At 35.0% G+C, this 72,089-nt stretch overlaps 2 protein-coding genes across 4 annotated transcripts; one reads left to right on the plus strand and one right to left on the minus strand.

Moving 5' to 3' along the window:
- Nucleotides 1–4,313: 4,313 nt before the first annotated feature.
- Nucleotides 4,314–40,755, minus strand: LOC149795062 (protein PBDC1-like). 3 transcript variants are annotated; one of them, XM_089964764.1, is made up of 6 exons: nucleotides 40,672–40,750; nucleotides 28,287–28,352; nucleotides 26,466–26,525; nucleotides 17,247–17,387; nucleotides 9,384–9,495; nucleotides 4,314–8,944 (listed from the first exon to the last, which is right to left on the minus strand). In XM_089964764.1, the coding sequence occupies exons 1-6, from the start codon at nucleotides 40,696–40,698 to the stop codon at nucleotides 8,847–8,849; spliced, it is 504 nt and encodes a 167-aa protein (XP_089820890.1). In that variant the 5' UTR covers nucleotides 40,699–40,750; the 3' UTR covers nucleotides 4,314–8,846. The 3 variants fall into 3 exon arrangements, with proteins under 3 accessions (XP_089820890.1, XP_089820891.1, XP_089820892.1); XM_089964765.1 differs by lacking the exon at nucleotides 40,672–40,750 and adding an exon at nucleotides 40,403–40,588; XM_089964766.1 differs by lacking the exon at nucleotides 9,384–9,495 and having other exon boundaries at nucleotides 40,672–40,755.
- A 1,511-nt stretch (nucleotides 40,756–42,266) lies between these two features.
- LOC149795063 (succinate dehydrogenase [ubiquinone] cytochrome b small subunit 2-like) lies at nucleotides 42,267–55,159 on the plus strand. Its single transcript, XM_089964768.1, has 4 exons — nucleotides 42,267–42,415; nucleotides 49,185–49,334; nucleotides 51,410–51,569; nucleotides 54,863–55,159. Exons 1-4 carry the CDS (start codon nucleotides 42,382–42,384, stop codon nucleotides 55,020–55,022), a joined length of 504 nt encoding a protein of 167 aa, XP_089820894.1. The 5' UTR covers nucleotides 42,267–42,381; the 3' UTR covers nucleotides 55,023–55,159.
- The last annotated feature ends 16,930 nt before the right edge of the window (nucleotides 55,160–72,089 follow it).

A 72,089-nucleotide genomic window follows, 5' to 3' on the forward strand; every position in this document is an offset into this window, starting at 1 on the left:
CTTAGATCATTTTTCCAGAAGTCATTTAAAGCTTTTTCTAAGTTCATTATAACAGCAGCTATATTTAAAAGATCAGCATAATTTGGTAATAAAACTTGAAATACTTTTATGCCAGTGTTTTCTATATAATAATGATGACAGAACAAGTAGTATTTGTTAAAAATTCACAAGACTGCTCTATGACAAAATTTGGCTGAAATCTGACCAGTTTTTACAAACAACTGTTTTTGTTGTTGTTGTTATAGGGTTTAACACCATATTTCAGCATGAGATAGGCTATACATGGTGGCTAGTATAACTGGTAGAGGAAGAACCCTGGAAAACCCCAGGAAAAACTGCTGACCCACGACAAGCTACTGGTAAGCTTTCTCACGTACCTATTTAGTCAAGCCTGAGCCTCGAAACTATGCACACAGAGGTGAGATGGTAGTGATCCAGAATGGTGAGTGCTTTAGACCACTCGTGGCCCCTTAAGAAAAGTTAAAACAATTAATGTGGACAGAATGATATGAGTATTAGTTTCATATTACACACAATAATGCGTACAAACGTTTCCCTAATTAAATTTAATTACTAGGGTAGATGAATTCAGTGAAGCATTTAAATCTAATATATGAAGCCAGTCAGTTTTGTTAAACAAGACCCTTGCTGTTACAAAGTCATTGCTTTTACACATTCAATCAACCAATCAATCAACAGATTAATCAATCAATCAATCAATCAATCTGGAAATTCCTCTAGAAGGAGAGTTAATTTAAAAAAAAAAAAGAGAACAGATTAAAATGGGGTCTTATAGATACAACATTTTGGTAGGAGCTGATCTTGGGAGATCCGCTTTTCACCAACATTTGATCTTAAGGCCAAGTACACTCAAGATACAAGGACAAGAAACTAACATGAACAGATCTGAAAATGGTGAAGTTGTGTTTTGTTCAGGCTACTTTCAAGGTCGATTGTTAAGAGTTTTAGTAACTGTGACCTGTCATTACTTTGGTTAAGTTCCATGTGCTGCTCAAGTCCAAACTTGTCCAGCATATACCAGTGAAAGTCATTGGCAATTTGTCTTGTTAACATGCATGATGTGACCACATGCTGAAGGAGGTAAGTATCTTTACATTTAGTAACATCATGACCTGGCTTTAATACCCACAGGGATGCTATAAACCTAGTTAATTTGCATTAATTATTATACTTTACTATGCACTTGTGTTACACAATACCCTTACTGTTACACAGTACCCATACTGTTACACAATACCCTGTTACACAATACCCTTACTGTTATGCAAGACCCTTACTGTTACAGAAGACGTTCAGTGTTACACAATACCCTTACTATTACTCAGTACTCTAACTGCCACAGAAGACCCTTACCGTTACACAAGACCTTTACCATTACACAAGACTCTTACTGTTACACAGTACCCTTACTGCCACAGAAGACCCTTACTGTTACACCAGACTCTTACTGTTACACCAGATCCTTATAGTTACAAACATGTGTGTGATTTGGATTTTTAACATAGCTTTAACAATTGTTCAGTCATATCACTATGATGTCCACAGTGTCACAGTTAATAGTGATGTCGAGCACTAGGCATCAAGCCTTGGCGGACACTCTAATCACTTAGGCCACCGGAGCGGTCTATGGTTACACAGGCCTCTTACTGTTGCACAAGACCCATACTGTTACACAAGAACCTTATTGTTACACATGACTCTTACTGTTACACAAGACCCTTACATCTACACCAGATCCTTACTGTTACACGATATCCTTACTGTTACACCCTGCATGTATGTACATTCATGATAGCCCAACTAATGTATGTAAAATCTTGTAGATTTAATTATAATTAATGTGATGAAGTGCAAAGATCACCACATACATATTGCTATATCTCCTATTATTTGGAGATTAAAATTTTCATAATTATGGTCAAGATATGCAAAGCATTAGAGCTTCATAAACTTTAAGCACCCTGGGACCATATTTTTGGATTGAGGTTTTGTTACTTTTGAGTTTATTAAGCATAGAAAACTTCAGAGGAGACTTGAACAGGTAATGCCAAGTTTTAAAGCGATAAACGTTTCAATCATTCAAGTTTTACCTGGTTTAAATTACTTTAATTTCACTTGGTTTCTATTATGCCCATTTTACTCAGTCTGAATTATTCAAATTTTACATGGCTTGAATTCTCCAATTTAGACTCTGTTTGAATTATCAAGTTTTACTCTTTTTAAATTACCAAAGTTTGACTTGGTTTGAATTATTCAATTTTGACTAGATTTGAATTATTCAATTTTGATTTTTTTTTAATTATTCAAGTCTGACTTAGTTTTTTGTTTTGGATGGATTAAATGAATAAGACCAATAAAAAATCATCATGTCTGCCAATGAATGAAAATGAAATGTCCAAGTCTGGTTTTACATTTATTATCTTCTAAGTGATAAATTCTGCCAGGAATTCTCTATGTCCCTGTTCAACTCATAAAACTCTGAAAAAGAAAACAGCGAAATACCACTTTATTGAATTTACATGTTAATTTGTCAGACAGATAACTGAGGATAGATGTCTGAAAGAATAAGACAATAAAATGGCAGAGTTATGCCAAGGTCTTTTTAAGAAATCTAACACAAAGAGTTCCCCAAAAGTCCTAATGTTCTGCATATAGCATTTTTCATGTATTGGTGAGTAAAAAGTCCGGGGGTTTATGTGATTTGGATTTTTAATATAGTTTTTTAGTCATATAGCTATCATGTAAATAATGTGGCAGTTTATAGTGATGTCTAGACCTGAGGCATCATCCTGCAGACGTGTGGCATCATGTCCCACCCAGTCACATTATCCTGACACCAGGCCAACCAGTCCTAACACTAACCTCTTAAGCTAAGTGCCAAGCAAGGTAGCTGTTCATACCATTTTTAAAGGTCTTTGGTATGACTCAGCTGGGGTTTGAACCTGTGACCTCACATATCCGAGGCTGACACTCTAACCACTTAGGCCACTGGAGCAGTGCATAGAGATTCTGGGACTCTTCCTATGGGATCAAAGGTAAACCTTGGCTACCTTTTGTAGAAATGATCACAAGTGAGTCTTTGTTTTAGTATTTATTAATGGATGAAGACTTATTCTTTGATGAAATTATGTACATGTATATACTTAAACACTATACTGAATTATTTTATGGTTAAATGGATCATTATTTAGTATACACAAATTGTTCCCGATCCTTTGTGGCAAGACAGAACATTTTATTTCACACCTTAATTATAACATGTCAGTTCATCTGCGTAAGTTTTGTAATACAAGAGAGTTGGGTGTGTGTGTGCAAACCATACATTTATTGGAAGGCTCTTCCAAGGCATTGAGAATTTCATTTGTCATTAACTTCTTATGAAACCAAAAAAACCATTTGCAAAAATTGTTCTTATTTCTTTTGTTAACCTTAACATCCTTAATATCTCTGCATATATATATTGCACAAATGAGATCTACAGGTGAATGCATTGTTCCTTTACAATATTTTTAAAATATAAAGCATCGACATTTTTTCTGATCTTCTGTTACATTAACTAATTTTTCTATGTATCATCCGGCACGCACACACACACACACACACGTCATGAGTAAAGGCAACAGTATGTGTGAGATCTGAACCTTTAAATCAATGTCTTAATGCTCAGCCACCCTTTTCACCCATGCTGGGACCGCTCCGGTGGCCTAGTGGTTAGAGTGTCCGCCTTGGATGCGGGAGGTCATGGGTTCGATCCCCGGCCGAGTCATACCAAAGACTTACAAAAATGGTACTAACAGCTGCTTCGCTTGGCGCTCAGCATTAAGAGGTTAGTGTTAGGACTGGTCGGCCCGGTGTCAGGATAATGTGACTGGGTGGGACATCATGCTACATGTCTGCGGCATGATGCCCCAGTGCTGTACATCACTATAAACTGCCATATTGCAGACATCGTAGCGATATGACTGGAAAATTGTTAAAGCTACGTTAAAAATCCAAATCACATCACAACACACACCCATGTTGGTACAACCCTGTAATCAAAACACACATAAAACACTGACATAAATGCAAACGTTGCTAAGTAATAAAATATTGATCATTCTGACTTACTTCTGGCATGATAGAATTGCACTCAATAAGAAACATCCAACCTTTCCAACACTCTTTTTCTCTCAAGTTACACATAAACCTTGCAATTGCTGATGTTTACCAAAAGAAGTTAGGTTGATGTTTTCAGCAATTTCTGGAAGTTTCTAGCAAGCACTTTCACAATGTAAATGAAGATAAACATGTACAGATCTAAATGGTTTTATTTCAAGGTTTGTGTAATATTCACATGAATTGAATGTGTTATGGAAAAAGCCTTTGGCGAATGGTAAGTCATTCTGCCACCAGTAAGTGACAAACATTTGCTACCTGCTACTTCATATTTAGCTCTAACTCTGTGGCATTGTACTCGGCAAAGTACGTCCCAAAAAACCTGCATTCCTGAGAAACTAACCTAAAAGCAGAACTTCTAAACCAAAATAAATGTGAAAATTAGGTCTGATTGACCAAGTTTTAGTAAAACTGTACTGTATGCAGCATTTCTCTCACACACACACACCAAGATGCATCACTCTGGCCAATAATGCATGAGAATCTGACCCAATGTGTTATCTACCCACGCATGATACGTCAAATATGCAGACTTTTCCAATTTGATGCACAAAAGTCGTCGATGATAGGTAAACTGATGCACCCAAATGTTATGCTTTGCTGATTAACACCAAACAAAGATTTGGTCTAAAAATCATCAATGGTACATAAATTGATGCACCCCAATGTTATGTTTTGCTGATTAACACAAAATAAAAGTTTGCTCTAGCTACTTTATTGGCTAGATTACAACTCTTCCAAATGGAAAACACATGCAAGTCAGTTTTTTACACTGATGTTATCATAATACATGGGGTTACAAGCGAGTATGGAGCCTGGAGCTAATTTTATGTGACCTATAACAGTAACATCATTTGTAGCAATGGATGTTAGAACCATATAATCACCACAGACAAGTAAGAGGCAGAAAATAAACACATGATTTTAAAGTGATTTTCACAAGAAACCATTATTTTATGCACATCCTTGTCAAGCAACAAAGCAACAATTTCCATTCACTCAAGTGTATGCCTTGCATTGTTCCAAGATACTGTCAGCATTCAACTGAAAATGGCATCCAAAATATTTAAATAGATCTGAAACAAACAAAATTATCATTTGGACCGCATTTGTAAAACCAACTATCAATAATAGAATTGTCACCAAACCAGTGGAGCCTTCATCATCTAAAGATGAGGTACCAGTTACTCGTTAGAGAAAACGTAAAATTTTGTGCAGCAATAGTTGAAAACATACCATGGCTACTTTTTCAAAAAGAAGTGAAGTCGAGTGAAGAATATGGCAGAAGACACCTTCATGTTTTTGTCAAATATGTACTGAGGCTAAAAAAAACCAAATATGCAAAAAACAATAACTTTCAGAACAGTACACTGGCAAGGCATGCTTGGTAATCATAACAAAAAATGCAGATTGAAGGTCCACAACACCAGGCAGATTTTAGTGCAGTTTTACAAACAAGACATAGCAGCAAGTGCGACTTATGTGTGTACATTGGCTGAGTGTAGAAGACATCCTTGTTTTAATGCAAATCTCTTCCTAATTTAATACATGATTTAACAGCTACAGAAATTGATGCCATTGGCATTTTGAAGAATTATACCGATCAGTATGACTCAACTTCTACCTGTTCAGAGGTACTGGAGCGCCTACCAAACACTGTTGAGGATAGTCTTGTATGTGACCTGCAAAATCTGTCATTTGTGACATCAGTGGCAGACGAAAGCACTGACATATACAACAATAAACGGCTTGTCATATGAGCTTAGATTATTTCTGAAGACATGAAACCATCAACATGATTTTTAACAACTATATAATGTTCAGATGCTTTTGGAAAGGGAATTGCCTTATTGGCTTTAATCACATTATATAATTAATGTTTTTGTTGTGTATTTAAACAGTATAACTAGAGAATGATCATTAGCTTGAATAGTTCTCATTAAGATTGGATTTCGACTCACTGTTTTTTGCCTTGATGAGTCAAATGACTTACATGAAGCCTTCTGTAGATAAAACACAGCTGACCCCCCCCCCCCCAATGAACAGAAGTCATTGAAAGCATGAAATATATGAAAGTGACTTAATTTTGGCTTGGTGGCACCTACCAAGTTGCATCCACACACAAAACTGCATACCTCTGAAGCCAGTTAAGCCTGAAAAACTCAATAAAGCAAAACTGAATGGAAATCACTTTAGTGAGAAATGTATATATAGCTCATACAATCCTACTTTTGGTAAGAGGGTATTGTATTCTCCATGATGCAGCTACATACCAGGGTGCATATCTCTGGGCGTAACAATGCCTGAGACATGGACACGAGTAACACTCTTTAACCATTCTACATTTGTGGTGTGGCATACAAGTCTAAGAGTAACTGAATCCAAACAAAATGAAAATTAAAAAAACAACAGTTACAAAACACCAGAAAACACTGATTTCAACAGGATGAGTCCAAGTCTAAACTACTTTCAGTCTCATGAACTAAGAACAAAAACAAGTGACACCAATGACAACAGAATACACTAATTCCAAAAGAAAGAGTCGAGGTAAAAGGTAGGTTCAGTCAGGTGAGATAAGAACAAAGACCTTTCCTGACATAGGATTTTATTGGATGATGTACATAAAGTAAATAATATTTACATAGATTCAACCACATTACTGATCAAAATTTATAAGAATTTCTCACTTAGCATAAAGTACATATACAATGTGTAAATCTATGGGTTTTTCCTACTGGGAATCAATATATTTTTGAAAAGATCATACAATCAATGAATTAGAAAGATGATAAAGCTATGATAGAAACAACTTGTTAAAATGAACAATTAAAATATAAGTACAATGTGAAAAGGACAGTTTTTAAGTCTTGTAATGGCTTCCATTTGTTAAAGAAAGGGTTTTTGAGAAATGATTTTTACTGTTGCCATATGTTACACACAACTGATGGGGAAAAGGTTGGAATTATATATTTTTAGTTGACAACACTACCAACACTCCAATCTTAAGATGTGTTGCTTAGTTTTAATACAGGGTCTGTTATAGAACTGAATAAAATGGGGATTTTCTGAATATAGGAGTTATTTAATGAAAAAATAAAGGCATGGCTTGAAGATGTTTGGTGCAATTTTTGCACATTCAGTTGACTTTTTCTTCCAATTTATTTTAGAAATCAGCATGACTCAAATTGTACCTTCTAGATAGATCCTGTTAATGGCTTCCAACATCCCTGAAATCCAGAATCTCAAATATCTAACGAGTTTTGGCAATTCTGTTTCTTCTTTTCAGCAATTTAAAACTTGGTCATGTCAACAATAAATGTGTTCGGGATTTGGCGTTTGTGAGTTATGTCAAGCACCAATAAAATAAATGCATTTTAAATTATCCATCATGCAGGTTGTCTGTCAGGCATGGTATGTTTTATATATGGTAATTCCCACTTGCAAAATGAAAACAATACTGGACACAAACCAAATATTTTATGACCAATATGTTTTGGTACTAAACTGTGAACTTATTGTTCGGTAAAAAAAAATCCACAGAAAATACTAAACCAGTCAAATGCCATACTTGATGATAGTAAACATAAAAATCTCATTTCCATACGACAACAAAAAACTGTTTAATGTTGTCATGCATGTAAACATTGAAAATTAAAACTAATGAAAGCAATATGGTGATAAGAATATAAAGCTAACAAGAAATGCACCTTCAGTGCACAACACATTAGTAAAATATTTAAATTTTTTGCCCAAGTAAATGAAATAATAAATCTGTCAAATACATTTCACCAGGTCCGCAGTTTTAAATATTAGTGGCTTCATTTTAAAAAGTTTTTGTGAACGGTAATTTGTGAAACTTTTAAATAAGGTTTGACTGTCAAGTAAATACAATTCACATATATTTCAGCTAGCTGGCTTCAATACTGTGCATGACAGAAATAACCATAAGGTTCTGAACAATAAAAAGTCTTCAAAATTATTACACAATGTCTTCAGTGACATGTAAGTAATGATCAAATATATTTCAGTAAGGAAAAACTATAACAATTTCCACAAGGTAAATTTGCTGGCTCTTTTACTCAAGGTGCTGATAGCATTAAATATGTGGGCTTTATTTCACAAGGTCCTGATAACAGTAAATCTGCTGGCTTTATTCCATATGGTCTTGATAACAGTAAATCTGCTGGCTTTATTCCATATGGTCTTGATAACAATAAATCTGCTGGCTTTATTCCATAAGATCCTGATAACAACATATCCTGTGGCTTTTTCCACATGGCCCTGATAACAGTAAATCTACTGGTGTTATTCCAGAAGGTCCTGATAACAGTAAATCTGCTGGCTTTATTCCACAATGTCTTGATAACAGTAAATCTGCTGGCTTTATTCCACAATGTCTTGATAACAGTAAATCTGCTGGCTTTATTTAACCATGCCCCTGAAGTTAACTCAAGGCTGACTTCATTTTGATTTTAATGGATCACAAAGTGATACTTGTCATAATGTGTTATCACAGTTCAGAAGGATATCAGTTCAAAATGGTATCCACACTTCATTGCACACTATTTTGTGTTATCTGTTCATATCAAAATGTAGTCAAAGCATCCATGTCCATTTGTGGAAAATCTTCATCAACTACTTATAATAAAAGTATTACACTCCTTGTACTACCTAGCCACTTCTTTGCTCTTCAGTTTCCGAATGCCATCATTATATCCTTCTCTGTTCCTTGCAATTTCCACTGCTAGAAATTGTATCCTCAGCACTGAAAATTAAAAAAGAACATACATTTGTATAGAATGGTATGGAAGTATCAAAAGTCATAAGTAGTAAAAGGTTTTAGACTGGAAATCAAAAGTTTGTCCAAACATATAAAAAAAAAAACAAAAGCTCACAACTAACCTGTGGTAAAAAACAACCTTGATATTACTAATTATAAATGATAGACAAACTGAGACAAGTTTCTTAAACTGCATTATTACAAATTTTGACAACAGATTATTACATGGAGCAAACTGGGGCAAGTTTCTGAAAATGAATTTTTACAAACTGTTGACAACAGATTATTACATGGAGCAAAGTGGGACAAATTTCTGAAATTGTATTTTTACAAACTGTTGACAACAGATGGAGCCGTGAGACACATATCGTATGGTGAGAAGACCAATACAAATTCCAGTATAAAGCAACTGAAAAAACTTTACCAAGCATTGAATTTTCTTCCGAAAATTCTTTTCTGCTGTCAGTCCTGATGAGGGTTCCCATATTAAAGTCCTCAACTTTGTTTTCAAAAAAACTGCAGAAAGGACGCCATTTCTGCAACAAATTTATTTAAAAAAAGGAATTAACATGAAAATATTAGTAGAAATGCAAAGTCAAAAAGTAGCTGGTCTATTACTAAGGTAATGCTATAACAGTTTACATATCCTATTATCAGCACAGATTTTCTTCTCTAATATACATGAAGATACTACGACTGCGGATAAAGTCTGTCCGCCGTTGTAACTTCATTGACCAGTACAGAATAAATAAACAACCATGTATAACGGATTTGACCTACAACAAACAAGCTGTGGCGGGGCTCCATGAGGGACAGATCATACCTGATTCTTTAACAAGACTCTTCGGAGCTCCTCCACATCAAACTCAAGCAATACAAATATGACCTAACAAAACAACTGAACTTACCATTATATATGAGTGATAATTCAAATCAATATTCAAAATTCAAAAATCCAAATATAAATAAGGGCGGGATGCCATGTGAGAAATCATAACACACCCGAAAGGGACTCATATCGGCTCACCCTCCCTTATAATTCATTTTTCATAAATATGAACTAGTAAATTTTTAGATCAATATGAAGATATCTATCTAAATAAAGACAGGGCGGAGAATGAAAATTCATATGAGAAAATGATACCCGAAAGGGATTTATTCGCAAACCTCTTCTTTATAAATAATTAAAATAAAATTGAAAACAAAAGTAAGGTTTAATATAATCTGACTTAGAATTATAATTTAATAACGAAATAGTACAGTACTAACTGAACATTAAAATTCGAAAGTAAATTAATAGACGAACGATGGATGTGACAGAGGTTTCATCTCAGACGGTTATTAAAGTTTCTGATGATGGAACCTGTGCCACAGTCGTATAACCTTATTCAAAATTAAATCCTAAGAAAATAATTATATATACATGAACAAGCCTGATGGACTACCAGAAACCTCCAGACAGACCCAGAAGTATCCACTACAGAGCATACCGCTGCTTGATGGCAGGAAAATGCTTGCCCCAACACCAAATTGACATAGAGCGCCAGGAGGTCAATTTGCCCACGGATCATTTCATGAAGACTGACCCGGGGCAAATTCTTCAGCGATATGTACTGAAACCAGCTTTGAGCAAATAATATACAAACTCGAGTAACACATTAAGATCTAGCAAAGGTACATAAGACCAACATAATAAACAATCTGACCCAGCCAAACAAGAAACTAAAAGAAATATTATACTACCCAAAAGTCTACATAATGATTAGAAATACAAGAGTACCACGGTACATCAATTAAAACCTAATATAGCTCTCAACTCCCTGTTTAACAAACGGGGAAAAGAGAACTACACCGAATTAAGATGCATACACTAAAAAGTGGAAAAAATTGAACCATAAGAAAAACCACCACCCTGCTAAAATCTATACAAAAAATAGTATGCGAAGACGCAATACAACCCGCCCCCCACAAGATACACAAACACACAAACATATATACACACTTTATTATTCTTATATACAGTCAAACCCGGTTATCTTGATTACGTTGGGGGTGTAAAAAAATCGTCGACATAACCGGGTCCCGAGATATTCGGGTTCATAAAAACCGGTAATTTTAAAAATGTCCTTGAGCATTACTCCTGTCTCTTGCTGGTGTTTACTGGAATCCCCTCCCACTGCATGTTACAATAAAATAAACAAAACGCTTAATTGATAATAAAATGAAATGAACTAACCTGGTGTTGTTATCATTTATTCCTTTTTTATCATCATAAGTAATTTATTAAAGAAAAAATATATCTATGAACTCCTTATATCACATGTAGCGTATGCATCCATTACTGTAGTGTGCATCACTTATGTCAGATAACACACGACGCATTTTTATAATTGATATGAATATTGAAAAACAAATCATGTTTGGTTGTACTCAGAGGTTTGAATATGTTATCAGATTGAAAAATGGATCAAAGAAAATCACAAACAAGAGAGTGAGAGAGAAACATCCACCGATTGCTTTCAGGCACCCGCCATTCACGCATAACGCGGTGTTAGGTGCAAAATAACCAAGATTGTATTATATCCAGGTTAATATATGACAGTATCTCGCAGATAAAGATCAATAAATGTTTTTGAAAATACATGTACATGTACATGTACATTGACTGTGAGTGCAAATGACACTCCTTTCGCTAGCATGGGTTACAAAGAGTATTTATTAAAGCAAGTTAATGTTGAGTAGACTACTTACCCCGCAGGCATCAATGCGAGTTTGTATCAATTATGATTCCAGATGGCAAATAAATAGATGCGCGGGTGGTGAATAAACACATCCGGTAGCGAGCAGTAAACTAATTCTTTGAACTTACCGGCAGGATATCAAATACAAAGGTTATTTTATTGCAAAGCAAACAAGACGATGGATTTCAAAGGAAACAAATGCCATGGAGGAAAAAACTCCAAAGAGAGAGTAACTTTGCTTTTGGCCGGAAATATGGATGGAAGTGACAAGATCAAGCCATTAATAATAGGAAAATCAGAAAATCCAAGATGCTTCAAAAACCTGAATAGGTCTTCTCTCCCCGTTGACTATAAAAGCCAGTCAAATAGCTGGATGACAGGTGATATCTTTACCAGCTGGTTACGCAAGTTAGATCGCCACTTACAGTTTGAAAAACGAAAGATCGCATTGATAATAGACAACTGCCGTGCTCACCCACGTGTAGAAGGGTTACAAGCAATCACAGTGTATTTTCTTCCTCCCAATGCTACCAGTAAGCTTCAGCCACTCGACCAAGGAATAATTCAGGCTTTTAAAATCCATTATCGGAAAGCTTTAGTTTGCAATTATTTGCTTGCAGTTGAGGAAAAGCGATCCTATAAACCAACTCTGCTAGACGCCATCATGTATGCCCATGCAGCTTGGAACAGTGTATCGCCGAAAACCATTCAAAACTGCTGGTTCCATTGTATTTTTCCGGAAATTTCTGATTAAGAATTTCACCAGCAGTGTTTAATTGCACAAGAAATTAAAGAGCCTCAATCAGAAATAGGTCTTGAAGCGATGGCTGATGAGATTGCGGACTCCATAGGCATTGCTCGGGATGAATTTTCTAATTATGTTCACGTGGATGATGATGCCAATGCCTATGGTGAACTTACTGATGAGGAAATAATCCAATCGGTGACAACGAAGCAGATACAATCATGCAAGCAAGATGATGATGATGATGATGATGATCAGCCTATCACTATCCCAAGCTACAGTGAAATGGCTGAATGCATTAAAAAAATGAAATTGTTTGTGGCAAGTGTCGACGGTGCCGAGCATATGTATGAAAACGTAAGTGCTTTTGAATCGTTCGTTACAAATCAGCACCGGAGTAAACAAAAGCAGACTGATATTACTTCATATTTTCTACAAAAATAATGTAGTGCACATTATGATATGTTTATGTACTTGTGTGTTTTATAGATGTATAGATTCAAAATGAAAAAAGTATTCATTTTTTTATTCATATATAGTATGCGTTTATTGTACATGTACGTGTAGGTAATGTTACCGTATATTTTTGTATTTCCACTACATTATGTTCAGTTTATAATTCCTAGATATTTTGAAAATATTGCTGACATGTTTGGCTATTTTGTCATAAAATGCTATACAATAAATCGTCATGATATTACGTGCATATGGAGCAATTTCATGACCTGAATATTCAGCCGATCAGCACTTTTCCGTCTGCACATTGATTATTAATGTGTACATGTACATAATATTTCATTACTTGTATCTCCTTGATTGTTGTTTCTTGTATACATGTACTTCGGAACATAATTCATATCTGAAATGTACCTTAAGAAATAAAAGGGAATTGATAAAATACACATGTAGCTGACATCTAAGATTCTGCGTTTTCGTAAAATAAAGTTACATTGTAATTTGTACACACTCTTGTCTTTGTGAATCCTTGAATATTTTATGTAGTGAACATGATATATTCTTAATAAACTAATCGATTAAGCTACTCTTACGAACCAAAAATAGAAAGAATATGAAATAAACATGTGACTACTGCCGTAACGGACCAAAATTGTGCCTGAAAATCGATCGCTTTTGCTGACTATTTCTTGTACAATTTCTGTGAGATTGACATTAAAAAGTTGCATTTCGTCGAATTAAGCGGGTCCACATGTTACTTCGGACCGAAACTTATGCCCGACATAACCGGGTTATCGACTTAACAGAGGTCGAGATAAGCGGGTAAAAAATAGCATAACAAAGAAGAATTTTTTCGGGACCGGACCAAAACGCTCGACATAAGCGGGTTGTCGAGATAACCGAGGTCGAGATAAGTGGGTTTGACTGTACCTACCTAAGAGAAAGACTGGAACCATTTGACATAGATAAGCCAATACAAAAAAAACATACTTGAAACATACTAATCAAAAAAAAAAAAAAAAAAAAAAAGGGGGATATATATATATATATATATATGCACAAAATAAATACATGAATAAAAGGGGTTAAATGACTCTGGCAAAGTCAACTACATAAGAAAACAGTATAAAGAAAACAAGGGGGAGGAATTTGGCCCATGACATTAATACGTCACTGGGACAATAGTACGACCCTAAATCGGAAGTCAAAACTTAAGGAACTCGGACCCCTAAAAAGTCCTATGGGGGTCGGAAAGTACATACAATTTTGACTTCATGGGATTTAAAAAAACTTACAAATATGATGATAAAAAAGAAATTAACCCTGCAAAATTCAAAATCAACATTATTGTTTTTATACAATGAACATACACAGATAACTTATGGGAGGACAGGGTCAACCCACAATAAAATACATTTTTAGATATAATCAGGGTGTCACTTCTAAGTTCTAACCAGCTATATATGCTGGGATGGAGCTAAGATGTGTCAACAATAGTGACCATCATCAGTGGTTATTACTATCACCAGTGCTTATTAATGATCATCACATGTGGTTATTAGAGACTGTCACCAGTGGTTATTAGTGATCATCACAACTTGTTATCAGTGACCATTACTACTGGTTTTCAGTGACCATCAGTAACCATCACCTGTGGTTATTAGTGACCATCAATAATGCTCATTAGTAAGCATCACCAGTGGTTATTACTATCACCAGTTCTTATTAATTACCATCACCAGTGTGACCATAACTAAAGGTTATTAGTGACCATCACAAGTGGTTTTTAGTGACTATTGCCAGTGATTATTTGTAATTTGTAACCATCACCAGTGGTTATTAGTGACCATCATCAGTGGTTAGATATTAGTGACCATTACCAGTGGTTATTAGTGACTATCATCAGTGGTTCTTAGTGAAATCACCAGTGGTTATTAGGGACTTCCTGCAGTGATCAGCTGGAACTTTTTAAGTCATCAATTGCATCCCCACATCAAGATATAATCATCTTTTCTGTCCATTCATCTGTCCATCCACCTACTCTTTTGTAACCATTCCGCAATTGTTACACATAATTTAATACCATTTGGGAAGTAAATTTGTATATTACAGATAGATGTGCATTATAATGGTTCTGTCTCTTCAGGTTGAACAATACCATTTTGCAATCAATTTTAAATTCTACATCATATCTGATTCTACTAACTAGCACAGCTCAGGAACAATTCAACATATTCTGATGCTGCAAGTTTGTGTGTCCATTGTCTGAAAGCATCAAGGTATCTTTTGAGGTTTTGCTGAATCATCTCCATTCTGGACAGAGTTATGTCCCTTGAAAAGTCACTCTACATTTTCACATGTTATGTTGGTGATAGATGGTGATAATAAAAACTCTCTTATGGCAATTCATTTCAGTAAGATATAAACCTGCTAGGCAATTGAAAATTTAGGGGTATGTGCTACTTTCTGCAGATTTTTGTCCTGATGTTGTCAACATCTGCTAGACACATAAATCAATCCCCCTAATCTCTGTTGATACTGATAGATGATATGTGGGTGTTATGTCACCTGTTCATTAAACTATGCAATTTTTCTGCATGCAAATCTTTCCAGAACAAACCTACGTACACTTTTGACATATACCAGTAATTGGTAACAGCCATATCTAGCAAGAAATTCAAAATGGCCACAGGACTGATGGTTGTGCCATTCCATATAGATATACAAGTCACTAAACAAAGGATTTGCTTCAGAAATATAATGTACGTATCACCAAAAGAACATTTCAGCTGATGGCAGTTCCACAGCCATGAGAAATACCAGTGAATGTACAAGACAATAATTTTTTTTATAACATAAATTTGGTAGAGAACAACATATGGCTGTAACTATGATTTTGTTATACAGTGGACATAAAACAAAAATGTAAAAAAAATTAACAATAATAATAATAATAATAATATTAATAAGTGATATTCAGTGCATGTTGTTTTTTTTTTAAAAATTAATTTTAAAAGGTGAACATGTTCACAGCAGTCACCTGTGTGTAACAGTCAGTTTTGCTTTTTCCAATGAATGACTCCTATTGACAGGTTTGACTGTAATTAAAACTGGAACTATCAGTGCTCATTACTTCAGAAAGGATTGCTAGATAAAATTAAAACTAAAGCAGCTAGTGATCATTGCTTCAGAAAGGACCTTGCAGTGGTTTACTAGGTATTAGTTTACTTAGTCTATCAATTAACATACTGCTACCTCTTTATATCTGGGTCTTTATTTTAAAGAACACAAATTTACACTCTACTATTCTGCTACTTCTTTATATCTAGGCCTATTTTGCTACCTCTTAATAGCTGGACCTTTGTTTTAAAGTCGACCAATTTACATCCTGCTACTTCTTTATATCTAGACCTTTTCTTTAAAGTCGACCAATTTACATCCTGCTACTTCTTTATATCTAGGCCTTTGTTTTAAAGTCGACCAATTTACATCCTGCTAATTCTTTATATCTAGGCCTTTTCTTTAAAGTCAACCAATTTACATCCTGCTACTTTTTTATATCTAGGCCTTTGTTTTAAAGTCTACCAATTTACATCCTGCTACTTCTTTATATCTAGGCCTTTGTTTTAAAGTCTACCAATTTACATCCTGCTACTTCTTTATATCTAGGCCTTTGTTTTAAAGTCTACCAATTTACATCCTGGTACTTCTTTATATCTAGGCCTTTTCTTTAAATTCGACCAATTTACATCCTGCTACTTCTTTATATTTAGGCCATTGTTTTAAAGTCTACCAATTTACATCCTGCTACTTCTTTATATCTTGGCCATTGTTTTAAAGTCTACCAATTTACATCCTGCTACTTCTTTATATCTTGGCCTTTTCTTTAAAGTCGACCAATTTACATCCTGCTACTTCTTTATATCTAGGCCATTGTTTTAAGCTCGCCCAATTTACATCCTGCTTCTTCTTTATATCTAGGCCATTGTTTTAAAGTCTACCAATTTACATCCTGCTACTTCTTTATATCTAGGCCATTGTTTTAAAGTCTACCAATTTACATCCTGCTACTTCTTTATAACTAGGCCATTGTTTTAAAGTTTACCAGTTTACATCCTGCTACTTCTTTATATCAAGGCCATTGTTTTAAAGTCTACCAATTTACATCCTGCTACATCTTTATATCAAGGCCTTTAATTTAAAGTTTACAAATTTTCAACCTGCTACCTCTTATTTGAAAATCTAACAATTTCCATCTTGCTACTTGGTATTTGAAAATCTACCATCATTTAACTCTTTATATGTGGGCATTTATTTTAAAGTCTATAACTTAAAGTCATGCTACCTCTTTAGCTTCTGGAGATTTAAGTTGGTCTTCTTTAAGCACTTCAACTGGGAAGTCTGCGAATTCTTGTCGAAACTTGGTGTAAATCTCATCATCGATTCTCGTCAGCCTAATTGCCCTGGGATCTACTGATGATATCAGCTGCAAAGGAAGAATAAGATTGTCACTATCATGTCAAATGGTGGTGGCTCCCAAGATTCACATCCTGAAATATGGAAGGTCATTTCAGTGGCTCAGATGTTGGTTGCATGTAGTCTTGAAGATGGAGCTCGTTGAGGATGCCTTAAATTTAAACCTTAACCTTCGACCCCTTGTTTTGGACAATCTACATTTGTGTTCAGGCCTATGGCATAAGAAAATGTTATAATGTCATTTAAATCTGGAAATTTTGTATACAACAGGATCAGTACGATAACACACACTAGCAAAAACATCACAATTACATTCTCCAACCAAATGAAAGCATTTTTATGGTATAAAAACATTATCATTTTGTACTTATCTGCCTTTATGCAAATAAAAAAACTGTCATGCTATGCTTCATTAACAAAGATGGAAAGACTTTTTATCTACATATCCTGTACAGTTTTTATACACTCACTAGATCAATAAACTCTACTCAGTTGCCACCTCATGTGAATTAGACCTGAAATGGTTGGAGAATGTGGAGATTCTTGGTCTTAATCTCTCTTATGTCAACCTCAGTGTAGGTTACATGAATTGGAATTCAGCCAACATTAGCTAAATTAAAGTCTCATATAAAACATTGATAATAAGTTTTATAAGACTGCTAGGCCAAGCAGATCAGATACAAGACTACTATATTTATATGCAATGATTTTGCTCATTCTCACACTTATAAAAAAATACCGCTCTGCATACCTAGTTTTATCTAAGGGCTGTTCCAGTAAAACATATACCCCCCGGGGGGAAGGCACTTTCAAATTCAATCAACCCACAACAGAAGCAATTTTAAAAAATTATGATCCACAGTCAGATGTGTTTTAATCAAGAAACACTGCCCCTTACAGAAGTATATTTATTAAACATAATTTCTGGCAATGGGTTAGTGGGCGGTAGAAGTGATTTTAATATTGGGTAGGGGACAGAAGCAATTTAAATGACAGCTGGCTGGAGATAATCTACTGAATTCTTATAGATCATATAATCTACTGCATATTTTTATTCATTCATTATAATCAGTCTTTTGCCTTTTGTTTGTTTGTCTGTCAGCCAAGCATATATGTCTCTGATACTGTGAAATCACAAATTTTCATGCTGGCTTATTATTTGTAGATGTCACTGATCAGTCCCTTAATACCTACTGATTTAACATCCATGAATACAGATTTTATAATAGATATTTCTATTCTAATACAGAAATCATGAATTTGTATCCTTACTAAACTCTGTTTCCTAAAGTGATCACCATGTCTTGCCATTTTTCTTTGTTCTCAGGCATGCTGCTTTTGATTAGAACAAAAGTTAAATTTTGTATTGCTTTAAATGTGTGGTCAGATTCTATGATTTGTTGTTATTATTTTTTCCAATAAATGTTTTGGTAAACGTATATGATTTGTCAGAACAAAAACCAATGATGCCTGTGGAAGTGATGTTGCATCATTTGTCAACTTTTACACTATATCATTTCTTGTAAGAACATCTTTTTCAGTTACCGATGTCTTATTTTTACGCCTTGTTGCAAGACTAATATAAAGTTATAAAAAAAATATAGCAAGTCAAACATTTTTATATCATAAGTTAGATTTTAAAAAATGGATAAAAGTCAAGGAATCATTTTCCCCAGAACACTCATAAAATCAATGTCATTGCAGTTAACTGTATTGTCAAACAGCATCATCATCATCATCACTGATGGCCAAGCAGTAACATTCCGCATTTTCAATCCAGTTGTCACAGGTTGTATCTCCCACTTTAGTCTTTCATATGAGACTTATACCTATGGCCTGAGGGGCTTTCATGGCAAAGTGGTATAAGATGCTTGTCTTGTGATACAGATCTGAGGGGCTTCCATGGCAGTGGTACAAGATGCTCGTCATGTGATTAATTGCCTCCAAAGTACTAATGAGAATGTTGCCAGTTACTTGTGGAAGGTCAGTGGTTCTACATAAGTGGTGTTTGGTGTCTCAAAAGGACTTGGATTTTCTTCAGCAGTAAAACTGCCTGCCATATAAATATTCTCTTCATCTGAAAATGGTGTAAAGGCCATAATGATCTACTGAAACCCTGAAATCTCATGTCTAAATGACTTCAGCTGTTGGAGATAAACATCAAATCAACAGAGGCTCCATGTGCCCAAGTGTACTAAGGTGCTTGCTTTTACATCACTTAAACATCTCACAGAGTGAGTGTGTCACAGATCAACCAATTTAGGTTGGTGTCTTTTGGGGTTCTTCCTCCACCAAATATATTGTTAAAAAATCACCAAAAAAAACAAAATCAAACCACACCGAATCAACCAACTAATCAACTGTGGCAACAGCAGCAAAGGTACTAGTCAATCATTTTTGCCACAGCTGTATGAGTTTATAACTTTTGACTCAAGTAATTTTTGTAGACCTTAGAATATCGTCAATTGTGCCTTTCTGACAGTTACCTAAAAGTCATCATCAGTTGATACAAATGGATTTTTCATGGTGAGCATATGAGATGGAAAAGTCTTAAGCAATCCTGCATCACACACTGCTGAAAAGTTTACATTTTAGCTCACTTAAATTTTCTCTTAACAATGTTCATTGTTCCAACTAGAACTGTTATAACTTATTCAAGCTATATTCACCAATATCTGGAGATAGCATCTGTAATAGATATTTGTAACAAACTATGAGAATGCATCAATGTTTTTCAATGATGCATTTGAACTGAGCAACAACCACAATCAACAAACCAAGAAAAAAAATTATTCACATCTCTCAGGCAGAAGTAGGGTATAATCATAATCTGCCAAAAGATTTTTAAATTTTTACATTTGCCAAATATTTCTTCCAACCATACCGATTCAGTGGACATGTCACCATAATGGGCAGAAACAGACCAGAAGGTTAAAATCGATTTGATACAGCTTTTAAGTAGCTAAATTCATATTGGTTTAGTTAACTGTACACCCTTTATTGTCTTCCTTTTGATGAAATTTCTAACTGAAGCTAAGAAAATAAAGTTGCACACATAAAAAAGAGGCAAACTTCTACTCATTATTGTTTTTATTATACTTCTCCATTCCAGCCTGTTCTTATGATATTCTCCCCCCACATACTGTTTGTCTTGTTTATGATATGTATCTAAATTTCTCACTTACTTTTCCTACTACTATACAAATGTTCTGTGGATATGCATATCAGTGTGAAACACAATGGGAAGACTAAATCCAAGATTCAAAACCTCTACATTTATGGATGCATTCTGCTTGGATTCCATATTTCTGCACAAAACTCAAGAGTTCAGGACTCTCTGTACTAATTCAGCTGTCACTGTAAATTTGTGCAAACACCACAATATTAAAATTCAGTAACTTAAAATTTTGAGTGCTCATGATCAAATTTATATCAGTATAGACACATCTACGACAACAGCTTTTGTGAAAAGAAAACCATAACAGCCACACCATTTTCTGGATCTATACAAATTTGAAATGTGTGCTTTCAATACTGCACCAAAGAGTCAGCTGCTGATTTCAGTAATGAGTCGTCCAAACTCGGGTCTGTAAAGGGATGGAAATTATGTTAATGAAACAATGTCCCTTACAATTTTCAGTTACAAGTAGGACAAGCTCTCAAAAGATTGGTTTTACTAAAATCTTTCTTTCATTATCAACCAATCAGGGACAGTCAAACCCATATATACTCTATTTTATCTTCACTGATTTATAATATGGTTCTCGTTCTTTCACATCTGTAGTAATATGAGTCCTTGAACAACTCTCAATGGTTGTAAGCCTTTTTCGACCATGCTGAATGGACACACTGTAAGATAATGTTCAAGTAACAGAAATACCATGGGAAAACCAGAGACCAATAAAACCGAACAGTCAAGTTATCTCCTCTGCAGGGATGCTGCCAGGATTTCAGGATGTACTCTAAGTTTTGTGTGTGTGTGATCTCCAATGAACAAGTGGTGGCAGTGGGAATAGCCATTGTTAAATATCTCCCTAACACTTAAATATCTGCCACTCTTTCTTAGTGTTCCACTGTTACAGCTCTACTGAAATCAAAATTCTCGAAGAGATGTCATCTCTAGTTGTATAGCGATTATTACTGTGATGTCATTGGGCATGGTCACGTGGTTGTGGTGGGGTCTTGGTTGGGATGGCATAAAGACCATAGGCTTACTCCATATTTGACAGCTAATTATGATGTCCAGAGATCTCGGAAATGCTTAATTACGCGTATTTGGACGCCAATGTTTGATCTGGGATGCAGAAAATCACTGAGGCGGGAGTACTCCATACGCATGCAATAGGTGTGTGGCAAAATTCAAAGACTTGCCAGTCCTGCTTCAGCCACCTGCTTTTTGGTCAAATGTGTTGATCAGTTAGCTGTGCTGATATTTACAATGACAGCATTCAGCGACTGAAAAACCCCTTGATGTACATACATGTTGCTTTATAAGAGTTCATCAAAAAGAACATGATGCAATAGCTGGGCTGCAACTTCAAAGGCTTTGAATGGCGGCTGGATGCGAAAACGTACTGATATTTACAGTGATTGAATTCAGAGTCAGAAAGACTCAGAGATGTACATGTGGTCATTTCTAAAAGTACATCAAATAAACAACTTTAGCTTTCATTATTGTGTTCATTTCCGAATGTATTGGAAAAAGTAGTGCACAAGAATCACGACATGTTGAGACTTAGACAAAATGCCATTCGTAAATTTGGATAAGTATTTTGGGGTTAAAAGGCAAACTTACAAAGATTGTAATGAGATTCAGAAGAGTGCTAAAACTGCTAAAACTGATAATTTGGATAGAACAGTAGCTAAGTGTAAGAAAGTGTGTGATGCCAAGCTTAGTGTTTGGAATAAGTCCTTACTTGGAATGACAAAATTCAGTATCACTCTGATGGACGAACAAGAGCTATTTAACAGGTACATTGACTGACCATACTTTTTTTAAATGCCCCTTGCCTTAGCCTGGTTAGTTCTAGTGTTGTAGCGAAATGTACTCATCAAGACATTATTAGCTAGGCCTAGTTTTGATATCAATTACATTGACAAACAAACTCTTGCCCATTCACAAGCATATGTTTTGATAGCTGCTAAACTTTAACCCTTTTCCGAGTAAGGGAGCAACTATCAATTTCCTGCATGATATCCTTTGATGATAAAACATACAAACATGTTTTAAGATCAGAATCGGTTATCTGGATATATATTAATTGCCTCTTGTACACTATTTCATCATAAAATTAGTTTGAAACTGTAAGTGAACCAGTAAGCCTAATGGGAAATAATGGTGGACTTTGCTAAGTCTGGAATGTACCAGTTTATTAGACTGTCTGTTTTCGTAAATCATCGGGCAGATATTTTCAGAAACATATACAGATTATTGAAACCAAAGCTTAGGTATTATTTTATTAAAGATTTAACTTTAAAATGCAACCCATGTAGATCAGAAATGAATGGGACAATGCTATGTTGTGGAATTCGCGAGATGCGCTGTAAGGTCTAAGATGTTTCCGACCTGACACATATTTGCGAAAATACGGGGGGGGGGGGACAGCAAATCAGATACTATTTAACCATTGCCTAAAATTACTACAAGGACGCAGACAAATAAATAAACCATAAATTTGCAATCCTGTCAATGGACTGTTGTAATGAAGCTATATTAAAGTGAGTGATTACATTACGAAAACCTCTCCATCTAAAAATAGATGCACTCACGTCTGTGTTAAGTCTGTAGGAAAGAAGGGACTGCAACTTTTGATGGTGGGACTCCTATTTTTACCAAAATTGGAGTCCTGAACTCCTAGTTTTAAAATCCTAGCAAGATCTCTGATGTTGTCAAAAGAATTAAAAAATTTCCAGCAATTCAGTTGGACTCGGATGCTTGATTCATAGTCAATGAAAACGTTCTAAAATTGATGTGTTTATTTTGGAGCTATGTTCCTCCATCACATTCAAGATTTGGATATACCAAAGGTGAAACTGGTACAGTTGCATCCTAAACTACTATCGTGGCTACTTCAAATGTTATTTAATGTGAGACTTTAATGCAAGAACTCGTAGCTTCAGTGACTTTTGGGTTAAAAAAATTAATTTCTTCTCAAACAACTCAATTTGGTGCAGATTACATTGTTTTTTAATGATAGTGAGAATTCTTGATGTGCAAAAATTAAGCAAAAAATGATCAATCAGATCAGAAAATTACTACCACTCAAAAAATACTGATAGGAATATACAAAAATAATGATATAATTATTTAAGCAAAATATGTGGTGACAATACGAGCGCTAGTTCTACAGCTTTGTGCAAAATAAATCTTGTACAACTATTCTGTTGTTTCTAACAACACTGTAATATGGCAATAATTTCTGTCCACTTTTACTTTAGTCCCTTGCTAATTAATAGTTTAAGATTTTACAACACTAAGTATATTTTATCTTTTGACAATAACACATCATTACAAATATTTAGATTGCAAGAAAATAGAAGTTACAATTTTATTAAAAGCACTGGTACCAGTGAGACTAAAGGAGATGGTTTAAAAAAAAGATTCAGGATGAACAGTTTAGTGGTGTAGTAAAGAATCCATATATCAGAATGACAGCAAGTATTTTTTCATCAATTTCATCATCAGTTAATGATACTGCTTAAAAATGTATTGTACTAGATAATATACTTTTTGTTATCCATTTTGTAATACAAATACCAAATGATGGCTTGGAACTAAGTGCCAAAAGGTCTGCAGAAAATACCACCATGATCAAAATAGACACAGGAAGAACTGAACACAAACAGGACAAATTTTATCCATCTTGCTTTGAGCTTACACAGATCAGTCAGTCTCTTATGTTTAATGTCATTTAATTTTTGCACACAGCAAGTACGTCATTTGGTCAATCATCTGCATGATATAAAGGTTTGTCTTTTTATTCTTTTATTGCTCAGTGGTTATGCCAACTTGAGATCTACACACACTTAATTATTTTGTATAGGGATTCTCTGATGTTCCCTATGAGCATTAATCTGTTAATTGTTTCTGAATTTAATATGATCCTCCTCCTCTGTGTACGATTATTCTGTGCTGTGAACTCCTTTCATTGCCTGCTGTCTGAAACGCATATGCATAACTAGCTTGAACAAGTTACTGTTCTTTATGGTTGTGCAATTTTCATCATCTCACATGTATGGCCCCATGGGTATTCTCTCTTGGATATCTCTGTTCCAAAAAGAAAAGTTTTGAACCAGAGGTCTCATTAGGATTTTAAAACTAGTCCATGGCTCCCATTTTGGTAAAAATATGAGTCCCACCAGGAAAAGTTGCAGTCCCCTCTCAGAAAACTATGCAAATTATAAGAACTATTGGTTTTTCTTTATAACACTGACATAAGCTTTTGCTTGTCCATCAGAGAGAGTCTGAATTTTTTCGATCCAAGGAAGGTCTTATTCAAAGCACTAAGCTAGGCATCACACACTTTCTTACACTTTGCTACTGTCCCTTCCAAACTATCAGTTCTAGCAACTTTAGCACTCTCCTGAATCTCACAATCTTCGTCAGTTTGCCATTGAACCCCAAAATACTCATTCAAGTCTAAGTCTCAACATGTCATGATTCCGAGGTCACGTGCACTGCTTATTCCGTTACACTTGGAAATGAACACAATAATGAAAGCTAAAGTTGTTTATTTGATGTACTGTTATAAATGACCACATGTACATCTCTGGGTATTTCTGCCTCTTAATTCAAGTACTGTAAATATCAGTAGATTTTCCCACCCAGCTGCTAGTCAAAGCCTTTTATCTTGCCGCTTAGCTGTTACAGCAGGATCTTTTGATGTACTCTTATAATGGTGACGACTAGGTGGGGAGGGCTTTCAACCACTAAATTCTGTCATTGTAAATATCAGCACTGCTAACTGATCAACACAAAAGCAGGACTGGCAAGTCTTTGAATTTTACCGCCCACCTAAATAAAAAAAAACTGGCGTCCAAATACACGTGATTAGAAGCGTTTCCGCGGCCTCTGTCAGTTTTCACTAACATGAACCCTGCCAAAGATTCACTTCCTTGAATCAATGTTTTTCTGCCTCTTATGCCAGATTTTTCTCTTCATGATACTGTATTAGGGTTTTAAGTCCAACATTCCCATAGTCTGCTTGTTTAGACATGGGTATCTTAAATAAATATAACCGGCATATTGTCCATCCAACACGTACATCGGACTTACACTCAGCATCAATTTTGGGCTCGAAATCACACACTGGTATTTCCAGTGACCTTTTCCCAATGTCCAACAGACTGATATACATGAAATTTATTGTCATCATAGCTATCACCAGCCAGTATTTGCTGACTGAAAACGCTGTGATTCAACCATTTTGGTTTTCTGTGTGGCCCTTATTGGAAACACGCATTTGTAAAACTTCCACGATGAAAGTACGGCTAAATCTCCATAAAATGCCTGTTCCAGGGCCAATGAACCAATCAAATTTAGTTTAATAGCCATTCATGTCGAACCGAAGTATCCAGATATCTGGATGACGCATCAAGTGCTTTGAGACAGCTGCGGCAGCACGAATTACGTCGCAAAATGCACTTTTAAAGTTAAAGTTAAAAGTTAAATAAAAACTGCATACTGCGCAAAGACCCAATGTTTTATTCATGTTAGACCGCTAGGAAGGGGTTAGATGTGATTTTAAATATATATTCAGGTTTTTTTCTTTCTTTCTGACAACCCCACCAGCGATTTCTCATTTTGTTAACACAACCCACAACAGAAGTGATTTTCCTAACCAACCTTCTACTGTCAGAATCAAAACAGTTCGAAAAACAACCTCCTATAGAAGTTTTTTTTAAGTGCTGTCCCCGGGGGGATATATGTTTTACTGGAACAGTGCTAAATCTCTGTTACAAAAATACAGCAATATAATGGTAAGAAATTCCAGCAATAAAGTACAAGAATATTATATTAATTTAATTGGGGTTCTGCATCAAGCTTTTGCACAAACTTGCAAATACAAATCTGGCATTGTATACGTACATTGAAGTGTGTTTCTGCATGTTGGTAAGCCTTGACAGCCCACTGCATCTCAACATCGACCTGCAGTTTGAAGAAAAAAATCATGTACAAGTATCAATTGAAATTATTGCTAAGGAGGATCAGGGTTAACTTGTAATTCATATATAATTAATGATTATAATGCAGCTCAAATATGTTCACAAGAAAACACAAAAACTTGCAAGCCTAAAAGTGTGCAAAGACTCAGCTGCCTGGTCTCTAAAATGTGCAGACTAAGGTAAACCAGGGCTCATACAAAATTCTGAATGATAAATTCAAAGACTTTTCCCAGACTCTCAAAGACCATAAATATAGATTTCCAAGACCTATTTTCGCTAACATTTTGTATACAAGTTATATTATATGAGAAATACTACAATATTGCTTAATGATGAAATGAAACTGAACGGGTCATCAAAAGAAAGAAACCAGGAAAACTTCACGTTCAGATCTAGCAATCTTGGACAATTTTATCTGTGATTATGGAAAGAAATTAAAATGCTTGGGTTTATTTCAATTTTCAAAGACTTTAAAGACCTTAGCGTCATCTGCTCAATTTTCCCAAACTTTCAAGGCCTTGAAAATGCTACATTATTTTTCACAAACTGTCAAAGACTGTATGAACCCTGTAAATATATATATACTAACGTAAACAACAAAGCAGTAATATGTACACAAGAAAATGCAAACACTTGTGAACCACAGCTGTCAAACCTCTAAGCATACACATCAAGATGAAAACTCAGCCACCTGGCTCTAAGTATGCACATCAAATATACAAAAACTTTGATGTCTAAGCTGTCAGATCCATCAAGATAAATAGCTACAAAATGATATAAAGAACAAAGTGGTAATATCTATAAGTAACACAAAAGCCTTCAAGACTCATCTGCCAGGCACATGATTTTGCACAATGAGGTAAAGATCAAAACTGTAACATGACCCGAAAGTCGGATATGTTATACTCACAGTGCAACTCCAAAGTTATAGATTTGGTCTTGAAAGGGCCAACGGTCAGTGAAATGATAAATTAATGGATCACAATTTTGGTGATTGAAATTTAGTTTTGTGCCATTACACACTGAGTCACATCAACCTAATTCATAATGTGATGTGTCACATCAACCTAATTCATAATGTGCCTTACTGATTGGGGTAAATATCATCTGTTTGTTTTGATGATAATATAATATCCATATTTTTTTATAATTAATGATTTCAATTGATTTTCTATTATTTGGCATTCTTCTGGCACATAAGTGAATTATTTCCTATTTGGTCAAATCTTAATAGAAACCAGAATGCCTACCTGACTGATATATTAATGGCCACCAAGACCTGGTGACTGATATATTAAGGTCACTCTTTAAACAGGTTTGACTGTATTCACATTGCAGTTAAAAAGTATGAAAACTGTCTCTTCAACTAATATTCTTACAATTTACTTTCTTAAACTTTTGTGGAGTTCTTTGGGATCAAAGTAGAAAATGATAGCTTTCGAATGTCTTGTTGCTGCATGGGAAATAAAATTTAATCTTGGTAAGGTTCTGTCTGATTGCAAATGACAAAATGTAAAAAAGAAAACTGGACAGATAAACAAACTGACAGATAATTTTGTTATATTCTCAAGCTTTCTTATGAATTTTGTGATCAAGTAAAACCACTAAATTTTAATTGTACATAATCTAATTTGATTTTATAAAAGTAAAGTTTTAATTAACATATCGACAGATTGATAAACTGGATAAAAGTAGAAGTTTTTTATGCTTTACAGTGGTGCAGTTTCATTATAAAGATACTCACATTGTTGGTAACCTTCTGAGGGTCCATTTTCAAGGCAGCAGCTGCTGCCTGAACCTCAGTCGCATTCTGAAAAGAAAACAAAAGTTGTAAAACAGTGCTGATGATAAAACAGACAGGTAAATTACTAAATGTTGGAAAGTAGTACTGATAATAAAACACACAGGGGTAAATTACCAAATGTTGTAAAACAGTGCTGATGTTAACACACAGTGATAAATCACTAAATGTTGTAAAACAGAGCTGTTGTTAAATCACACACAGTGGTAAATCACTAAATGTTGTAAAACAGAGCTGATGTTAAATCACACACAGGTAAATTACTAAATGTTGTAAAACAGTGCTGATGTTAAAACACAGGTGTAAATTACTAAATGTTGGAAAGCAGTGCTGATGTTAAAACACACAGGGGTAAATTGCTAAATGTTGGAAAAGCAGCGCTTATGTTAAAATAAACAGGGGTAAATTACTAATGTTGGAAAGCAGGGTCTGATCTATAATATATTCATGGCAATTTCTCCAAAATTTGTATAAAAAATGAGCAGTTTTCATGGATTTTCAAAGGTAGTCTTTCTTTTACTATAATTTCTGAAAATTTAAAAGATATACTTTTACGATACATTTTATCATTAAATCAGCATACTCTATACTTTTCTTATTTAAATCAATGTATTAGAATTTTCAAATAAGCAATTTTATCTGAAACCATCATTTAAGAAAATAACTATATTAAATTACATAATTTTTCTTAATTTGAAGATAATGGTAAAAATAAACTGAAAATAAAGTCTTCTCCTGTGGCTTTTTCTCATTTGTCCCTAATTATCTTCTATTCTACAGAAATTACTTTTGAAGGATGTAAGAAAGTTTTAAATTTCCAAAAACAATACATTCAAGGATTAAGGTTCTGCAAAATAGCCTTTGCTTACAACTGAACAATTTTATTATACTACCATCATGATTTTTCCCAATTTGATCATTTTAGCTTTTGAGACAAAATCTGTCCCCAAACCAAAACTGTGCTAATATTTAAAAAAAGCTTTAGGAATGCTAAATTGTTTTCAGTATCTAATATTTCTCATACACTTGTATTTCCTATATGTTAATGATGTTGCTCTGCAATGTTTTTGGAGCATATGCACAGTGATGTCACACTCATCAAAACAAGTGATATATAAAATGCACTTTCTGACAAAGGTTTAAAACATGGCAAGAAGAGTAAGAGAGAATATATCATTGTCACAGAAATATGAATGCTTTGCTAAATTAAATAACGAATTAAATGACTTCAAAGGTATAGCTATGAATGGAGTATGTTTCTGAAAAGGTGAAACCAAGTGCTTAAGTGCATCAAAACCTAGGACACCAGCGTAACTATAGTATGGTCCAGCCTGTTCCATAACATACTCTGCCCATTCCAGATTCAGTCCATACAAATTTAATTTAAAAATCATGGTCAGACCATAACACATAATAATTTCTGTGTAATAATGAATCAATGGTTTGACATAAATAAACCAACATTGTCTGCTACCTATTGTAACGGTTACAAACTTAATTAAAATTCAGCCTCTGATAAAAAAAATAGAATTTGAAACCTTGTATCTTTATTTTATAAACTGAATGACAATTAGTTTCTGGTTATCAACTGGTCAAGATAAACTTTTGCTGAATATTTTTAATACAGTGGTCCCCCTGATGAATGCCCCCCCCCACCACCAAAGGCCACCCACTCTTTATGGCCAGAATCCCTTGGCACTGCCAAGTTTGTGTTCAAAAGTACCCCTCAAGAAAGGTCACCTCTCTAACATGTCCAGCAGACATCATATTAGTGCAAAAATGAGACATTTTACCCTCATAAGCAGCCACATTTAATTTTAATGTGTCCAGAACAAATATCTAACTACGGCAAGGTAAGTAATCTGATTATCTTTCCCAATGTCTGTTTCCGGATGCAAGGTTTTCGTTACTGAAAAAAGTTTTGGCAAAAGTACATGTACCAATAAGGTTATTATTATATCATTAACACGAACATTAACAGGAAATGGGGTCAGCAATGTTTAGTCGAATCAGCAAATTTGGCAACTTTTCCATCCTTCATCCATATATAAGTCGATGCTAAGTATAACATGAGGTCAGATCAACACCTCAGATTGTGTTTTTCACTTCATTCCACAAAGCATCATGAATTTTATCCTACCTGTAAGACAGTAACCATTCTAGTCAGGATTATTAAGTGTAACTAAAAGTACCTAATTTGTTTCACATGAAGAATTTTAAATGTATTATGTACCTTTAGCTACATATAATGTCAATGACCCAAAATTTTGTTTGAATTACCAATAGGATAAAACTCACGATGCTGTGTGGAATTAAATTATAATAGCTTTCGGTTTCATAAATATTATTAAAAGTATCACTGCATGTTATTTCAGATTACCAGCTACAGTGAAATTGCATCATTAATACTAAAATGCTTTTTCCTTTTTTTTGCAGGATGCAAATGTATTCCATCATATTTTTCTTCTTGCACCTCCTGATCCAAATAAAACATGGTCCAATATATGAGAGAGAGAGAGAGAGAGAGAGAAAGTTCAGCTTTTCATGGGTTTTCTTTGCCTTATTGCTCCCATGTTACTGAAGCTTTTGTCAAAAAGAGAAAACATTAATAAATGAAACATTAAATGTTGTTGTTGTTCTAGGGTTTAACACAATTATTTAGCACAAGATGGGCTATACATGGCAGCCAGTATAACTGGTGGAGGAAGAACCCTGGAAAACCCAGGGAAGAACCACCGACCCACAAGAAGCTACTGGCAGGCTTTCCCACGTAACCACACTAGCTGAGCCTAAGACTCGAACCCACGTAGACAGAGGTGAGATGGCAGTGATCTTGAACAGTGAGTGCTTTAGAAACAGTAAATGTAAACTATGAAAATACATACCATACTCCTTCAGGGTATAAATATTCACAATAGTTATATCCATATAGTCTCCATTAGGTTAAATCCCAAGAATGACTATTTTTGCATGCTGTCTAACATTCTTTGCAAGTATAATGACCTTTCCATTCCCAAAAAATAATATTTTGTTTAAAGTGCATGTACTCTTCCTATTCTTAGGCAGCAATTGTTTTTAATCTTTGCTCATAAAGGTTTACTCCAAATTGCTGTTGGCTCTGTCTACAAGTTTAAAAATGTCACTGGCTGAGAAATTTACACTAGTAACCACCTGGCATTTCCTTTCATTATATGATACAGTATTCATAATACCCATGGATAGCCTCTTTTCCTTTTGGTAGCCTTGCTTATCTGATCTGGTCTGCCAAATCTTGACCTCAAACAGGTATTATCTTGGAACGACTGAATACAGCCATAGCATATTTAATTAGCATGTAAATACCACTACAAAGCCGTGTGATTATTTTAATAATGGAAGTGTCAAAAAAATATAGAAGAAATTGCTTACCTAGTGGTATTAATTGATAATGGAATATGGTACTACACTTGTACATGAGTAAGATCAGTCATGTGTATGTGTGATTTACGATTTTTAACATAGCTTTAAAAAAAATTCAGTAATATCGCTAAGATGTCTGCAGTGTGGCAGTTTAAAATGATGTCTAGCACTGGGGCATCATGCTGCAGACATGAAGCATCATGTCCCACCCAGTCACATTATCCTGACACCAGGCTGACCAGTCCTAACACTAACCTCCTAATGCTGAGCGCCAAGTGAGGAACTGGGCCACCTGAGTGGTAAGATCAGTCAGGTAAGTAAACAATATAGATGTACAATCATGAAGACATCTGTCTGTCTCTCTCAATGGGACATACAGATTATTTGATCATTAGATGCAAAAAGAAAATTGTGCTGGAATATGTCTTTGTCATGGTTATTCATCTTCTAACTTGTAAATTCTAATGTACATACATGTATATGTAATCAAAGTTAATGTACATTACAAACAACTACATTACTGGTACATGCTGATTTAGCACAATTACATTACGATCTTTGTTATTTTTTTAAAACTGATGATCATGAAATTGTTTAAAATACTCAGTGCGGGGTTCAATATTTTTTCATACAAGATCTCTTCCCCAAAATGAAATATTTTTTACACATTATTTTTCGTACTTTTGGAAATTATATTCCATAGAAAAATATGATAAAGCAATTTGGCTCACATAATCCATATATAAATCAATTCGGAGTATAAGCTTCAAGATTTTCTGGTCAAAAGTATTGTATTATAGGCCGGCAAAATACAGTGCACTGTTGGATTATTGTGAATTTATTTAAGGACTTGGATATTTAATTCTGTTAGATTATTTGAAATTTTCAAGAACATCTGTAACATCCAACTTTTATTAGATTTACCTTGAAGAAAAACTTTTGGATTTTAGAACAGTATTTTTTCAGTGGTGCTAGCACATAAGCACATTAGAAACTTCATACAGAATACTTTTGGATCATTTCCAGATTACTGTGAAAATGATAGTACATTTAGGAAATATTGTAGGAATTAATACCAGGCTGTAATTTTTTTCAATTCTATCACTTTGTTTGATTTAATATTTTAGGGAAATAAAATTATATTTGAAAAAATTGAATGCTTGTTGGGTTTTCCCTTTTTTGTTACACAGTTTATACCCCTAGAACACAGCACCTGGTAAAACATTTTAAAAAAGCTGAAATAATCAATAGAGCAATAACCTTTTCTATTCCACTTTGGCAGACATGGATCCAGGAATTCTCAAAAATGGATGATCATTCCTGTTTACTTCTAAAATGTTAATAACACATCTTTTCTATAAATTCTTCCGATTATTCAGTAATTAGTATCAAGTTTGAAAGGAGAATTTAGTAAATGTAATCTCATGACTTCAGCATATTGCTCTGTTTCGTTTATTGTTTATTCTATCGTTGGACACTAAGGAATCCTTAACTAAAGTGCTCAGCATGGTCAGGTAGGTGCATTTACTCAGATATAAACAAAAATATGAATTTGTGGTTTTAAAATTTTCTACTAATTGCTATTTAAAGGTATGTACAAAAAAATTCTAGAAAATTACACTCACTACTGAAATAGTTTATAATGACTGTCTATATAACCTGCATGACTTGTACTTGAACTGGATAATAACAATCATACACAGCAAACATAAACAAATATTATTTTTTTTAAAATTATTAATTGACCGCAGACAAACAACATTGTGTGCACATTACTACTGTATAAATCGTGGACCGATAATCCTAACTCAAAATGGGCTGAATATGTAATTGGCCGATTTCGGATCTGGGTAGTTACTCCTCAGTCCACCATCATAACCACAACCACCACCAATCTCAATGGATAACACAACCACCACCAATCTCAATGGATAACACAACCACCACCAATCTCAATGGATAACACAACTAAAAAAAACTTACTATCTGGCAATGGAATTGCAGGGGCCTATCCAAAAACCTACCGAAACTAATACACAAAATCCATAATGCAATCAATAAACCTGACATAATTTACCTCCAGGTAATACAGTTACCAGAGAATCCGAAACATATACCCAAAATCTCCGGATACTCACCAGGCATATTCAAAAGTTGTAGCAATGGGAAAAACTGACTCCCTGCCCTACTCTGAAACACTAACGATCCCAATGCCAACAAACATCAATAACAAAATTGAAATTCAAACTGTATTAATCAACACTGGATCGAATAATATAATAATAACTAATATATATGACCTGGGGGCAATGACAACCCAATCAACTTAGAATCTTATCGACAAATCTCCACTAACCAGTATAGAAACCAAATCATTTGTGGCGACTTCAATGCTCACAATAAACTATGGGGGTAAAGTAGAAGGGATAAAAGAGGCAAATTAATTGAAGAATGGATTGCTGAATCAAACCTAACCATACTCAATAATGGGTCTAAAACTTGACTTAATCCTGAGGATGGCTCCCTCTCAGCAATCGATCTTACTATATATGCACCCAAACTAGCCCAACTTACAAACTGGTGGGTTGATCAAGATAACACATTAGATAGCGACCATTTCCCCATCATAATCTCCCTCAAAATATCAGTTCAGCACAATCCCCATGAAGCCCCACCCAAATGGAGATATGATAAAGCTGATTGGATAACTTTAGAAACACCCTAGTCGTTATTAATACCAAAGAGCACAAAGACCCAGATATAACAATATTCCATGACAGCATAATTAATACTATACTTAATGCAGCTACCCTAAATATTCCCAAAAAACCAAACACTCAAACTAAACAATCAGTACCATGGTGGGATGATCAATGTCAAAAAACACACAGATATAAAAAAAAGCACTTAACAAATATAAGTGAACAAGAGACTCAATAGATTTCATCCAATATAAAGAGAAAGAAAAACACCTTAAAGGGATCATAAAACTTGCCAAAGTAAAAACATGGCAACACTTCTGCTCCAAATTGAACCTTAAATCTAACTCTAAACAAGTATGGGGCAAAAAAGAATCTATACGGGGGGAAAGCTATTAACTTAACACCTAAGCTGAAAAATGCTACAACCAACCATGACAAAGCTGACCTACTTGCTAACCATTTCTCAGCCATGAGCAGTACAGTAAAACCTGTCTTGAGAGACCACTGCTATGAGAGTCCAACTGTCTTGAGAGACCAGGTTCTCCATGTACAGATTTAGAGATTATATAGTGTTATAACCTGTTATGAGAGACCACCTGTCATGAGAGACCATTATGTTTTGGCAGAAGGGGTGGTCTTTCAAGACAGGTTCCACTGTAATACCAACCACACTAGGAACTTCCAAGAACACAGACAGAAAGCTGAAACCACACTTCCTAACCTCTTTAAAAACCTAGGGTTCAAGAACCAGAATTTAAATTCCAAAATCACCCTATACGAATGGAAAATAGCGCTAGGGTCTAAAAAAGAAACCTCACATGGGAAAGACCAAATTGGATATATCATATACAAAAATCTTCCAAACAACATTACAATAACCATTATAAAACTGCTCAACCAAATGTGGCAAAGTGTAAAACTACCACTCAGCTGGAAACAAGCTACTGTCATCCCAATCCCTAAACCAGGTAAAGACCCTAATGATATTAACTCGTATCATCCCATCTCCCTCACTAATAACATATGTAAAATGATGGAAACAATCCTAGCCAAAAGATTAAAACACCACCTAGAAAGTAACAAACTCCTATCAGAAAACCATTATGGCTTCCGTAACGGGTGCTCCAACACAGATCAACTTTAAGACTAGAAGCGGATATCAAACTAGCTTTCAACTCCAAAAGAAAATCAGACAGACAACTTACAGCAGTCTTCCTTGACCTTGAAAAAGCATTTGATCATGTCTGGACCAAAGGATTGATTGCAAAACTCAACCACTTCGGAATTACTGGACGCATGTTTATCTGCATCAAAAACTTCCTAACAGGTCGCAGAATAATCACTAGAGTAGGAAACACCACCTCAAAAGAATACCCCCTTGAAAAAGGTACCCCACATGGGAGTGTACTCAGTCCTATGCTATTCAACATCATGATTAACGACCTTGACCTCAACCTATCAACAAAATGGGTTATTATTTCCCAATTCACTGATGAGAGCAGCATCTGGAGGGCAGGAAACCCCACTAGTAATCAAGTAGTCAAAGAAATACAGAAAAGCCTAGATAACAAAGGGAGATGGGCAGATAAATAGGGTTTTAAGATCTCACATGTAAAAACAGTAGCAATAATCTTCTCCCCTAAATGCAATAACCAGATAATTTACCACAACTTCTATATTCAAAACCAGTTAATCAAATATGCGAAGGTAGTAAAATTCCTAGGTATGTTCTTTGATAATCATCTAACTCAGAAACACCAGACTGAACAACTAATTCAGAATTGTAGTAAAGATATTAATCTGTTAAGAAATCTTAAAGGGACCACCTGGGGATCCAATCAAGAAACCTTATTAACCACCTATAGATCACTTATAAGGTTGAAGCCAGATTATGGATGCCAAGTTTAGAACTCAGCGAAACAAATATTACTGAACAAACTGGATACCATCCAAAGGAAAGCATTATCTGTTTGCACTGGCACTCTACCATCGGCATCACTGGACGAACTTCAAGTCCTCGGCAGTGAACTGCCATTAAAAATAAGACAGGAAATGCTCCTCTGATACTTCCAATTGATTAACAAATCACCCCTACTTACATCCTATAAAAGTAACCATTAGCAAATGCAACAAACCATTTAGCTGCAAACTAGTTCCTAACCCACCACGTGGAAACAAATCCTAGAACTCGGAGAAAAAATGCCAACACTTGCTCTACAAGAAGAATACACTCACTCCCCTGACCCCGCCCCTGCCCCTGCCCCTTGGACAAACCCTATCCCTAGGATCAACACTAGAGTCACCAATTATTGAAACAAATTGGAACAAGAATCTAAACTCAAAACCATCGTAGCAATGGAAATACAAGACACCTACTATGGCTTCGTAAAAATTTTCACTGACAGGTCCAAAATAACTGAACCCCCTAGAACATCAGCTGCAGTGGTTATTCCTGAATTCAACATACAGATGGGATCCAGATTACCTGACCACTGCTCTACTTTCACCACAGAGTTCTGGGCAATAACAGAATCATTAAAATGGATTAAAGACCAAAACGTTCCAAAAGCAGTTATATTCAGCGACTCACTTAGTGTAATAGAATCCATCAAATCTCACAGCACCAAATCAAGAAAGCAGTTCTTGGCAAGAGCTTTCTATGTGCTTAAGGAATTATCCACAGTGGATCAGATAGTTGAATTCATGTGCATACCATCGCATATAGGAATCCCTCATAATGAGCTAGCTGATATTCGCAAAAAACATGGTGGGGAACCCTAACCCTGCCCCACTCAGATATTGCATAACAGAAGCCCAAAGCATAACAAGAAACTATATTAACCAGAAATGGCAGGAGCACTGGAACTCCACTACCAAAGGCAGGATACTCTACTCCATTATAAAAGAAATCAATAGGTCCATCAAACCACCCAAAGTGAACAGCCTGGACCAAAAAATTATCAATCACATTGTAACTGGAAAAACAAAGTTAGCAGGAAGTTTTGGCAAACATCTAGGACCCAAGCCTGCTAATATCAATTGCTATCACTGCAAAACCATTGAAGACCTGCCACATATATTCAGTAGCTGCTCAAAGTATCAGGTAGCTAGAACGGAATTTCAAAAAGCCCCCAAAAGTTGGATCCCCTACCACTTACCTAGATTTCCTTAAAAATAACAACCCCAACAAAAATTTGACCTACCAAAACATACTTAAATTCCTAGACACATCCAAGCTAAAAGAAAAAATATAAAACACTGTAAAAACATAAAATAAACAAACTGACCTCACTTAAAAATAAATTTCCAGTAGCAGATGGGCACCCTTGCCATGTCCTAGGGGACCCGAGTATTCAGCAAGGGTGTACCTCTAGCTCAAAAATAACAACCTGTAAAACATACATAACCTACCCAAATACTCTCTAAAACCAGATTAATATACATAGACAGGCGCTTTTGATACATTCCTAGGGACCTGAATACTCAGCAAAGGTTCCCGTCTTCTTAAATCCCACATATATCCTTGCAAATAAAAATTAAAAATATTGATAAAAAATGTATTAAGAAAAAAACCAACTCTTCTCTGCTCTCTACCTAGCCCTAACATGAAAGACAGCCAGGGTAATATGCGGCCTACTTCTGTGATACAGACCATACTAACACTAAAGCAGCACAGAGTTTTCCATCCAATCCAACCTAGCTCATCTTTAGAACAATTTCGAACACAAGAATCAAAAATTCAAAATTCATGTAGTACATCCATTTAGAGCGGTACCCTGGAATGAGCAGACTCCTGCCTGCAGATGGGCGCCTGCCATCCTGTTCACTTCCTCCCTTGCCTCAGTTGGACACAAATAAGCATGCAATGCGCACATGAAACACCTAACATAAATAAAAGCAAAAATAAATGAGTAGTGAGTGGCACTATGATGTCAGAATCCTCACACAATTCTATCACGAGGCCTACAAGAACTACCCAGTCCAGCAGCTAACTACATTTCTAGGCTACACAACTAACATTTCCCCGAAATTACCTGAGAGGAAAAAGGACATCAGAGAAAAGTAAAGAAGCAGAAGAAAAATGGGGAACTTTTGCTTAAAAAGCCCTTCTAATGGCTACCAATACTGCCTCTTATCCAGGGAACCATTTTGGCTTGGTATCCCGTTTTGATAAAACTATTATGTACACTAACTTGATCCTCCAATCCACCACTTCAAAATTATAAACTTTTATGACCTAACAGTGACCAAACTTTTTATATGTCGCTCAGACATATTAGTTATTAAAAACTAGTAGGTTATCTACAACGTACATTATGTACTAGAATTTTTCTGATTGTTAGAATGTAGGAAAATTTGACAACTTGTTCTGATTTTACCCAATTGCACAGGTGGCTAACACATTATTGGCATTTTTTATTGTCCATTAGTACAACTAAACTAAAACTGACTAAGCACAGGCTGGCGTTCTTGTGAGTGCAAGACATTCATGGCTGGCTTGCCGAGTTCCTTGCATTCTTTCCTTTCTCCGACATCGTATAATGGCAGAGATGTGGAACAATTTCCACCCGCCTAAAGCTAGGTGTCCCAAAGTGACGTCATCATTGCGACCAATTGCAACCGGCATTACATAATCCTTGGGTCGACACCTAGTACAGTCAATATCGGACTAAAATCAACTCTTTGTTAACATGAGTGTGTCTTGGACCCATTCCCACCCATGAAAGCCCTTCATTCAGGTTGTTGGGGACATATAATCCTATGACCTGACAGCTAAATTCACAGGAGTTCATTACAAAGAAAATTTGGAGTATCCGTCCGTGAATCAAGGTATGGGGGTTCTAACCTGTAACAATATAGCACAAGGGAAGGCACCAGTCCGCACCCCTCGGCAGTTCCAATGCTGCTAGTTTATCCTAATTGCATCTGCTAATTTCCAATTTAAGCCAGTCATAATCAAGAATAGTTCAATTTTCAAAATAGCTCAACACACTTCGTTGAGTTTGTGACATAATGGAGAAAATGCAATAACTGTTTACCAATTTGGCTGTGTGGACAAATGCCATCTAGAAGTGCCATTCTGCATTCGGATAGTGTTGGATTTCACCATTCACTGTAAGGTAAGATTCAAACAACCTCAAGTCTGTAATTCAACAATAAATATGTTTCAGGAGTTAACATTGCACTTTGCAACAATGTAACCAATAATCAGCACCAAGTTTACCAAAATCAATATTTCTTTTTACCACCAAAATTAAAATGCATCACAATGTACATTAACATTATTTACTGTGGACTTGAGGTTGTTCGGATCTTACCTTTCGGTCAATGGTGAAATCCAAGACTATCAGAATGCAAAACAGCACTTCTAGAGGGCATTTGTCCAAACGTCCAAATTGGCAAACAATTATTGCATTTTCTCCATTATGTCACAAACTGAACAAAGTGTGTCGAGCTATTTTGAAAATTGAACTATTCTTGATTACGACTGGCTTAAGTTGGAAATTAGCAGACGCAATTAGGATAAACTAGCAGTGTTGGAACTACCGAGGGGTGCGGACCGGTGTCTTCCCTTGTGTTATATTGTTACAGGTTAGAACCCCATCCCTTGATTTTCTTTATAACGAGCCCCTGTGCATGGGGGTATGTGGCACTAATTCCTTCCCCCAGGAACATTTAGCATCCGCTGTGCGGGAATAAACTAGTCGTATATGCCTTTTTGGGCGCACGCGATGTAAATCGCAAGTAATCAATCAATCAATCAATCTGGGTAGTCCGAATTCGTTATTGGCCAAGAACGTTAGTGGGCCAACTCTGCCATGGGCCGAGTAGTTCCGCAATCGGTCCAACCTAAAGTTCAGTCCACATTGATATCTGATCATGAACATGAGCATAATTCGTAATAATGTCTAATAAGAGGTTGTTTTCCATAAACTTTTAAACGATTAAGTAACTTACAAGTCTACCGAAGTCCATGCTGACTTGCGATCGGCAACGAAAAAATGAGAGAAGTTCCAAATGTAAGCTCCACGCACCTAAACGCTTCCTTTTCACCTGTTACTTCCATTTTTGGAGAATATAATACGGCTGTGTAACTTAAAGTCTGGTTATCAATACATTTCTGATGGGATGTAAAATGAGTACAATTAAAGGTATCACGGTACCAATTGTTTTTCCATATACCTCAATTCTAATGTTCTGTGAAATAAATATACTTTCTATCCTACCTCAGCATGCATGTCACACACTGTCATAGAGAACAATGTTAGATTGTCAATTTGACAAGGACAAAACTAGGTACGCTATTGCATTTAAGAGAGATAACTCTACTGAAACTAGACGGGGTAAGAGTTATCTAGTCACAACAGGCACATTTTCAGTCACGTGTACCACATTTAAAAAAAATCATAAAAAAATACAAAATATGATCTAGATATGATCTCACATGTTGCCAAGAGGCTCAACTTTTTTAAGCTTAACAGAAAGTACAACCCTTACATAATGCACCTTCCTACACCTTAAGCTCTGCCCACCTGGGGTTCTACAATTGGTACTGTTATACCATAAAGAATAAAAGAAGGTGGGAAAATATTTTATCACACACACACACACACACACACACACACACACACTTATGATCTTTAACGTTTAACATCTATTTATATTTTATTTGGCTGTATGGACTATGCAGTCTGAAATAGACACTTCTTATCTAATCATCCATCTGAAAAAAAGATGGACAAAATTAGTTTATATACCAAAGTTTTGTACAGGCAACTGGATATGACTATACAAGATATGGAAGAAAATAATTTATTTAAATTATACTTATAACCAGAATGTTGCTGAAATAAATTCAATTTAGTCAGTTATAATTATTAGGCACTAAAGCTGATGCTCTGCTGTTTTTAATTTATGTTAATTTTTGCTCGTTCGTCACATGCATATTATGCTTTTCTTGCACTCCAGTTATCTAGTCTGATATGTCTCATCTTGCTATGCTTTTGCAAGCTTGCTTTTCTATTCTATTTTAGTAGCAGACATTACATGTGTCACATCCATTTACATCAGTCAACATTCAATATTAATGGATTAACTTATTATTTTGATTCTTCACTGTTTTGTTTGGAAAAATGTTTGTGTATATGAGTGATGGAAGTTTTCAGTATACACTTGAGTAACTAGTGCCAAAATTAATTTATTCCAATCTATAATGGAGTAGCTGTTGATAAATTTAATGTACTCTAGTCTCCAATGGAGCTTAGGAAGTGCAGGTTGAAAGGGAAACCACTGGAGTGCTTCCAATATCTGAGTTACACTTGTATTACTCTTACAAGTGCAAGATACATAATGAGCTGATCTTTTCTACTTAAATAAAAAAAATTTAATTTTACCAAACTCCAGATTAATATTCTATCAAAATGAGGACATGCTAACATAAGGTTTGCCTGACCCTTAGCTTTCTTATTAAGATAATGTAGTTGAAAGGTTATTTGACTAAACTTTCAATGATAAGGAATATATTGGGACAGGTACATTACTTATGATGGCAGAATATATAAAAATATTATATCAGACTGAACAAGGTATATTTTTCAAATATTTAAAAATTTTACTTAGTTCTTAATTCTTAGGACTGCATGAACTATATTATCAAAATAGAATAAATTTTCATTTAAACTAGATATACTCAGTAAAGGGAACTGATCTTAATAAGTTGTTTCTATTTCATTTTTTGTGTGCAATCATTGTAATTTTATTGCAACAGGTTAAAATCACATATGTAAAGCGGACGTGCGTTTATCCGTCGGTTGTGTTTCATTTACATTTCCGCGTTAACTTCTCAAAAGGTTGTAGGTATTTGTTATTATTTGTTTGGTAAAACCAGTCTGTTGAGTTCGCACAAAAAATACAAAGAGGTGCCGATTAGGGACAAAATGGCTACGGTGAACCTACTCCGCTGCTGTCAAGGTGCTAATTTATGATGTTATTTTTGTTTAGAATAGAAGACAGTTCTCTTAAAACTGTTCATTGCAGTATTTAATTGTCATAGTTTAGTTTATAGAAAATGCGAGTTTTAACTAGAATGAGACCGTCTATTTTGCGTACGAATTTGCATCCAAGGTCAGAATTTTTTCACCCAGACTGAAAGGGCAAGGTCACTGGTATTGATAGACAATTGCCAAACGTTTTTAAAATGTCTGAAAGTTGATTTGTTAAAAAAATATTTCTTATTAAATAAGACTGTGAAATGAAAGTTTGTCTAATGATTGTGGTACAGAAGTACTTTAACTTGTTCAAACTGGAATTTGACATGGCTGAAAATGTTAAAATGAGAAAAGAAAGTGAACTATAGTCTGACTATACATTCCCGTTTGTTTGTACCCACTACCGAAACGTTTATTGTGATAAAATGTGCACAGAACTAAGTTAATTGAATCATTGATTTATAATTTATAACCTGACTGTGACCAGAATGGCACTAATGCTGGCATCCCTAGTCCTACCTGTAAGACCCGACGCTGATATTTATGTTGTGGGCGTCAGGGTCTTACAGCCTAACTAATGGCGCTGTGTAGTGTGTTTTGATGTCGACTAACATCGTTACTAAAGTAAATTTTTCAGGAATATTTCACACAACTGACAACTAAAATAATGACGCTTTTCTACAAAGTAAAGTTATGTTTTAGTCAGACTTTACTTACTATGATGCCTTTTCTCTAATAAATTCAAATTCTCCCAAAAGAAATGGACCTGTTTTCAAGTTTCTTTGGCCTACTTTTCAGTTGGCTGGAAAGCGATGAAAGCCGAGAATGCCGAAATCGGATAAAGTTGAAACATTATTTTTTAATGAAACGAATAAAAAATATATTATGTCTATTGGAACTATAAGCAACAGTTCGTTTTGTTCAAGAAACAAATCCCAAACATCATCCTACTTGAACTTACTTCGGCATACCTCGACTACCGTCGCATTGCAACAAATTCAAATGTATGTCAACAGAACGTGAAAATGCACCCTTTTGCTAGTGTCATATTTTCATTCCACCAGGATAAAGACAGCACAGTAAGTATATTAATTACACATAAATTAGTGGAAAAATGTCGATATAGGCTGCCAAATGTGTGAGATGTTTCTGAAACTTTGATTACTCATTCCGATGTCAATGACATTGGAACACACTATACAAGGCCGTTATTTGGATAGTAAGACATAGCACCTCAACAAAATCAAAATGTGCTATGTCTTACATGTAGGACTACTGGCATCCCCTGCACTTTAATGCTTAACGGACTTTCCATTCAAACACGACGCCATATTGTGTACACTATTCGCTAGTTTATTTCCATCAGACAGCATAATGACATAGTTCATCCTATTCGGTAACTGCCGGCTAATTCTGTAAATTACCATTACGTGGAGAGTTTGGAATTATATCCTTTTGCACACATGAACATAGAAATAAAACCACTTGTTAAATCCATGTGAAAGGTAAATTTGTTGTTGTCAGTCTTTTTCTTTGCTTGATTCGACACTGTCCATATCAGAAGCAGATGATATATGAATGTACATCTGTAATTGCACACACACCCCTTTGCTGGAAATGGACTTGTCCATAAACTAGAAATGGATCTTGAGCATGTCTGTCTCTTATATTGAAAACTTCCATTAAGCGTGAAACACGCAGACAATCACCGTGTTAGGGACACTCTACTCACAGTCAGGTTAGAAAGTGTAAATCAGTGAATGAATTGACTAAGTTTCTTGCACTTTTTATCACATTAAATGTTTCCATTATTGAAATCAGTAGGGGGGTACAAATAAACGGGGCTGTATAGTCAGACTATACTGTATAGTCCTACCATGTAAGACATTGACCCAGATATTTATGTTTTGGAGGTTAAGAGCAGAACGATAAGTCAAAGTTGCAGACAGTTTCACACTTGGCAGTCCATATAAGCACTTTTAAACAAATTAAAGTCAGTGTTTTGGTCAGACTTTACTTAAACTTTGACGTCTTTTTTCTAATGAATTCAGATTCTCACACAAGCAAATGGCCATGTTTTCAAGTTCTGTTGACCTTCATTTCAGTTGGCTGGAATGAGATGGAAGCTGTGAATACCAAAATCAGTTAAAATGATAAGAATCTAAATGAAATGAAGCTATCATTCACTGACATATTTCATAGGAACCATTCATCTTTTTAAAGATAATATCTTGTATGAAGAAAACAGCAGAAGAATTTAAAAGATGGCATGACTTGTGTGTACGGAATGTCTTCACTGAAATGTTCTCTTGTTCCTATTTTTATAGATGTTAAAAATAACTGCAACCCACATGAAATTCAAAACTCTGAGTAATCACCATTAATATTTCCAGTCATTACATTTATATTTAGAATGAATCACTCTAAGCTTTCTGCACTCTGTCATGTGACTGCATTTCTCAATCATAATTGCCAAAATTGATAAATCCATCTTGAATTTACTACAGTAAACCTTCCCTGTGACCAGCAATGCTTAATGTTTATTGGTATAAACTAGAAAGCAATAGTCATTTGTGTCCAGAAATTAATTCAGATTATAGTTGTGTCCCTTTGATAGTTGACATTGTTTAATTGTGGATTGGGTAACCAGTACCACATATATATTTTGTACTGCAATTAATGGGATCCATGGTGGCTGAATGGTTAGTGCATCATACCCACTACTGAGAAGGTGCTGGTTTGAATCATTGGACCAGCCTGGGTCAGCTACCTTGGTTTTCCTAGGGCAATGCACATTACTCCAATTGCCTTAGCACTACATAACCTAATTGTGTTGTTGTACCATAAAACACAATGCCAGCTGAAAAAGAAAATTTATGGCTGTTAATAACATGACCATTATGACGTTGCAACTTGAACATTTCTCAGTTCATTTACCTTGCCATTTAATTTTGTGTGCAGTTAAAAGAAATCAAGGAAGATAATAATGTTGTATCTCTATTTGTTATAAAAGTTGTTGTTGTTGTTGTTATAGGGGTTAACGCCATTTTTCAGCACAAGATAGGCTCTACATGGTGGCCAGTATTAATGGTGGAGGAAGAACCCGGGGAAACCCCAGAAAGAACCACCAACCCACGAGAAGCTACCGACATGTTGTAATAGTAATCAGATCAATAAATTTTCCTAGGCTCTGCATAAGGAAATGACCGTATTCCATTCACCTTTGTTATGTATATCTGATTTAATTCATATTTATTTTAATTTTATTTGTTTGTTTGTCCGCTTTCAAATTTTTTTATATTCTATTACATGCTATTAAAATATAATCTTGTTTACATGATTTGGAATTCTTTTCCAGGAAATAGTTTGACCTTGACAGTTTATTTGGTAAACACTTAAAGCTGACCTAGTTTCCGACCTTAATTCAAAATTAGTAACAGCCACGTGAACAAGTTCTTTATTATTTATTGTCATTGTGGAAATAATTAGTGTGAGATTGAGGCTGTATTGAATACATGACCCTAGGCTTCTAAATAGTTTTAGTGAAGTAAACAACTTTTTAAAAATTTTATTCTTAGAGTAAAATGATTGGTTTATGTCAAGGCCATGCTGGAGTACGCAATGTAAACATGATCATGTGACCCTCATACGAGTACAAGTTCTGCATCTCAAAATTACTGTATAAACATTGTTTTAGAGAAATAATCTTACTTGGACTTTTACACTGAAAAGTCTGTTGTGTCAGTTAGAGTTGTAATTTTTATTCAAATTATTTGGATTCTAAAAGAATAATTCGTTCCTCTGGAAATACTTTGAATGCTCATGTAGAATTCTTGAACAAAGAAATTTCATTAGTTCAAACATTATTTCTTGTGTTTGTAAAAGGAACTGTAGACAACAACATTGATAAGCATACGTCATTGCCTTCCATCTTGGATTCTTCGTCGGGACTCGAACTTGAAATCATTAGAACAGTTTATTATTAGGACTTCTAAAATGTTTTTCGTGGATTATTCTTGGATTATTTTTGGATTTGATTCTTAAAACCGTAAGTTTTTTTCTTAATTTTTACAGTATTTTTCCAGGGAAATAAATTATTTGTTAAATTTTTCAAAGCTTGTTGTTTTACTCTATCTTGTGTTGCTGTTTTTTCGAGCCTAAACATGTAACACCTTTTTAATTTTATCTTGAAGCAAGACAGCTTAATAAATTCACTTTATACACAAAAGAACGTAACAAAATTTTCCTCAGTAAGTTTAGGATGAAAATACTTATATTCTAGACCTGGTGTTCCTTGAGTTGCCATTGCATTTTTTTCCCCCACAGTTATGACACCATGTGTATGAAACTAATAATTTTCCATTATTTTCTCAGATTTTGTTCAATTTTAGTATACTACAGGAAAACCTGTTATGAGAGACCTCCCCGTCTGCCTCCACAAAATTGAGTCTCTCAAGACAGGTAGTCTCTCATAGCAGGTTTGTATAAAAAAGTTTCCAAGGTCCAGTTTCAGAACAATTTAAAGAAAAATAACCACAATCACTGTACATATATTCTATTCTGTATTAATAATTCCTGCTAAAATATTGTATGCATTCATCTAAAAACAAAATTATATAGCAATAAAGATATGATTCTATCATTAAACATGAAATCACATTTACATTTGAAGATCACCTATATTAGCACATGAAATTGTTTCTGATTTACTCTTTTTCCTTTATAAAAACCTAACTTTTTTACTGATGTTTAAGTTGCCTTTTTGCGAGTGGTCTGCTCTTTTTCACTTTTTTCAGTTACAATTATTATTTTCTCCAGCCTTAAAATTATTCTCGTTTTAATTGGAGGTTCATCCATTGTTATTAAGGTTCTAGGTGTTAACATTATTAATGCTCAATTGTAATATCAAACATAAAGACTTTTGATATGGCTTTGGGAAAATATGACAAATCTATACATGTGCATTCCATATTTAACAATTATTGAAATAAAAAGAAATTATCTCATCCAGAAACAGAACCATTTACTCCGAGATAAAAATCAACAGCTTCATTCAAAGAAGACATACAGGGATTAACTTTATAAACAAAGTGTGTAACATGGTTGCACCAACTTGAATAGACGACAGTTTTGTAATCACTTAACATTGGGTGGAAAAACAACAAACATCACAAGTCTTGAACACTATCAATCAAATCCCGCAAATGATTCTCTCGCTGGTTTAATAGACATTGACCTCATTAACCCCCAGGCAATACAGATTAAATCTAAAGACAGACAGTATACATGACCACTACATCAATTTCGTCACTACAGTGGCAGTGACATGTACACTAACCTGAATTACAGACTAGCATCTATCACCAGTAGCCACAATTCTTTTTTTTTTTTTTTTAAATGTTCTTGATCAGAACAATCGCTACGAATCAAGCAGTCATTGTAACAATTGATTACATATAGGTCAGTGGTGTCTGTTTATGTTCTGTTCTCATGATAAGATCATTTATAGGGAGGATGGATCCTCACTCATACATATCATCTATGATAAGGCTGGGATGCAGGCTAAGTGCAGGAATAATTAGTCTGGTTCCCCGCTTCTTATGCTCCTTGTGTTGCTTTCCCCTATATGAATAGTGGAGAACAGCGCAAGGAGCATATGAAGCAGGGAACCAGATAGGGAATAATCTACATGAGCTTTAATCTGGTTTACAACAAAAACTATAAAACACTAAGCATACCTACAGAATTTAAGATATTGGTACCTAGCCTATTTTTTGTTAAAAATGATATGAGCAGTCGTTGTTACAGGGATTAAATAAAGGTTGGTGGAGTTTATCCTCATTTTTGTGATGCAGTCATTCATAGCAGTGTCAGAATGCATATTTTGCCAAGATGTGGCAGTCACTGGTTGCATTCATCAGATGGTTGCTCATGACAGAGCATTTATATAATAAAATCAATCCGTGCATTATGATTGTGATCGGAAATGACAGGTGGTCGCTCATAGCGGAGGCCACTCATAAGTTTTTACTGTATTGATTTATTTCATGAATCTGTCACTTACGTTTTCCTTATCAAAATGATGCATTGACTGATTTCTCTCTGCCAGTCTTGTGAGAATAATGCTTTTCCGCAGCTTTGTGCTTGACATCAAAGAAGTAATATAAGTTTACATCAGAAAATTTCACTTATGATAATCTCTTAAAAATGGAAATTTATCTGTACATGACACCCAAAAAAAGCTGATGTTATGATGATTAACATGGGCATTCATATTCCTCACACAAAGGATAGTCCCAAAATATTGGCACTATTTTTCTAATTGTGCTGCAATATATTTTGCCCATGGCTACAATACTATATCTATATGACTGGGTTGAGAGAACATCTAAAAAGTTGTAAGCACTCACAGAGCATGCATAAAGTGACAGAGTTATTTTCATTTTTCTTTTAGAACTGTTCATTATTTTTGCTTGCCATTGAGTCACCCACTTTACCTGGTAGCTTGACCCTTGCTACAACTTTATTGTTCAGAAATATGAATCACACATTAGTGCATCATAAAATAGTGCCTGCATGTATTGTTAAGTTTAGCCCAGTTCCCATCCTACACATCACATGACAAATCTTTGGAACTTCATTTTGACATTGGTCATGTGCAGTAAATTGTCAATATTTGAGACATTTTAATTGTTGTTGATCTGCAGTGCAGATCTATTCTTTTAATTCTTGGTAATTTGATTTCTTTTCAGGAGCACGTTTGCTTTTGCGACCTCAGATAGTTAAACACACACTTCCAGGACTCACACATCCAGATGTTGCCAGTAGAGCAATTACATTCACTGTGCCAAGTCTTTCAGCCTTGGACTACTTTAGAGCCAGACGAGGACCTTTTACTCCAGGTTTGCAACATTATCTTAGCAAGAAGTAATAGTGAAGCAGAAATATCCAGGACCTTATGCTGTACTACCTCCAATACTGTCTCATCATCATGATCCATACCCAAACCCATCCATAGTAGAATACATCTTCTAGAACCATTAATTATGTAATTATATCTATAGAACATTTTTTCACACCCACACTGACAGGGTTGGTGCAAGGTTGTGTTGGACAAAATGGCACCCTGGGGAAGAGCATCATCTTCAGCATCTCCCACTCTTGAAAAAATAAGTATTGAAAACTCCATAAAAGGCACACACAGCCCTCCTGCAGCACTGCTGGCACTGCCAATATTAACCGCCCCTTATGACAGCCTTGTTCCTTCTCACAAGAGTATATAGCAATCATCCTGTCCAACCATTCTACTTTTTTTTATTCCACTAGTCCCAGTTTTTTACAGATAGCCATGGAACATGGTAAATATTATGGTCATCACCTTGCTCCAGAAAGTTTTGTTTGACTTGTTGTTTTTTTCTTTCTTAAAGCAGTGTATGATATGATCATGATAGCACAACTAGTCATATTAGCAAAAGTAATCCCAGTTTCTGATGGATAACAGAGAAACTTGGTAAATGTTTTGGTTAATCACCTAAACATGTACGTGTCATCAAATCACTTTGGTCCTGCAGCTTTTGTTAGCATTTCACCTTTTTGTTTTGTTAGCAATGCTGTTCCTATATTTTCAAATGGATTGCTGTGAAACATATTAAACATGAAGGTCATCACCTGTAGATACAAGTAACAATAAACCAGTTTGCACTTATTCATATTTAGCTCTGCTGGTAATAGACCAGAAGAACATAATTGTCTGGCACAGTTTATGGGATTCATCATCTGTCTGCTTGTTAGCACAAGTTTGTTATTGCTATTACTCCTAAGCTACTTGGAGGATTGCCATGAAACTTTACACACACATTTATACCATGGTCTGATTGGTCCTGAATGAAAATGGCATTGCTTGGACATCCATTATGGCCACCACAGCAGCCATCTTGAAAATTTTGTTACCACTGTTTCTGAATGGAAAGTGATATTGACATGGTGTTTTCAGCAGAAGACTTTTTTGGTGTCTTGTTACTTCGAAATCAAAATGGCTCCAATCTTTGTATCACTACTGCAGAAGGGATAATCCAATGAAACTACAGACAAAACAATACATGGAAAGTGTGAATGTTTTTCTGAGACTGTATACAAAAAAGAGATCAGTGTGTGATGTGATGTGATTTTGATTTTTAACGTAGCTTTAACAATTTTTCAGTCATATCGCTATGATGTCTGCAGTGTGGCAGTTTATAGTGATGTCTAGCACTGGGGCATCATGTCGCAGACATGTAGCATGATGTCCCACCCAGTCACATTATCCTGACACCGGGCCGACCAGTCCTAACACTAATCTCTTAATGCTGAGCGCCAAGCGAGGCAGCTGTTAGTACCATTTTTGTAAGTCTTTGGTATGACTCGGCCAGGGATCGAACCCACGACCTCCCGCATCCAAGGCGGACGCTCTAACCACTAGGCCACCAGAGCGGTCAAAAAGAGATCAGATGATAGATGAAGCACAAATATAAATGAAGTACAAGTGGAATGAAAATGTGAATAAAATGCCAATGGAATGAAAATAAAATGCAGATGGAATGATGATTTGCTCAGGTTTTTTCATTTAGGGTCTGTACTTCTATTTTGATATCACAGATAATGACATTCATTTTTGCTGTTTTATGTCATTTCGTCCCTGTCACATTAGCCCACATTTCCTCACCAAGATCACTTTAGTCTGAATATATTTTCTGTTTCATAATTAATGTTAAATTAGCTGCTGGAGACCGCTAAAACATGTGGTGTCAAGCTCTCAACTCAATGATTACATTCTGGTTTCTCTTTAAACTTTCATAATTTTCTTTCTGGAACAATACATCCAGATTATCTCCCTTTAACAGTTTTTCCAGCTTGTAAGTAAATGCTCAGTAATTTATACGCTTTTCAAAAGTTTGCAGCACACTATTCACTGTAAATATCAATTTTTGTATGCTTGCAGCTGAGAAGAAAGGACATCACAAGTTAATGGCATCGACCCACTGGAAGGTAGAAAGACTCGTAGCTATTGGTATGATAGGCATCATGCCGACCTGTCTGTTTTACCATGCACCCATTATGGATCATCTGCTGTCTACTTTTGTTCTGTTGCATGGATATTGGTAAGATCTTTTTCAGCTTCATCCTTTTTAGCCCTTAGTTTTTGCCTTGTATGCATTAGCATATTTTGAGTCACAAAGTACAGTTCACTTGATTTTTCATTTCACCTTGCATTTAGGTGGGGGTAGAGAGAGCATGGAGAGGATTAGGAAATGCTCAACTGTATTAGTACTTAATAAATTTGCAGAGTAGCTGCATTTGAACATGGAGAATAACCTCACAAAAGAGGGGGAAACTTGATTATTAAGATTTAATTCTAATTGTATAAATTTAGGCCCAAATGGAATGCAATTTAGCGAGATATGATTGATGCCAAGAGGTTTCCTCGTCTTTTTTGTTGCAAAATAAAAATCTTTACATAAGAGGTTGAAGCGTCATCATCAGAGAGGTAGAGAGAATGAGATATATTAGACTTCGAGTCATCAGTCAGCAATTTCTATTTCATTATTTTATTTCAACACTAATTTTATTGAGTTTATTATGGACAATTATCCGTCTGTTGTTAATTGCTAGGCTATAATTGTGATCGAATGATAATACTTGAAGTTATCATGTAGTATAAGGGAACCTTTCCCAAGCCAGGATTTGAAACCGACATCCTGTATCAATGGTGATTATTGCAGTGTCTCATAACAATGTTGATAATGTCAGATTTCTGTGGAAGATCCACATAATGCATGGCCCTACAGCGTCAAATTCAAAAGCTACATACTATACAGTCATGTGGACACGAGATATTGTTTACAGCATGTACTGCTGTTCAGTGACTGAATACATGGTTTATTTTTCAGTGTAAATATGATTCAATTCTGTAATTTCAGTGTAAATATGATTCAGTTCTGTAATTTTGGGGAGTTTTTAAAAAAAAGATATATTGCCACTTGGAATTAAACTGTATCTCATCATATTATTTTTCCCTTTCTAACAATGAGATAAATTTGTGCCTTGCTTGGAAAAAATTAAATTGGTGCTTCTCGTCAAGTCAGTTCACAAGTTATTTCATATATTTTAAAAATAAAGTAAAAACAAAAACAAAAATCAATAAAAGTCTTAGTGATATCAGCTTTGCACTGGTCATGATGCAGAATTGCTGGCTACTGTGTAAACGAAATTAGGAAAGCACACAGACTTTTTACATCAGCACTAAAAATAAAGAGTAATTATGTATAGGAAAAGCAGAACAAGTTAAAAACATATTTAATACTTAAGACTCTTTTGAAACAATTTTCTTTGCCAAAAATATAATTGACTTGAAAATGATTATCCATTTGGCATCAGATTCTGACAGCTTGGTCTTTCCATTTGTGGTCTTCATGCATTACCTGTTCAACTGTCAGACACTGATGTCTTCTATGTACAAGATACATCTTTGTTTGCATGGTGGTGAGTTTCTAGGTATTTGCCCTTCCACAGCAATGCTTCAGCAAGTGTGGAGTGGATTACTTACCATATTACAATAAGCTTAGAAATTACAAAAAATGTGAACTGTACTGGTGTTATCTAGTGCCATCTTCAGCAGTGTAATCTTTACATGTATTGTAATTTTTGTGTTAAATTTTGAAAAAGCAACTAAAGGGAGGATACATCGTAATTGGAATGACAGTTTTGACACACTAGCCAAAACAAAGACATTGCACAGAAAAATGGCCTTCTAGTTCTAATTATTTTCAGTGCTTGAATTGGACCACTTGTATGAAATTTTGCTCTCCTAACATTGATTTTCAGTTGTCTGTTCAGCAGGACCATTGCATGTAGACATGGTGCAGACTTTGTAATCCTACCAATATGTATGGACATTTATGCCTGCGTCCAGTTGTAATTTACAGTATTTTTATTACCATGAGAGATTCAGATTTGAAACTGAATAATGATTGGAATTGGGAATTAGAAGTGCAAACAGTTCATTGAATTTTGGACCACCTACAGTGTGTGGTGCTGGATGTATTGGAAAAGAGGGGTAGTAAAACTGAAAACAAAATTAAAACACTGCTGCTTAATGCAAACTTCAAGGTTCAATATTATTCCAAAGGAAATTTAAAATGTGTTTATGCGTGTGTGTATATATTAAGGATGATGACCAAGGAATTTGATACATCTTGCTTACCTTGCATGTTCTTACATTGTTATCTCAGTCTTGCTTTTTCATGTGACTAACCTTTTGTCACACATTAGTTAACTCTACAGAGACAAACTAGTAAACTCAAAAGTATCTTACATGTAAACTCTTCAGTATCTTTCAAGTAAACTCTGCATTATATAGTAAACTCACTGTAATTTTACTGACTAATGCCTGTTCCGTTTATAATGAAGTGGCCTAGAAGTTCTGTTCATAAAATAGTTCTTTTTTGTCTTGGATGTTTTAGCAGGCAACAATGAAGGTTTTGATTTTCAATTGGCAGAATCAGCTCTAAGTTTGTTAATATATCAGTTTTTTAAAGTCAAGACATAGAGTTCCACAGAACCATTGCCCTTTTATATGCCTGCCATAAATCTGAGTATATTATATTATGTTCTCATCTGTTCATCTGCCTGTTAGCAGTTTCATTTCCACATCTAACCTAAGTTCACTACCATCTACAGTTACCATTCATTGAGGATAGTATTCAACTTGGGTAAAGAAGAACCCTATTGATTTTGGGGTCAATGGTCTAGGTCACAATGATTGAAAGAAAAAAATTGGTTTCTGCTTGAGGTATCTACCATCGACTGTTACTAATCTGTGTGTACACCTTGCAGTTAGGGTGCAGAAGAACCCTGTTGATATGGGGAGAATAGGTTTATGGCCAGTATTACTGACTGAATGTATGAAAATGATTTCTGCACATTAACATTGCATGCAGGGACTTTACTTTGTGGATGGCTTGCACATGGGGTAAGGAAGGTACCATTTGATTTTGGGGTCAGAAGGTCAGTTTCTGGGACTAAAAGAAGTTCTTTCTGAACAAAATTTCAGTTATCCATATAGTTGCGTGCTAAACACAAGGTGGGTATATAAAGTGATGTTTGCTAAACATAGGCATATAAAGTGCTGTTTAATACTTTCAAAATTCATGGGGTATTAATTTTTGTGATTTATTTGCTGCTACAAGCAATGAAATTTCAGAAATCCAATTTAAAATATTGTAACATTTACCTTAATTGTCAGAAGCATGTTCACCAATATAAGTACTTACTAAAATGTAATTGTTTTAAAACATGGAAAATGAGCCCTGCAGAAGTCAACGAACTTAGAGTATTCTTTATTCTCTGTCAAAAATGATACTGTGTGTATTAATTTTTTTTTGGACTTTTTCAGGGGAATGGAGGGCGTCTGTACAGACTATATTGAGAAGTTTTTCCCTTACATCCATTACATTTGGAAAGCAGTCACTATATTTGCCTTTGCAGGCTTGGTTCATTTTAATTACAATGATGTCGGTGTGTGTAAGGCTATTGCCATGCTGTGGGAATTGTAAGACTTATAAAGATGATCTGCAGTTTGTTTACAAATAAAAATGGAAGACCTGAATTAGAAAAATTCAAACATGCTTAAATCATAGCATAATGGAATGATTGTTCTCCACTTTGAAATAAAAGGTGAAGGTCCTTGTAATATTGTATATTTTTTCTCTGTAATAGAATGCATATAAAATACTCATTTTATATCAGTTTCTCTTTATGTTCTCTCTGACTTTTCTTTGAATCCAGTGTGAATCAATATTAAAATATTAAATCAGTTTATTAGTAGTGCAGTTTTTATGCGCCATAATAATATAATTCTTTGATGTCTATCTTTTAATATGTTACCAGTTTCATTTCCACCCAAAATCTCCAGTACTCCACCATCTACAAATAACAAATTTTGTGAATGGCTTGCATTTGGGTAAGAAAAAACCGAATCAATTTCGGGATTCATAAAGATGTTACTGAATGAAAGCTATAGGCAAACCCTTGTAGCCTGCCATTTCAGAGATTGCTTTGTTTTATTTGGATGAATCACTTGCAAGAATGACACTTTTTAAAATGTGACTACAATGCAGAATTAAATGTTTATTTCTTAAACGATTTTTCATCGCTATTGAACTAGTTTGAGTTTAGTAAAAGAAAGAGGTCATATATGTGGAGCATATTTCTGAATCATTAAGTGGAAATGTCCTGATGAACTCTTATGCTTTGTATTTCAAATTTTATATATAACTAGAAGCTAAATCATGTATGTTAGGTACATAACTTTAAAAAGTATTACATATGCTTGATATGATAGAAATTTGGGCCATATCTTCCTAATGCTGTAGCAGTGTAGATTGGAATAATGTTTGGTGATAATCCCATGCTAGGCACAGGCTACATGACCCCATTTGTTTAGTTTTCTTAAGAAAAAGTAACATATTGGTCATAGTGATAATAATGCAATATATAGCTTCGACAACATCACACATAATACTTGTAGTAATAACACATTAGCTTCAACATTACACCTAGGCCTAAGATGATTTGACTCCTGAAAAATCTATTTTAGACAATTTGTGTTCAGTGCAGACATGAGAAGACGTGCAGCCTGAAAATACTGGAATTTTCGTGGCCACCTTCAAATGTACTTCCATTTGAGATCAATTCAGAAATGTCCAGTAGTCATTGACACATGATTGAAACTTGAAACAAACATCTAACTTGAAAAATATTCATTTACTCGCAGAGATTCGTTGAAAGAAAGTTAAAGATCTGTTAAAAGAGTTAGCATACTGGAAGTTTAATTCCATATTGCATTTTCTTGGGATTTAGTAAGGTTTCAGGTTTGATAGCCTACGTGTTTATTAATAGAAGTGAAAAAAGAGCCACGTATTGTGCTTTTCAAACTTACCTTGAGTCGTACTGTCAGTGAGAATACTGCCATCATCTTATGTGCTAGTAGTCATGGGTATAAAAAATAAATGTCCATGTATGATATGCTTTGGCCCTCTTTCTTGTAGAATAAAGTATATTTTTTTTAGCATCATTTGGTGAAGAAATACTGTAGAACAAGGTGCAAAATTGCCAGGATCTGTAACTCTGCTGAAATTGTCTATGCATTTTATCTTGGCTCAGAAGTCCCTACCACCAGTATAGGTAGGGAGGTGAAGAGCTAAAGGAACCTCAGCCCCTCTTGAAACTACAGTGTCATCACCATGGCCTAGTTCATTTCTGAATAATATATTTAATTGTGAAATTTTTGGACCCCTATAATCAGAACATTCATCCCCAGTTCATACACATTTATTAATTGTGCTTGAAAATTAAAACTGTGTCCTTTAAATATCTGCATAAAGCATGGAATGTTTGTACCGTGTACTTACTGGGGTTTTTTGTTGACTGACCTGGAATCATTAACACGGGTTGCGGCCATTTATGGTTTTATCTGTTAAGCAATAAAGTCTTGTGAAGGGAGACAATTTGTGATGGCATTCTTGATTGTCATCTTAACTAGCAGGTATCATCCAGATCTTGGCACATTTCACAGACAGACTGGTGAATTTTTTTTTACTAGGCATTAGTTGAACATTTTGCATTAGTCCAATGACATGCTCTGTTAAAAAATGCATGTGACCATAGCCATTAGTCACCAGACATTTTGCAGCAGTATAAAGGAGGTTGTTTACAGTATCACAGAATGCATGTCACCAATACCAGTAGTCAAAAGACATTTGGTGATAGTCTAAAGACAATTGCTGATAGTGTCACAGAATGCATTTGACTGATGCTAACAGCAACAGAACATTGGGCAATAGTCGAAAAGACGATTGCTAACAATGTCACAGAATATATGCCATTATTTCATTCAAGTGGCAAGTAAAATTTGTGCAGCCTTGGGCACATGAAAATGTACATCCACAAAGCACTGGATATTTAGAGCATTGTTTAGTTTTTGTATATGAAATTAATGAAATTTGTGTCATCACCATTTGTTGGACTTTTCCATTACTAGTTAGTTCTTTATTCAATACAAATGAAATATAAAAATTAAAATTGTTGGTGACAGATTATTCATAACAGAAAATATCAGTACAGTATTCTCCCTAAATGTGCAAACTACAGCTCAGGATGCAGGATGAATGTACATATTTGCTTCTTTATACACACCAGAGAGCTTGAAATACCTATATTTGCCACACTGTCCAGTAGATAAAAGGTTTGACGAGAACATACTGTGTTACTGGGAATCACCCATTTAATTCTTGAAAATCATTATATCAGCTTGTCTTACATGTTTATCCATTAAACTGTCAAATAACAAAGTAAACTTAAAATGTCACAAGGTCTTTACATATTGTCCTTTGTCAGACAGCCAGGAGGCCAATAATTTCACATAAATTTTTGTATCAAGAAAGACTAGTAGCTTGAGAAAGTGTATACTCCAGCTGAATCTTCACTAGTCATTCTTCAGCTGTTGATTGGCAACGACTGAAACAGAACAAGCCATGCAGTTATGACAACTACTAGTCCAATAGGAGATTTGACTAGCATCAGACTAGTGGACTTATGCTAATTTCTTGCCCTGGTCAGTAAAGGTGTTGATGACTAAGTTAATTAGTCATTATGTTTTTGAAATCATTTAAACATCTTATTGCTAGAAAACACAAGATGAAGGAGGTAAGAGAGCCTATCTCATGGACTTTTAAAAAAAACAATTGAATAATTGCCATAGTGTCCATACTATAGGCATTACATCATCCTCCAAGATTTATTTGGGGACCTGGTGCTATAAAACTGCACCATCTCACTAACTGTGAAATACTTGTCAATCAGGTGTTAATATTTTCAGGGTAATTAGTCGGCTTGCTGATTAATAAGTGTAAAAAATAAATAGTGGAGTGGAATAAAACAGTTGTTGTCAGTGAAATTATATATTTTAGGTTTTTTTATGCATAATTAGTTTGAAACCAGTTAATCGTGGAATAATAACACTAATGCTCAGGCAGCAAAATCTTGAAGCTGACACATTTTCTTGTATATTTTATAATTGGTTATGCAATGTTTTCCTTTTTGTCACAGCTTGTTATTCTTCTTTGAATGTTTTTATATTAAATTTCACAAATATATGACCACCACATTAATTTTCACCAAATAAAAGATCGCAAGAACCATTAGAATTTCAGGATCTCTACAGTCCACATATATATGCCTCCATCTGTTGGACAAATTATGGGCTAAAATTATGGTATGAATCATTATCAATATGTATCTTCTGAATTCATCTCAGTGGAATGAATCATGTGTTTTGTTCTAGATTCTTTAGGTTTCCAAAATCATTGGCTGTATAAATAAAACGGTTTCCCCCTCATGTCTTGAGTTTTATATCACCTACTTTGACCAGACTTTGTGGAAGTCGTAGCATTTTAGCATTCAATCAAAGAGGTCACTTATCATTTTGGAGTGCAAACAAAAAATGGTCAAGGTCAATCAGACTGGAAGATGGTAACACAATCTCAACAAAACTAAAGTTTAGTATCACGTACCTTGACTAAACTTTATAGCCATCTTGCTTTTGTGGCAGGAATTGATTGCAGTTTTAAAATGTTGGAAGTAAATCTCGAAGATACTCCAGGAAGAAAAATGGATTCTGCAAAGTAACTAAAGCCCTATGTCATAAACTATTATCAAATTTCGTGGATGGCTTGCATTGGAGACCAGAAAGTAACCTATTGATTTTATAGTTAAGAGGTAACAGGCAGGGTCACTTAGACTGAATGATGAAAAATGGTTTCTGCAAAACTTTCTTTGCATTCTTGCAAACAAAACTGAATGTTGTAAAAACATCAAGCTTAGTATTTAATAAGATTGACGATGTTTTAACTTTATGAATTACCCATAACAGCAATGTTGTGTCCATGCTACTGTGTCTAAACACTTTTTAAAGTGAGTGTCGAAGCTACTGTGACTAAACGCTTTTCAAAGTGTCCAAACTACAGAGACTAAACGTATTGCTCCGGTGTCCTAAATTGTTAGATGATCTGCCTCGGATATGGAAGGTTAAGGGTTCGAAACCCGGCCGAGTCATACCAAAGACTTAAAAAATTATACTAACAGATGCCTCACTTGGTGCTCAGCATTATGTTTAGCGTTAGGCTGGCTGACCTGGTGTCAGGATAATGTGTCTGGGTGGGACATAATGCAACATGTCTTCAGCATTATGCCTCAGTGCTAGACATCACTATAAACTGCCACATTGCAGACGTCGTAGTGATATGACTAAAATTGTTAAAGCAACATAAAATATCCAAAACAGACTAAGCACTTTTCAAAGTGTCTGAACTGCTTGCAATGAACAATTTTCAGCGACCAAACTATTGTGACTTGAGATGTCACTCAACAGTTTTATACTTTGCATAGCAGTTGATTTTTATAGACAACTTCCCTATGCAAAGTACAAAAATAGCATCACCTAAATACTTGTCATGATGTCCAGACTATACAGACTAAATACTTTTAAAATTGTCCAAACTACTGGGACTAAGGTGGTACTCTACAGCATTTTGCATTGGGTCATTCCAATACATGTTTAAACTTGCTTTCAAAACTGCTTTTTCTAAGATTTCATTGGCACCTTGAAATTATAATATTTCCAAACATTCTGTACATACTATATGTACATGTAATTCACATGCGGATTACCAACAATGGCTTTTGTCTTCATCTCATGTGCTCAGTCTGTAATTGTTTGCAGTTGTCATAACCATTGTACGAAGCAAAGTCTGAGTGAAATGTACTGTTAACCTGCAAAGACACCAGTAAACACATAAATAGCCATAAATGTAATTTTCTGAGATATTGGTCCGATCTAGGAAAATATATAAATCTTAAGAGTTTGTAAAATGTCAAACTATTTTCAGGTTTTGGTTTTTAATAAAATATTTACATATTCTAGACATCAAAATTCTGTCAACCCTCTCAACTGCTGATGCCTTTTATTCCAGTGAGTTAAATATACTCGATGTTTCCCTTGTCCAATAAATTCTTCCCTTTATGAAACTATATTGCCAGGCTTTCACTTTTTGGAGATGTATATTGAAAGCTTCGTGTATTTGTATCCACCTTTGTATGTCATATATTTGCTCATCAACAATGTTTGCTAGAAAGATGTCATTAACGTGACTAATATATATATCCTTCTGGAAGGAAATGCGTTTCTTGCTTGATTATGTAACGTGAAGGTTCTTTGCTTGGGTTTTTAACAATTCCTTTAATTCAGTACATATTTATTGTACTTTTGCCCAGTTTTATTTGTTTTCACAATTAATTGATGTTTATGTAAACAACTGTATTTACAGGATTTTAATAGCGATCCTTAAATTATTTTTAAAGAATTTAAAATGGTACAAATATGTCCAGATAGTACTTAATGTATAACAGGCCACCAGGACACCATCTCCAACTGATGCTTTTATTTTCAACAAATCCTTTTAAACACATTAATGGTTTTAGATATGTGTCAGTTTTTTTGCATCCCTATGATTGATTCAAAAACAGCTTCACTGAGTCACCTGCTGTTTTTCTTTAATATAAAATTTTGTTTTACACCAATTTTTTTAAAGTTTTTTTTTTGCATGATTGTGTATATTAATCTGGTAGATCTTCCAGCCGTTCCGTCAGTTTAGCCAAATACATGATAAAAACCCTGTTCATACAGCTTTGATAATCGTGCTATCAGGACTTCTGCTGCATATCTTAATATTTTGTATCATTCCCAAACCAAAATTGCAAGCTTATTTTTAAGGTTGCAGCAAGTTTGTGCGAGCTAGTAATAGGGAAGCTTGCAATAAATAAGCTTGCGCGAGCTTGTCATGTAGGCTTGCGGCAAGCTTACTAATTACAAGCTTGCAAACAAAGCTGACCTAGAACTGATATGGCATCAAAAATATTATTGTATACATGGTCACTAGTCCTACATGTAAGACATAGCACATGTTGATTTTGTTTAGGTGCTATGTCTTACTACCAAATAACAGCCTTGTATAGTGTGTGTCGTTGACATCGGAATGATTAGTCAAAGTTTCAGGAATATCTCGCACATCTGGCAGCATATATCGACACTCTTCCATTAATTTATATGTAATTTATATAATTACTGTGCTGTCTTTATCCTGACAGAACGAAAATATGACACTAGCAAATGGATGCTTTTTCATGTTCTGTTGATATACATTTGAATTTGTTGCAATGCGACGGTAGTCGAGGTATGCCGAAGTATGTTTAAGTAGGTTCATGTGGCAGATATGTTTCTTGAATGAAACGAAGCGTTGCTTTACAGTTCCAATAGGCATATTATATTTTTATTCGTTTCGTTAAAGAATAATATTTCCACTTAACCCGATTTTGGCATTCCCGGCTTTCAGTGCTTTCAATTCAGCTGAAATGTAGGCCAAAGAAACTTGAAAACAGGTCCACTTCTTTTGTGAGAATTTGAATTTATTAGAGAAAAGACATCAGAGTAAGTAAAGTCTGACTAAAACATTATTACCTTTGTAGAAAAGCGCCATTATTTTAGTTGCCAGTTGTGTGAGATATTCCTGAAAATTTGACTTTCGTTACGATGTTATAGTCGACATCAAAACACACTACACAGCGCTGTTAGTTAGGCTGTAAGACCCTGATGCCCAAAACAAATATCAGCATCAGGTCTTACATGTAAGACTAGTGTCAAATGGTTAGGTTCCCTCTCTCATCTGTCAAAATGATAAACTATTAGGTGCAAACAAGAAAGTTTGCCATTTGAATTACTCTGAACAACCTCTTATAAACAAAATCCTCAGAATACAACTCTGCATCCTCCTCTGCGTCTGGTGTGATTCAGGTATCATCCACTGAAATGGATTACAGCAACATGTACTATGTAACCAGGAAGAAGAAAAAAGCGAGTATTTATCTCTTTGGCAAAAACCATCAATTTTTAGTTCCAAAATCACTTGTCAAGCCCAAAAAATATCAGTAAACGTTATTCAAGATCATCCTTTAATGAGCCCCTAAATTTTAGTTTTACCATCCATTCTAAAAGGGACGTGTCAAACGAATGGCACTTCAGAGCTTTAAACAACAAAAAAATTCGATGAAACTGGGGTACCTTATGAAATTCTGAAAATACAACACATTCTTCAGTTTACTCACCAACATGATAACTCCGTGACTTCAAATTATCTCTCGGGTTATATGACCGGTTACTGCACAAATATTGCTTCAGCGGGCAATGAAATTTACAGAATTATCATGCTAAATTGTGACGGTTTAACTTTGAAAATTGCGCCTGATTTTTAACGCGACGCTACAATATTTATTTTATGTTCTTGCGACTCAAATATGTTGTGTGTGTGTGTGTATTTCGAGTTCGTAAACCTGTCTGCTGACCATAAACAGGGGAAGTAACCGCCTTTAATGACTCGATACCGAATTAAGTCTCTGTCGCGGAAAACCACATTTCATCTTCCATGGTTTGATTTGATTTCTTTCTAAACAAGCAAAATTCACAAAGCTCAATTCTTTAAAGAATGTTGGCAGAATGGGATGCATCTCTCTCTCTCTCTCTCAAAGAAAACAAATATTGTATATATTTTTAATTTTTTATTTAGGAAGTAAATAACTGAAAATATTTCCTTTTCTTCTGGCAGCATATTGTCATTGAAACAAATATATGACAATTCTTTCAAAAACTCAATGCCAAAAGTTAATATTACAAGAGTTACTGAGACTATATTTGATGGTGCAGTTGGTAAATAGCATTTACAAGTACTTGGCATAAAATATCTTGCTGTATTAAGTTAGTCTGTAAATAACTTTGCAATCAGCAATTACTATCTATTGTACAGGATTTTACTAAATGGAATTCTCTATTCAGTCTTCCATATATGTTCTCTGTTAAAGTTTATCCACTGTGCTGCTGCTTGATGAATGACTGCAGATATGTCCTTCATTCTTTGCAGTTGTAAATAAATTCACAAAAGATGAAACCACATTGGTTCATGCATGTTTGATTCACATTTATACTGGGAAATTGTCTGATCATTTTTTGTTGCCATTCCTCTTGAAGACATTGTTGGTCTGGGTTTATTTATTAAATTTTTAAAAGATAAGAGCTGTATCATACTAAGACCTAATACTGTGGAAAGTGACTGAATTACTTCTATAGTAAACTTTGTATTTGATGACTTTGATACTGTACGGGTTATGTGTATTTGTAAGGACAAGTTTTTGCATAGTTTACAACTGTTTTATCTATAGATTGAAATATTTGTATTTTTATGAACATAAACAGATTAAAGAGTACAACCAACAGTTATTTTATGATTACAATCCATGTCACTCACTGACAAAATAGCCAATTCAGTGTACAATCACTTAAAGAATTTCTTTTATATGCTAAAAGCTCAATTATTTATCTAAAATGGCTAATATTTTAAACAAGATATATCATTAAATTGGAAAAAAGATATTTGTAGAAATAACTTACATTTTTTATTAAACAAGGACAAGAAATCAGTTTGATTTGAAATATATATTAATAATGTTCCTATTTAAGTTCAGACAGAGAAATGTTGGAATAATACATTTTATGTATGTAGCAGCTAAGTACAACTGTTTAGTATTTCTGCAAGAATTGAAAATATATATATATATATTTAACTAGAGTGCAATTTATTAGATGCTATTAATCAAAAACAAAATAACATATAAATTTGCCTTGTTTCTTACTGCACATGATATATAGTCAAAATGTATTTTCAACATTTCAACAAGTACTGCCTGATCTCATGCAGGAGCTATAGCTAGCTGCCAACTTTCAACTATCATGACTGATTAAATTATACTGCAAGCTTGCGTGTAGGCTTATGTAGAATTTTAGATTTTGCAATCTTGCAGACTTAATGAGAAAAATTCCTTTTGCAAGCTTGAATTTTAGATTTTCCAAGCTTGCTGACTTGGAAAATTTCCTTCTGCAAGCTTCAAGTTTAGATTTTGCAAGCTTGCAGACTTGGAAAAATTTCTTTGCAAGCTTGAGCTTCAGATTTTGCAAGCTTGCAAGCTTGGTGAAATTCCTTTTGCAAGCTTGTGCAACTTGAACTAGCTTGTGGTAAGCATGCATTTTGGTTTGGGATTAAAGACAATCTTTAAATCAACATCTTTCCGAAAGTATTTTTTTGTTTGAAAAAGCAAATCAATATTTGTATGCTTTTAAATGTTGTTTTGTATAACAACTAAATATGGCAAGACTTAAATCCATCCAAACTTAAAATGAAGTACACATTGTTTCTTGATATTGAAATTTGTTTTTTTTCATTAAACTCATTTGAGATCTCTATCACATCTCTGAACACTGTCAACTTGATCACAACTTTGCAAAATCACTGATGTTGCTGTGTAAATTTAAATTTATTTTGTTGTGATTTTCAGTTCCACAAGTGTAGCATTTTATCAACTCCACATTATATGGAGTAGTAAGATTTTAACAGTATGGTGTATTTCAATTGCAATGATGTGTATGAGGACTCTGGACCACCTCACTGAAAATCCAGTGGCAAGATAATAAGTGCTGGTAGAAAATGTCTAGTAACATGGAGGGGTTATTTTTATGCAGTGGAAATGAAAGTGCACCAGCGATGTCTTTGTGTAGGGGTACAGTAAAATATTTGTTTGACATTCAAAAGTAATTACAGTGTGCAAACAATGAGTAGGTGGAATAAAAGAGATATTGTATTTTGATAAATCAGTCATTTTTAATTTATTGGTTTCACCTATGTACAGCCCATGTTCAACAATCTTCATTTTTTTAAATATAACTTGTGTGCAAGTACAGTACTGTTTGACACATAAAATTTGCTGCATGTTGACAGACTTCAGCTGCTGAAGAATAAATTGTTAATTTTTATCTGCTGAAGGAAACCACAACTTAAAATTGTAAAACCTGTAAACAGTCCAATCTAAAATTACTTGGAAGCATCTACAATGTTTTATCTCACACTGTCTTAGAGTTTTCAGAAATGTATACCTGCAAAATATTGTCAAAATATGTGAAACTAAATGCATAAAACCAAACAACAGTGGAATATGTCTGGATTATGTGGGTAATACACAAAATAAGCATTTTCCTTTTCTCGCATTGATTTAGTTTGTTTTTTTTAGTTTGTTTGTTGGGGCTATCGTGGTTTTTCTTTGCAGTTATTTCACATTGTTCTTTTACAAGATGGTACAATAAATACTATCAACTTCTCTCTTTCTCCCCATCTCTCTAACACACACACACATGATTAATCTTTATTGCATTTTGTGATGGCCATCCATGGAATATCAGTTAAACTTAGAGCACAGCATATATTACCAAAACTGAGAACATGAGATTAATTCAATGATTAAACATCTATAATACAATAATTGAAAGATATATAGGACCAAAAGAAAGTGATACATTTAAACGATTATTTTATCAGTTTTTGGCTGTCGCATTTTCTAATGGCTTAAGTAAGAATTGGATGATGGTGTGAATTCTTGCATTTCAACTATGAAATAGTAGAAGAAGGAAAGAAGCGAAAGTCCTTGTATTTGCACACACGCGAGTAGTCCGATAAGTCAAGCCCCCAAATATGTGTTGATACTGATGGACTATATGTGGGTTTGATGTCACCTGTTCATTAAAATATGAAATTTTGCTGCATGCAAATCTTTCTGTAACAAACATGCATACACTTTAGACACATACAGGTCATTGGTAACAGCCATATCTACCGCAAAATTCAAAAGGGCCACATAACATGTGGTTTTGCTATTACATGTGGATTTAGAAGTCACCAAACGTAGGATTTGCTCCAGATATAAAATATACATGTCACCAAAAGAACCATTCAGCCGATGGTTATGTACTCCACAGCCGCGAGAAGTGCTGGTAAGTGTATAAAATGTACACCAATGTGTGCAGCCAAAATTGGTTGCAGATATTTGCAGCATTTAATCAATAGGTGATGTCTGTCTCCAAACTGAAAATCAATATCATCATGGATGAAGGGCTGATTTATGTAATTTGCTTATTTGGTATTATTAATCCATATATTTGAACTATTTATTTCTACAAAGTGAAATTAAAACATCAAACTGTCTACTCAGAAGTTATTATAATATTCCCCAAGTGTAGTTAGATTGGAGTCGTGTTGATGCAGTAAACTGGTGGTGGTGGTAGTCCAAACGTGTCATCTTGCGGTGCACGTACCACGAGTAGCGGAACACAAAATGGGTGGCCTCCAGTCTCAGTAGGATTTCCTTCATGCACTGACGCTATCTGTCCTCAGAGTGGGTCTGGGGGCATGAAAGTTCTGTTAGCCATATGGGTTTATGGAATGGTCTCAATCTTTTAAGGTAATTCATTGTACTGTCCAGATTACACAAGCAGGTGTGTGTAGCTATGACACTGTCTGAAAGGCTTGAGTATGAACTCAAAGTGGTCATAGGTTTTACTAAGGATTTGATATATCGTAGTGCAAAATAATTTGATATGGCGTAGACACCATAGAAAGTCTTTATTGTGTTGTCAGAAAGATGATTTTTAATCCTTCTTAGTAAAAAAAGAAACAGGAGAGGCTCATTTGGAATACACGTTACAGATTTGTATAGTCTAAATCAGTGATTATTCCACGTCTACACCTAAAACGTCCAGTGATTCCATTACATTTCATATATGGTTATGAATGGAAATATTTAGAGAATGTTGAATTGTTCCCAATTGTTGGTTAATAAGCATCAGGCAAGTAGTTTTGTGTTATTGGTACCAATATGTTGTCAAAGACAACACTTTGCTAAACCTTTTAAGTTTTCCCAATGATGCAATTTTACTTATGTAAGTCTTCTGTAAGCCTTCAAATACATTGTAGTGTCATCAGCATACCTATCGGTATTAGAACTATATAGTACAAAACCACTGATTTTGTTTATATAAACAAGATGGGATCCAGGATATTACCCTGAAGTCAAATACTGCTGTTGACGATTTGTTTACTGAGAGTAATATTTGCTGTCGAAGTTCAATGGAAAACCGGAATAATTTTTTACTCTAGGATGAAATGTTACTTGGTACAGAAGTATTTGAGTCAACAAGGTGAAACGCTTCATGGGGATCAACAAAGACTGTACATACTATATTGTTATCAATATCTCCTATCCAATTATCAGTGTGGTTAAAAAGGCATGTATATCATAAATGTTTTTCTTCAAAAACAGTACTCGGCATCAAGAAGTGTTCTATATTCACACAGATACCTATAATGATGCTTGGACAGGTCACTTTCAGTGACTTTACATAGAGTGGATGAACTACAGATAGTTGTCAGGAGCATTGTTTTCTCCTTACAAATTATAGTTAGTTTCAGAAGATAATAAAATATCAGTTTTGATGTTAATTTTGATTGTGTGACTGTATATGGTATAAATTTTAGAATCTTGGGCCCATAGCCATCAGTGCCTGTAGCCTTTGAATTAGTGAGGTTGTCAATATACTCTTTTTCAACATGCAATCTTACAGGCGGTAAATCAAATGGATTTTCTTTACAAAGTTTATCTTCAAATGTTTTGCAAACAAAATGTGGCCTCAATTGCTTAGATTTGGTCCTTACCTGAAAGCTTTTATTTAGGAAATGTACATAATGCTTTTAATAGGACAGAGTTAAGATGGAATCTGATAAAAAAAAATGTAAAAATCAGTACACGCCAAATCAAACATTTTAGTGTTTCCACGTGGCAGCAGTTGCAGCACAGTGTTGTCTACCATACACAAGCTTTTATGATGACAACATGGAAATCTAATCTCCCATTCTGCAATTAGGTTCATCACTACAACTCAGAATATAAGCGGGAAAAAGGCTTGAACACAGATAAATTAGCTTGCAACTGAATGAGCAGATAACAGAATAGGGATGAAAAAAGAACAATAAAACACATACTTAAAACACATACTTGACACATATGTATTAATTATTGTATGTTTGCAATGGCCTATGTGTATGTAACGGGGGCAGTTCTTTACAAAATCTAAATAGGGCTTTCTCCGCTTGATGGGAAGGGGGGCGGCTGATGCATACCAGCGAAGTTAGCGGATGAACGGATGGAGTGAAGCCTGGAAATAGTCCCCACTTATTTCATTTATTCTAACCCAGGTTCGTTTCTAATAAAAGGGTATTCGGTGATATAATTTAGTTATTGGAGAGAGAGAGATAGAAGGAAAGTAAGACAGAAAGTTCTAGAAGTTGAACGACAGAGAAGAGAAAGATAGCTCATTTTATTAAAGTGAAATTATTACGTAATGAAATCAAGAAGCAAAGATGAAATTTGAATGAAAATAATAAGGTTTATTTAAAGTAAATAATTAGTTAAATACGCAGTTACAAATTAAGGATGTGTTTTAGGTGGATGGAGACTAAGTTTAGGGAGGAAATTAGGAAAGCATGAAATAATCTGATAAATCATGCAATGGGGCCAAGCTGAATTTGTTACCATCTTGTACGCCAAAACAAACCAGACGATCGTATCGTCTCGATATAGTAACTCTGTAACCACACAGGACTGGTCTAACGCCAAGCAATGGCAAATAGCAGCATAGAGGGCGGTCAAGCTCTAATTGGTTCACCTGTATTTCGCCAAATTAAGCCTTCCTATGAGATCAAAAAAATCGTTAAAAAAACATGCGATATCCAACATAAGACAACTCCGTCGATGACAAATTGGCTTACCTGTTAATCGCCAATATGTTTTTTTTTTCTTTGTTGCATTGAAGGAAAAATACGCGATTGTCGGTGACAAGTTGAGAGCGTTGCCCCCTCTGCTGCTATGAATTAAAAATTGCTATAACAAATAATGGCAAACCTCGGAGAAGCATATTCCACCAGATTAGCTCAAGAGCAAGAAGAGGCACTTAAAAAATATATACCACTGAGAGATGCTGTCAAAGAAAAACTTCGAGCAAGACAAGAAGCACAAGTTGAATTTGCAGAAGGTGCAGAACAGTTATTTAAACCCATTACAAAAGATACCAGTAAAATTGTGACGGGTATCGTAGGGGATATCGAGACTGGCACAGAGGGTATTCTTCAATTATGAAAAAAGACCGCGGAGGCTACAGTGGCATCGCAAGATGTTGTCGAAACTCTGCCAACCCAAATTGCCGAAGCTATGGAGTCCGCCGATAAAACAAGCGCTGAAATCGAGGATGTTAAAAATATTGTTGACGATCTATCTAAACCAAAATTAAAAACTAGATATTTTACTCAGGAAGGTTACATGGAAATAATGAAGGATCCTGTTGGGGCTGCGGTGGGAGGATATCAACACGAGTGGAACGCAAAAGAATTTCGTGAGTATAAAGATATTTCACAAATCAGTAAAAAATATAAACCCGAATATGATAATTTTGTTAGTCAAGTTAATAAAATAAAGGATGCTAAAACACCGCCAGTGGGGAGACATCGGTCACGGAGACGAGCATTTCCCAACTCGGGTGAAAAATCTCTGGAGGGTTTTTCCACAGGAAGTGGTTTAGTTACCTGCCCCAACAGTGTTCTTTCTGACGTAGAATGACTGGAAATTCTCATAGGAGGTAAACGAGCTGGAAATAATTCTCCGGAAATCATTAATGAAGCAGCTGGTATTTGTCAACGATTATTTCAAGGCAGTATTATGGAGGTTGATATTTACCGAGAAGTTATTGATGAACTTGTTGACGATTACAGCGATTAGATAAATAACAATTAGATAAGATGATTATACATGACTCTAATCACATGTCTCAATGAGTCAGAGTAGTAAATTTGCAATATCCTGTTTACAGTGCATATTATGGAGATGGTCTCGGAAATGTTATTTGGGGATTGTTCACAAGAATATCTCCAAAGGCAGGGCCAATTGCAAAACAATTATCATCGAAAGCTATTGATATTATTCGTGAAAAAGCTCCTGGTGTAATCAGTGATGTTCCTGGTAAGGTGTTTTCGTCAATCAAAGAAAGAATAATGCAATTATTACGACGGCAAAAAATGGTAAAATTACAAAGCATGGAGGCTATGCCTGCAGATGTTAGCAAAGTAATAAATCAGGCCGCAAATCAAAAACTAGCGTCGCTGATTAATCAAGGGATAAATCAACAGGTTGGTGTGCCTTCCAAAGAAACAGAAAAAAATATAACTTCGAGTTTAATAGCAGGAAGTGGTCTTCGTCGACGATGATTTAAATCAACACAATTACAATAAGATGTTTCAACATGTATCCAAACCAGCATTTGATATGGACAAACCAATTAGAAAAGATGAATCTTTGCATGATTATCAATATTATTCCTATGATGCAAAAACACCTGATGCGCAGGGGAGAATTGAATTACAAGTTCATGATACAAGTAGATATTTTCTACCTTGTGAAGCGTATATTGAAATTGTAGGTAGAATCATAAAGGAGGATGGTACTGGATATGGAATAGGCGATTGTATTGGTTTTGTTAATAACGGTGTGATGGCGCTATTTAGGAGAGCCACATATTCGATTGATGGAAAAGAGATTGAATCGTGTTTGGAAGACGTCGATGTTGCCACGATGATACTTGGTGTTGCAAGATATTCCGATGACTACACAAGATCGGCTGGTCCAACAATGATGTTTGTAAAACACACAACTGATCATCCGGAAAACAGAAATGTAACGATGAATGCGGCTGGGGATGCAGTTGCATCGATGAACAAAAATTTCAACTTGGGTTTTGCCGCGCGTCGAGCGATGTTAAATGGCAATAAAGAGTTTTCATGTGCGATTCCACTAATTCATATTTTTGGATTTTGTAGAAGTGTCCGAAAGGTTATATTTGGTGCTAAACACACAGTAGTACTCGTTCGAAAAAGTACTAACAATGATGCAATATGGCGAGCTAATGGGGTTCATCCTGGTAAGGTAGTGTAATCAAAACTATATCTGTGGATGCCAACAATGACTCCATCGATCACTGAAGAACAATGGTTACTTTCTTTTATAAATCAAAGTGAAAAATCGATGTTATCATGGCAGGCAATGACAACAGATAGCACTTATGTTAACACTCCTGAGTTGTTTACATGGCAAATAGGATCACAACGTGGATTGTCAGCGCCACGACATACATTTATCGCGTTTCAGGCAAATTCTAGAATAGATAACCACAAAGCAAGTCAAATGATATTTGACACATTTGGAGTTTCTGAAATTTTGCTAAGAATAAACGAACATCAAGAACCTGCTGAAGACGTTAATCTGGATTTTGAACACGATGTTGTGCATGCATATTATCGATTGATGTCTTATGATGGGCGTGATCAAAACGTTGACACTGGGTTGCAAATATCTCAGCGTGATTTTACAATGTTGCATCCGATCTATTACTTTTCGTTGGAACATTTGGATTTATTCAGAAAATCTATCCTTGATATAACTATTCGAGCTCGCCTGGCTCGAGTACCAGCAAGAGTAGTTGGTCCACCGGAAATTCCTGGAGGTGCTAAGGCAATTGCTGTTATACTTTCCGA

This window comes from Sinohyriopsis cumingii, chromosome 7 (assembly GCF_028554795.1).
Source record: "Sinohyriopsis cumingii isolate HCF-2022 chromosome 7, ASM2855479v2, whole genome shotgun sequence".
In the NCBI taxonomy this organism is placed as follows: domain Eukaryota; kingdom Metazoa; phylum Mollusca; class Bivalvia; order Unionida; family Unionidae; genus Sinohyriopsis; species Sinohyriopsis cumingii.

Excerpts from the sequence above, each read along its gene's own strand:
- LOC149795062 (XM_089964764.1), bottom strand. The coding sequence starts at position 40,698 with ATGACAGTGTGTGACATGCATGCTGAG. Across the intron at positions 26,526-28,286 it reads CTCAGAAGGTTACCAACAAT|GTCGATGTTGAGATGCAGTG; the intron begins GTGAGTATCTTT and ends TTCAAACTGCAG. Across the intron at positions 8,945-9,383 it reads GGAAGAAAATTCAATGCTTG|TGCTGAGGATACAATTTCTA; the intron begins GTAAAGTTTTTT and ends TTTAATTTTCAG.
- LOC149795063 (XM_089964768.1), top strand. The coding sequence starts at position 42,382 with ATGGCTACGGTGAACCTACTCCGCTGCTGTCAAG. Across the intron at positions 42,416-49,184 it reads CCTACTCCGCTGCTGTCAAG|GAGCACGTTTGCTTTTGCGA; the intron begins GTGCTAATTTAT and ends ATTTCTTTTCAG. Across the intron at positions 49,335-51,409 it reads ACGAGGACCTTTTACTCCAG|CTGAGAAGAAAGGACATCAC; the intron begins GTTTGCAACATT and ends GTATGCTTGCAG.